Source organism: Haliotis asinina, chromosome 11 (assembly GCF_037392515.1).
Source record: "Haliotis asinina isolate JCU_RB_2024 chromosome 11, JCU_Hal_asi_v2, whole genome shotgun sequence".
Classification (NCBI taxonomy): Eukaryota; Metazoa; Mollusca; class Gastropoda; order Lepetellida; family Haliotidae; genus Haliotis; species Haliotis asinina.
The window spans coordinates 10,542,405-10,605,977 of NC_090290.1; the positions used below are offsets into that span (position 1 = coordinate 10,542,405).

The following is a 63,573-nucleotide window of genomic DNA, read 5'->3' on the forward strand; positions in this document are numbered from 1 at the left end:
AAAAATGCGAATATTGCACTGCTCACATGGTTCTCATTTATTTAGATTCTGGCTATAAACACATAAAACAAGTTATCATTTCTAATCTCATTCGGCCGTAAGAACACGATGAGTCAGCAAATATGGTATTCATATCAATGCCCAATGAAAACTCAGATCGATCATTGGGGTCTAAACAGAACGATTTAAATTGCAATACAACCAGTTTGTTTGTTCGCAAACTTCAGTTGTCAACACAATATGAAACCTGATACAGACACTACTGTAGAAAGTATGGAAAGTTACTTTGGACAATCTCACATCGTCTATGACAAACGTACAACCTGTCAAACTTTAATATAGCATTGAAAAATAATTAATATTGCCTTGCTTCAGTGGATTTGTTTTATATTTTTATGAATCATAATTCCAGAGACTAATTGATGAACTTAATATAAGTTCGTTAAGAAATACATGCTCGCGTTAACGTTACAAGATTCAGGTTTGCAGTGATATTTTGTTGTAAAATGCCACAAGTCAGCGTGTAGTGACAGTTAACGTGACACATTTATACGCCGAATGTAAACACTGAACATGTTTACCAAAGTGCAGAGTCAGGTAAAATGTTTTATTTATATAGCGTTTCTGAAACTTTCGCTGCACGTCGTACTGAATAATTCTAATCGCGTGTAAATCCTAATCCCGATGCACGTGTACATCGTGCAATGAGCACATCGTCAATATACTCTACCGGACAAAATAAAGTACACACCAATATCAGATGGTGTGGTCAGGTTTGTTGTTGTCAGCCTTCAAATGTTGTGATGACGAGTGTAAGGATATCCTTACATTTCATATTTCCGGAAATTTGGCAAAGTGATAGAAACGGGATCGTCACCGGTAGGACGATTTGATTTAGATGCGATTGTGAGTTTTTAAAAAATATCTGGTAAAAAGACGTATTCACTTCAAAATTCACACTTGTTCACTGTCACGATACATGCAATGTCAGCTTCGACAGCCGTATCAAATACCTCCTTATTGAATAAATATTTCAAATTTGTTTCTGATCCATCACAAACACCGACTGATATATTTTTTCCCGTTAGGTTTTCTCAAGGCACATACTTTAGAAATTGAAAAACTTCGGTAAAAAACATGCAATTTCATATTATTATTCTATTATGTTGGTGTTATAAAGTAGCAAAAGAAAAAAAGAAATTATACGCAGTGTTTCTTGAATGGATCATGTGATTAATGAGTTATGCTATCCTGAAGGTCTGAGAGCTTTTAAAATTTTTTAAAAATCGAAATAGATAAAAAGTAATACATATTTGCATGCGGATTAATTTGTTTCTTTTGGCACATGTATCTAAGTGTGGGGAAATCTGCAAATTAGTACACTCAGTTCTACATCGCAAGGTTTGTTTAAACTCCTCGTGTTTGGTGTGAATAGGATTTACCGTCTACTTGATGAAATTTTAATAACATTGTGGATGTACACGCCCTTAAGTAGCGGTATGTAAGGTTATCGGTATCGTAACCTATTTCAAACTCAAAGGATGGCACACTCCTATCAAACTTGATAAATTGTCGCTAAATACCCGGCAACGAGGTCTTGCCAAACTGACAACCATGCTCCTTGGCCGTGAAGCGGTAGGAGGGATTAGTATGTAAGGTATATTATATTGTTGAACTTTTTGATGGTATGTGTTGCAAGATGCGACAGATAAACTCCTATGTTTATTACCACTTTGAGAAGGAAAAGATATAAATTTTATCATTATCTACGAGAGATGTTGACAGTGATAGACCGTGACTTTGTCATCAAGACAAAAATCACTTCCCTATGTGACAAAGCAATTTAATATTGTCACATCAAACGGACGCCGATGTGGATTACTGTATCAAAGAGCTATAAGCATTGTTATTGTTTTGCGAATAATCTGTTCATAGACATGACAGTTTTAAACATACGAGGGTTATATTGGGTCGTATATGTCTACAGAATCGCCCATTGTTTGCTGCAATGCATTTCCATGATAATTCATGCGAGAATCGTTTTAAGAACGAGAGGAATTCGTTTCGTGGGAAATATTGCGACATCAAAGAAAGACCGACGGCGTCTTTAAGCTGTTGCTATTATCGCCAAGTTCAAGTCTTACAGAACCAGACTGTATACGACAAAATTTAATATCTGTCACCGAGGGAGATTTATGTCCTTTGCGATGTCTGTCGCCATTGCACTAAACCCTGTCCCAAATCTGCGCCTTCCCCTTTTATTTAGCGAGGGGGTCATTTCAGTGTAGTCTAACATTTAACTGTATAGCAGTGCTCTTGTACATAAATATATTTATTCGTTGTGAACGGGCCTAGCTGCTTACACAGACAGTTTTGACCTCTCTCAAATTAGTCATTGGGTACCCTTCACTCAATCCAATGAATCGGGACATTTGCATAGCGTAAAATTCATGGAATATCGTCTGTCGTGAGTTGAGGGGTCGCTTGAAAAGAATCTATCACGATTTTTGATTTATGACCTCCCGAGTTCATCCTGACGCGATTTCATTGCCGACCACCCGAAACAGCCTCAAGCGCATGCGCGTAATATTTCCGCATGATTGCTTCGCGGATGGCATCTGTTTCGAGGGTAAAAGCACGTGAGCCGAGGGAGGGGTTATTATTTTCGCAGGCGAGGAGATCATTATAGTACAGTGTCTTTGCTTTCTCCGTATTGTGAGCCGTTCTCCCGTGTGATAGATGATGCCTGCGTTCAAGTCGACTGTAATTATACAGTTTATTCTTATTAGTGGATGGAGTTGCTTGGCCTCTCCCGACGACTGGATGGTGTATTCGGAGGCACAATAGCAGCCTCGCTCGGTCCCGATAAGAGCACAGCGGAGCGGTCTGTCGACGAACATTTTCGGGGCTCCTTTGTGTGTAGGGTCTTGATAGAAATAGGCTCAGTCGGCAGATCCCGGCCCGCCTCGACAAAGACCAGGGACAATTGATATTAATTAGTTGTAATTCACAGTGGAATAGCCCCTTCTCCGGGAGGGTAGCACAGCATTCAAACTTGAATATCCCGATTTTGTGTAAAGCTCTTTAGGCCCCCTACTGCACGGCCGACTTCGTTGATAAAAATGTTTGATCTTTGTTGGGAAGGGGGCTTCACTTGGACAGGAGATCCGTTGCCTAAAAAGGGCTTAGTCAGCATAAATTCATGATAATAGAGGCAATATCTTTGTCCCGTTTGAAACCTATGTGGGGATCCCTTGGGGGTAAGATCGGTTCTAATTAGAACTGAAAATGGATTTTAAAATGGAAACAATCCGGCACAATGTGTCTATGAAACGGATTTATGGACAAAGGGTCGAAGTCCTTTTTTAACAATCTGAACGTTTTAATTGATTATCTTACGTTTCATATTTTTCACTGAAAAGATTAGTCATGATGCCAGATCTAGGCTTTCTTCAACGTTCAATGTATCGTATATTTTCAACGTCCAATGTATCGTATATTTTCAACGTTCAATGTATCGTATTAGTTAAATCTTTGTTCCAACCCTATAACACGTCCACGTTGGGTTCACGAATTATTCCTGTAAGTAACGAATCACACTATCATGCGATTGATTTTAAACAAGATTTGGTACAAATAGCATGTTAGTTTTAGACAATATAATTTACAAAAAAGTAACAAGGAACGTAAAAAAATGAAATTCCTATATGGATGCCAGTGGCAGCTGTTGTGCAATTTACATAAAAGAAACCAAGTCACATGAGCTTCATACTGACAGGGACACGTGCATAGCCAGATACCAATATGTCCGCTGTACACAATGATATCTGGGTTACTTCCTTCCTTCCTGTTACATGTTCTGTCTTTCTTTCCTTCCGGTTTTCTTGTGTAGGAGGTTTACGTATTTGTCATAACAGAAAGAGAAAATATTAATACGAATTCTGAGGACGTATCAGATTGCCTGGTTCTTAATATTGTTTATAGGTATCAACATTAAATATTGCAGTTTTCCTGCATAAGACTACTGTCATCGGTGAAGCGTCAAACACTAGATATGTATATGTTGGATGCTAAGTGGGAAAAAAGAGAAATATACATACTTTTGAGACAATCTTCAAAGGAACATAAATATATAATGTGCAACAATTATTTAGATATTTGTGAAACAATAATTAGAGAAGTAATGTGAAACAATCTCTTAGATAATGTGAAACAATCATTTAGATAATGTGAAGCAATAATTAGAGAAGTATAGATAATGTGGAACGATCATTTAGATAATGTAAAACAATCATTTAGATAATGTGAAACAATGTGATAGACAATATGATTTACAAATGTTGATGTGAAACAATCATTAGAGAGGGATAAATAGGATGAAACAAGGATACACACAGTGAATTAGTCATCAGACAAGGGTAGGTATTGTTTCGAAATCATGGAACAATCATGCGAACACTATGTATATACGGTAAACAATCATTAGAGAAGCATAGGTACCATGAAACAATCTCATAGGGAAGTATAGAGACGGCAAACAATCATTAGAGAAGCACAGAAACGATGAGACAATGAACAGGGAAGATTAGATACGATAAACAACCATTAGAGAAGCATAAATACGATGAGACAACAACCTATAGGGAAGTATATAGACGGCAAACAATCATTAGAGAAGCATAGGTACCATGAAACAATCTCATAGGGAAGTATATAGACGGCAAACAATCATTAGAGAAGTATATATACTATGAGACATTCTACAGAGAGGTATAGATACCGTGAAACAATCTGTAGGAAAGCACAAACACCATGAGACATCATTAGAAAAATATTGATGCGGTGAAACAAGCTACATGGAAGTTCCGGTACTGTGAAACAATCTACAGGCAAGATTAGCGAATAATTCGACGATAGCAAGGAGGAGATCAGTAGAATGTTCTATTTCTATTACGTATCAGGAGAGGCAGTTGTATTGGCCGTGATGGTGATGTTTTACCGGTATACCGATATATCCCAATACACATTGCCAACGATACATTATGCAATGTTATTTCTGAAAACCACTGTACTGGGCATAAAAACATTGTTTTGGTGGTTATCTTTATGTTTGGAATTAAGCATTCATTCACAACATTTTTTTCCTTTGTCATTCAATGACAAAACGGCCTACTGCAATACTATGAATTGTGTTAAAAAGAAAATAGAATCCCTGACTGCACCTTAATTTTGAGATTGTTGTTATCAGAACCATAATATATATGTTTAGGAACTAATGTAGGAAATGGGATCAACACGCACAGTTAGTGGTACTTAGTGTCAAACTTAAGTTCCGAATATATTGCAATGCGTATAGCGATACGAGTGCCTAAATCGTAATATATTGCAATACAATTTATTTGCCAGTGCACAGCCTTAGTGGTGGTAGTAGTACTTAGTATTCTCGGGGGCGGGGGGGGGGGGTTCTTGTTTAACTCCACACCCAACAGCATCCCAGCTATATGACGGCGGTCTGGAAATAACCGAGTCTGGGTCAGACAATCCAGTGATAAACAACATGAGCAGATGGGATACGACGTCATGTGTCAAGAAAGTCGGCGAACCTGGCCACCCGATCCCGATAGTCGCCTCTTTACAGAAGACCAACAATCTTCGCGGATTGTTATTGTGGCGGTGGTTGTGTGATCGATGGTGGTGGTGGTGGTGGTGGTAATTGCAGTGGCGCGGATTGTGTTAGCGATGGCGATGAAGGTTGTAGCAGCGGTGGTTGTGGCGGCGATGTTGGTGGCAGTGGTTGTAGTGGCGGTGGTTTTGATGGCAATGGTGGTGGTCGAGATGAAGAAAGGTATAGCGTGGAACCACTGAGAGCTGACCCGAACTGTTACTGCCTGCACTACAAGGTATACATTACTATATAACAATTTCTCGTTAAACCGGACACCTGTTAATCGGGACATCCTCAACTGCAAACTTGAAACATACAGTCCAATCTTACAAAACGCCCATCTCGTTTGTAGCGATGAGACATTAGCGATGCTGGAACATTCGTATTCATGGAATTCTATGTGATACGATACCTCCCCGTGTCAATAAGATTTCAAAAATACTTCCCCTGTCGTTGTATTGTGTTTGAAGTATAACAGCTAGCCACAATAGCCACAGGCCAGTTAGCATGGGATCAGAGGCCGGCCATGTTGTCAGCTGAACACCCTCTATTGTGTTGGGCCATATGTCACTAGACTCCCCCATATGGCAAAGCGATCGGCCTGTCAAAAACAGCTTGGGTTTCTTACCATATGCATAAAAACGGAGAGGCGTGAACCAATAAGCGCTATTTCCGGTGTACCCTGAATTATCAGTTGATAGTGGTACCTGCTGGAAGGTGCGATCAAATGGTTAACCAACACCTGGTGTCAAAACAGCGTGTGTAAGTGTGGAAGGAAATTGTCCACTTGCAACAAGCACCACAGTTTAATTGGACTTTGAAATCTAAACAACCACAGACTGGGACGTGAATAACCCTGCCCCTCCACACCATGTACCATGTTGATCCCTCCACTCACAGTTTTCTCACACTGTTTACCCCTCCACGTCCAACAGTTTACCACCTTCCCCCAACACACACACACACACCGTTTACCCACGCACTGTACCACTCCATCTCCATCATCTTATCGCATCTCTCATTCACCTAGCTACCACTTTACCCCTTCACAACTTACATCACCACCCATACTTTACTCCCCCCCATCCATTCCCAGCAGATTACAGGTGCATCTACACTGTGTAACATCTCCCCTCCACCCTCCCCGTCACCACCGTTTACCATCCCCCATGTTTACCATTCCAAGCACAAAATTTACTTCTTTACACATTACAAGCCCTATATCATCCAACCAGTATACTTATCCATCTTGCGTAGATCGATATTTACCGACGTGTACCTGAGCGAGTTCTGTTATGTTCAAAGCTACATTTCATTCCGCTGCCTTTAACCGACTCTCACTGCTCCGTTAAACTGATACAGTTTATGCCTTGTCCTTTATTCATGAGGTGAAATATGATATCTGTCTGAACATACTGATCGCCGTGTTTAATCAGGTATTGTAATCGAGTGAGCATATACTGCCACAAGATCTCACCCAGCTGAAGCAAATGTACAAAGCTGTTGCAGGCAAATATCACCAACATCATGAATTAGATGTAAGCGACAAAACCCTCTGCACATCATAAGGAATCTCGATTGTACAATTGTGACTCTATAATAGGTATATATAAACAATATTACAGTTGCACTGTGGTGTTTGTAAACAAATCGAGACCGAACCAGACAATCCAGTGATTGTGACCATGCGATACGATGACAGGGTATGTGTTTATGAATCACTGTGAAATAATGGTGTTCTCCAAAAGGTGAGCATATCCTTCACAACCGGTGTCCTCCGTACACCCAGTTCGGGCGACTATACTTGTCGGAAGAGGCGGCTAACGGGATCGGATCAGTCTCGCTGACTTGGTTGAGATATGTCATCGGTTGCCTGTTGTGCAGATCGATGCTCCTCCTGTTGATCACTGGATTGCCTGGTCCAGATTCGATTAATTACAGACCGCCGCCATATAGCTGGAATACTGCGACTTCCCATGTGGGGATTCGAACTGGGTAATATATTGAGCATGACGAGCAAACGGTTTAACCACAAGGCTACCTCACCCTGTGTGTCTGTACTTTGTCCACGGAAGTAAACGTAAATGAAATTTACAGAATGCGGGTATCCTTGGCATCTATTTCAGTTTCCTTTCAAGAATTTTTCACGGAGGGAATAGCGGGAGGCATAATATTTCTAACATTATTACCCTCACCAAGCATGTGTTATCGTATATTTATTACAAAAATCAAATACAACATACAATGTAACCGGTTCATATTCGCTCACTACAGAAGTTAATATGTTCCGGTATAAGAAATACATCTTCAGTTCCACATGTCAAAAATACAAGCATGCAGGTACCATTTTCTGATGCCATTGTCTGCGGGTCTGATGACTAGCTAGCAATGAAGTCGTATATTTCTTCATCATTTTACTTCGGACAGATGGTCACTACACAAGATTTGATGTTCATCGTGGTTGATTGGTGTCTCTCCGTCGGGAAATACAACTGTAATGAGAGGCTGTATTAATCCGGGGCTTAATTCGAGACACGTCGTCAGGGGAGGGTTATCGTGGTTTGCACTGACCAGTTGGACTGATTGCAGCAGAAGGTTGGGCGGGACAATGAACTTTATTATTATTATTATTATTATTATTATTATTTCTATCGACAACACCTTCACACTATCAACCCCAGAATCAGCATCGTAATCGACATTGTCACAATCATCATCATCATCATCATCATCATCGTTGTCGTCACATCAACAACGCCATCCGTATCATCATGTTCTTTTCATATTTTTTATCTTCACTCCGATAACCATGCTAATCTATCCCTTGCCTTGTTAATCTGACTTCAAACCATATTGTTCTTTTTACATAGCTCAGGAGATCTGAATTTGAGTTTGGAAATTGTGATACAAACAATTCATTTCTGTTTGATGGTACCGTGATTTAGACACTTTTGAAAAAAAAAATTTACCATGGAAACAGATATAAATACAAGGTGATTTCTACAGACACTGCCATATTCTAGAAATCAGAAACACTCTGAAGTTCCAGCAACATCATCGTCGTCGTTGTCGCCATTATCATAATCATCGGCAAAGGCGTTGTCACCATGATGCATGGTGTGGTAATCTTCTTATAGTGGCGATTATGTGCCTGACTCTGATAGTGTAGGTTTGACTCCCCGATGGAGCTCAAACCCAGCAGGGAAAATGTCATGTCATAATGCACAGTGTCATGTGCATTGCTTTTCTGCACATGGATCAATGGCTGTAAAACTGAAATAAACATCACCTTGAAACTGTCATACAACATATAACAGATGTCAGTTCGAAGGAATCTTAAAAGCATCATCACTTAGTTTCTGCAGTAAAAGCACGATGGTAGCTTTCGTGAGATAATAACTGGATTTGTGAACTCAAAAAGTAACATTTTATAGTTCATACGGAGAGAGAGAGAGAGAGAGAGAGACGGAGAGAGAGAGACAGAGAGACGGAGAGAGAGAGACAGAGAGAGAGATATCGTGCCATTATCCTTATTATCAAAAGAAATCCTGTCATTTAACTAATACATCTCCTGATCTGCGGAAAAATAACAATATGTTTTGACGTTAGATTAATGAGGAGGCAAGGGATAGATTGGCATAAATATTAATTGATGAAGCTAGTGTCGATGCTCAGGGTGAGGATTACAAAAATGAAAAGAACATGATGCTATACTATTAGACCTTTGTATAGCGCCGATATCCAGTTAGCCATTTCAGCTATTAGTTTATTAGTTAAATGAAAGGGTTTCTTTTGATAATAAAGATAATATCACGAACGAGGTTTTACTATGTAGTTAATAAAGTAAAGAAGTGGTTGATAAACAGATTAGTTTCAATAATATTGTTCAATTACATTCCCGCCAAATTGACAGTGATTGTTTAGTGAGAAAACTTCAGGTTTGTTTGAGGGATGCGATGCCCTAAAGTTTGCTGTTGCATTTTGTACGCATTTTGGCATATGGAACTTTCACATTTTAACGGGTCGATACGAAACCAAATTTGAATCACGTTTGTACATGGCGCATATTGATTGCTATTGTTTTGATAATTAATTGCACGACAAGTGATACTGGGTTTATGATACCCATGTTCCTAAGTTGTGCTAATTTCGCACGCAAATTAAAACGAAATGAGAATATTCTTGATGAAAAATCATTTAAATTAAACTATGCATTAAATGCAAAAAAAATCAATCCAAACTAGCTCATCACAAGTCTTTGTCATTTCATTTGAACCCATAACTCCCCGAGGCATCAGAACGCTAGACAGATATCGTTGTGATTCTTCGCGGAAACAATTTGCGTGATCATATCTGAGTTATCTATTCAACATCCAAGATCCACTAGACACACGATATCATTAAATACATTCAATAAAGATCTATTGCAGCCGTTCTGATGAGGCACAGGGGATTTGAAAGAGTGAAACTATTGTTTCGTTCAATAAAACACCTATTGTGTAGCTCGATTAATTTTAACGCATCGGTATTTTTGTAAAATACATGTTTATTTTTTTGCATCACTTGACAGATATATGAAAATGATTTTTAAACTAGATTTACATACAAATTAACGCACAGTCGCCCCTCTTTGGACAAAGTATAAACATTTCCTTTATGTAGAATTGCTCGTTTCATGTCTATTTCGTTTAATGTCGAAACATGTTGTTTTTCAAACAACCCGCCATAAGCAATTAGGTTATTTTCAGATCAGCGGAAAGACTGGAATATAATGTTAATGCATTTTTCCTCCCATTTATCGTATGTCAAACCGTTTTCGTATTGCTATATCGTATATCGTATTGCCATATCGTATATCGTATTGCTATATCGTATATCGTATTGCTATATCGTATATCGTATTGCCATATCGTATATCGTATTGCTATATCGTATATCGTATTGCTATATCGTATATCGTATTGCCATATCGTATATCGTATTGCTGTATCGTATATCGTATTGCTATATCGTATATCTCGTTTTCACATAAACATCAAATAATAGAGTAGTTTTACAACCAGCTGGATATATGATGTCAGGAAATCTTGTCTGTGATCATCTCGCAATACATTTTGGACAAAGCTAAATATACAAAGATAAATTGATTACTATGAAAAACGGTCTAAATACAATCGTCTTTCCTGACGTTGAGACTATGCTGTATACTACTAAAAAGTAAGATGCCGTTATCTGACAGTGTCAGCTACTGGTAGCCGAGCCTTCCCCAGCGCCATCAGTCTTTGTGAGTTCTTATTAACCAGGAGAACTGCACGAAATGTTTACATGTTAACGTATTGCGACGAATACGTATACTGTGCCTGGTGAAGATATTTCAAGAGGATACCAAATGACGGGTAATAGTGAAGAACGCATTTAGTGAAGAGTGAACAGTCAAACAGAACCATTTAAATACATTTCCCACGCATTTACCCGATTCAAACCTGTTACTCGAAGTAGAAGGAAACAATATAAAACTCTATGAGTGAGTGAGTTTAGTTTTACTTCGCTTTCAGCAATATTCCAGCAATATCACGGAGTGAGAAGTCTGGTGTCCTTCCATTTGTGAGAACTGCCATTTGTGAGAGACATTATTATTTGAATGCACATAGGTGGTGCTTCCACATCCATATTTTTAGGATATAATGTGTGTTCTGTTCTGTATCGTTCAGTTACAAAGCTAAACGCTAATCAGCTGAGGTTAATCCATTCTTTCAGATAGGAAAGTATGGTGTGGTTTCTTTGTTAATTACCTATTACACTGTCTCAAAACTGGGAGTCTCACAACTTGAAGTTATCAGAAATGGGAGTAGACAGAGAAAGCTAGATCTGCTTCATTTCGGGCTTTACTACTGGAGAACGGGGTAGGCGGATGGTAAATAACGCGATTTAGGGGCTGAGACAGACTATCAAAGCACAAATTGTATTGTTTTAAATGCACACACAGAGAAGAAAAACAGATTTGGTACGGCTGGTAATGTACAGTATATTTGCCTTGTCACAGTTAACGCAACTTTACTTTCCTGACTATCTGAATGAAAGGTATTACATATATATGTTTAATAATTTGGGTCTGTCCACAAACCGACCATGCTATGGAAGTGGGTTGATTCAAACCGGAGAACTCCCTGACGATATAGCAAGTGTTATTGTTTTTTGTGCTATATTTTTGTGTAATATTTTCAGTATTTTCAATATTCATACAGCTGAAATATTTCTGTGTGCGGCGTAAAACTAAACTCATATGACCAATATTCAGCCAGTCGCTGTGCCATTTGTCTACAGTTAAAATGAGTTTCTCGTCCGTATCTGCAATGTGCATACATGAATGAGACATTGATGATGCACGTGCGTTTTTCGACATGAAAACACCCTCCGTGTCAATTACCTGTCACAATCTGGAACGCCTAGTCTGACAATAAACAGAGAATTGTATACCTTTGTTGTATTTTGTAGGTGCGAAAATTATATCATATTGGCTGGGGTACGGATGTTTGGACAAACGAATGAACCGAGAAAGGACGACTGACCCGCCTTGTTTTGATCAACTTTTCAGATTCGTGGTGTCAGTTTAATGTCAAAACTGCCGCAGGTTTCACGTGCAGCACGTGCGTTTGACAATCATTGCCCGGTAGCTCACCCGCACCGCGTCTGATCACCAGTTCAATGAACTATTGGACAGCTTGTTGTCTGGAAATAATTCTAGATTTGCTGACATAACCAAGCTAGGCAAGCCACGATTGCATTTACGCATTTAGGCACTAAAACACAAAATATGTTGTAGCTTTTCTAGTGTGTCCAATATATTAATGTATTTTCATGCATTCATCAGATATTTATTTTTTTAGATCGCAGCTTTTTGTGTTTGGAGAAGGATGCCAATTAAGCTAAACGTGTATTTCGGTTTGCTAACAAATATAACAAGTGTGTATAAAACAACTGAACAGGCTGGTAGTAGAATCCATTGTACACTTTTATCGTCATGAATTTCCAAACGTAGAAGAACAAAGGAGACAAAGTTTATTTAAGTTTTTGAGGCCAGTTAAGTACAGAGTAGAATGAACACAAAAGAAAAAGTGAAATTCATGTTGTGTAACGTTAAAGCCACATTGTTTTTAAATATAGAAGGAATATTGTCGCTCTGAGTAGAACAATATTAGTCAAAACGCGACAGTGCGACACAGCGACTGAAATGTCGCGTTGTCGCATTGTCGCGGTTTGGTTAATTTTCCCCCTTTTTGCTTGTTTTTGAGAGGGAAACTACGCGATAATGCGACAATGTCCGTTCTAGGATACCATACATTTGTCACATATAACTGCAATATTATTTATATTATCATCATTATTATTACGTTGTAGCTGAACATTCAATTTCTGGCTTAGGCAGGGGAATTTGCATAAAAACGTACAAGGCCCTTGTCATGTTCCAGGACGGAGTCGCTCCATAGTTTTTTTAGTTTAGAAAAGTTGATGACGTTATCGAGAATGCCAATTTTGCATTTCAATATCTTGACATCTTTGTCTAAATTCACTTATAAACATTCCACTATTCCCATATTCCTGTGTAATCCACTTTGGAATAAAAGTAGACGCACATACGTGACCCAGTTGCAGTCGACGATCTAATCGTGCAGCTCTAACAGTACATAACATGATGTGGGATGTCGATTATCGTCCATATGCAATATTCTGCCACCTTGTAAGTGATGAATGTGTTTATCGATTCTTCAAGTGAATATCTTTCACCAGTTTCAGGAGACAGAGTGAGTAAATATTTCTTATTCATCAACAACTTTGCAGTCAAATGACAAATATCGATAGTGTAGCATTATATTGTGCAACGAACAATCAGTTAGTAATAACGTGCCGAACTTAAACGGAAGACGCAACCTCCATTACACCTGTAGAAAATAAAACACATATGGAAGCAAAAAGACCATTAGAACTCGAAGAAAAGTGGTGATTTGTCAGATCGATGTTTTAAATATAATTCATGGAAGACTGAACTGTTTTATATTTTTTGTATAATGTGTTCAGTGGGTTTGTTCCGAATTAGAATTTACTTTCTTCTTGTTTCTAAATTTCACGTAAACCGACAATTTCACAACTAAACGAAATATTGAGTGTTTATCGCCTAAGAAATGATACTATTCATCCAGATACAACTGTACACTGTTCTACAAGTGATCAAACCATTATAGTTCGCAGAAATGTATTTGTGTTGATTTTCAGTGACGTAAATAAACAGAAATATTTCTTTTACAAAGAGAACGGAAACTGTGACGAACAAAACAATTTAAAGATTGTATTTTTAGCATCCTTAAAATGGAACGGATGTTCTGCTGACTATAACGGCTCTTTTAGCAGTTTTTCGGTTTCCAAACCCATAAGCATACGTCATGATGGTATGATATCGCAGATGTTCCCAGGGATGCTCGAGACTGAAGGGGCAAGTTCCTCATAACGTGATTATAACTCATTTTCAAGCCAAACACGAGCCTTGTAATGTGCAAGGTGCTTGTGACAAAATAGACAGACTTCACATGTTATGCAAGGAGTCACTTCCTGATCTAGTCATGTCTATTTGATTTAGTTATGTCTATATGATCTATTAAACAAAGATATCGTGACTGAAAGAGACGTTTATATATGATATATGCTTAACATAATGTAAATGTCATGAATATTTTAAGAGATATATTTTACAGGTTGTGTCTTCACGACAAAATGTCTCCCAAATATTCATGATCCCCCAAAACATCGAAAAGGGACGATGTGTTGCCAGGTGGTTTGAGCGTTCGTCACCTCACCGATGACACGGGTTCGACTCTCCATAGTACAATGTGTCAAGCTCTCTTCTGGTGTCCCTTGCCGCAATATTTCTGGAATATCACTAAAGGCGGTGTAAAAGAATACTCACTCACAACGAATAGACAAAACTCAAACGGGAAAATCTAACTAGGACACTTTGTTGATTAGCAACCTCTTGAACTACAAAGCGGCCTCGTCAGCTGCTGAAAGACACCTACATGTACGTGAACGCGCATATAAAAATAAAAAAAACCCCAAAATATTTGTTCCTTTCAACAGTTATTTATAGCCACAGGCAACGACGTTGTTAAACGGAAACGAAATCTCTTTTGACACTGGACTTTAAAAACGTCATGTTTAGGGGTGGAAAAGTTATTACACGTACTGAGATTCACCAGCAAATTTATGTGAGTATGTTCGTCGGAAAAAATCCCGAATTTGTCAGAAGGGAACATTAATGACAAGCCTCACGACCGAATAGCTAAAAAAGCATTTTTAGAATCTATAAACATGGCATAATCGTTCACGGGAGTACTTGAAGGTGTGATAAAATTGCTACATAGTGAATTAACGGGGAAATTTAAACTTTTATTCCTCTAAACAATGTAAAGCGTTCGTCGACGACCCTTCGAAATGCGACGTATTTCTTTCCAACATAGTATTTGAGAATTTGAGTTCCAGATTTTCGAAATTTAGTGTAAAATGAATGACTGAGTTTGGTTGTACGCCGCTTTGAGCAACATTCCAGTAAGATCCCGACGGGGGACACCAGAAATAGGCTTCACACAGTGTATCTATGTCGGGAATCGAACCCGGGTGTTAGGCGTGGCGAGTGAACTCTTTAACCACTTGGCTACCCCACTGCCCCGTTAACTGAATGAAATAGTGATTGTGCTGTGCTATTAGTGATAATAACATGCAAGCCTTCTACATGTATTACTACTGTGGTATATTCTGTGAAAATTCGCAGTGGACGCAATACAAACAGTAAATATTGAAGAGTTATCATCATTAGATGTGAAACAACGATGACTGAATACTGAGGACTGAATACAGAATGGTTTTTGAAAAGTTCAGCAAATTGATCTCTGTCATGCTTGTGAATGTGGCCGAACTTGAGCTAATTACGGACACTTTATTAATAAAACGGATCCCATGATACGGAATCGTAACAAGGACCCTTTTAGTGGACAAGTGGACATTTCTTATGTTTATAAAATCTTGTGTCACTTACATACGCACGTACGTACACGCACATACGTCTCTGTGTCTCCGTCTGTGTGTGGGTGCGTGTGCGCGTGCGTGCGTGCGTGTGTGTGAGCGTGTGTGTAATTCATTACGACCCGGGAAGATCCGGAGTAGAATAGACCTTCAGCCCAGTTTCAATTATTTACTGACAGCGAACATATTGCTGAAATACTGCTGAGTGCGGCGTAAATTATTATTCATCCCATGACAAAGTCCACTCTCAGAACAATTTTTGCTGGCTAATGTGGTTGATACTGTCAGTGAAATAGAGTGAGTGAATGAGTATGGTTATACACACAATATTCTAGCAACCTAGGGCTGGGAACACCAGATATGGCCTTCATGCGCATTCCTTGTGGCGACTCGAACACGGACAATCGGCGGGTCGTGCAGACGCATAAGTCACTTGGCTACTCACGCCATTCAAGGTTGTCAGCGATGGTGTAGAACAACATCAACTCGCTGAATCCCTGAATGTGTGAAACAGACACAAGGAGAAGAGCGGAATTTAAGTAGGCCATTCAGAAGTCAGCTTGACCAAGCCATGGAAAGTAGAGAACAAATAAGATAAGGTTTGATCGTGACGAATACTTCACTTCATGTCTTACAAGCTTTGATAATGATGAATATGTTTTGAGCGTTAGGAAGGCCTAGAAAATGTTTTTTACTGATAACACAGCCATTTCTCTCGAAGAGACCGACAGCTTCTATTCTTCTTCCGAGTCACGTTCGTGGATACATCACGTTTGTTATTTTGCACGTGAAAATGATGCATCTTAATCTTTATGAAGAGAGGCACTTATTATGTGTACCAAAAACGTTCTTATTTTTGGAATTAAATTTGGCATAAATTTTGCTGTAAATTAATACCTTCGCCATTTTTCATGCCATTTACAGTACATGTCGTGCAGATGTTGCTAGCATGCGTTCATGTTACCTGCGACCCGTGAAGGCCCGGGGGGTAGAACAGGCCTCAGCAACCCATGCTTGCCACAAAATGCGTCTATGCCTGAAGTAAGAGGCGACTAACGGGATCGGGTGGTCAGGCTCGCTGACTTGGTTGACATGTCATCGGTTCCCAATTGTGCAAATCGATGCTCCTCCTGTTGATCACTGGAATGTCTGGTCCAGACACGATTATTTACAGATCGCCACCATTCAGCTGGAATAAACCATGAGTGCAGTGTAAAACTAAACTCACTCACTGATTCATGTTACTTGCCGAATCAATATCAGTGTAATATGTTTACAATGTGTTGTAGCCCACGTCACCGTATTCAACTACAGTTGTAACATTTTGCTGTTGCGGTTGTTGTGCCTTGTTTAGGTGAATAAACGAGTGAACAATCCATGTGTGACGTTATAATCATTTTTCAGTCAACTTTAGTGGAGATGGAGGAATGAACGATAAATATGTCAATTAATAATAAATATCTCGGTGATCATGCTGATGATGACTGTGTTGTCTTGTCCTCACTCGATTATTTACAGACCGCCGTCGTTTATCTGGGGCCTTGATGTTTCGATGCTCTCTTAGCGCTAAGATAGTCGTAAGTTAATGTTAACACATGGCACTTACGACTGGTATGGGCCCTGGTATATGTCCTAGGGTGGGGTTAAACAACAAACCAACCCACCAGCATTATGCCGTCATATGCCTTGTCATAGAAGACGACATAGCTATGACATCACTCCAGCTTCCAAAGTGAGACAAGATGGTGATGTATGTGGTGATGCGATCCATTAGCTTCAGTATGTTGTTTTCTCAGTACAGTTTATCTCGAACCAATTGCCACGATTTTTACAAAACACAACCGAAATATTACTGATACAAATACCAAAAGATCCTAGATGCTAACAAACTGTGACGTTTCGCTAGTGTGACAATTTCACAGAGAACCTTGACCTCATCACCATGACCTTGGCCTTCACACCGTGATCCCCAGGGCGCATCGTACATAACGTTAGATTTATTCTTTTTTATCTGTACCCTGTCATGGACAAAACAATAGTAGAAATAGAATTAATAGAAATTTATTCACTATTCACCAATGAAGACATGAGTGACACTGCCTGACGTGTGTTATCAAATTAGTTGTCCATAGACACCTGTTTATAGGCTTTCATCTGTTTTCCCTTTAAACAACGGCATTACACTGCATGACTAAAAGAAAAAAAGAGGCATGCGACAATATATTAGGGTTGCTTAAAGGTCACATGCAACGTAAAACACAACTTTGCAGATTCTGGTACCTTTCGGTATGCACATAGAAAATGCCAATTCAACCTTTAAAGTTGAAAAAAAACGCGATGAAAAAAAAGCCCGCGAAATCGGAGTTCAAACGTTTCACTAAATTCCCCCCAGCGCTAGGGGGAAAACTGGTTTCAACAACTGTGCTGCGCTGCGTCCATAACGCATGCGCAGTGAATAGGTTCGCGGAGCTTGAAACAACCCAGCGTCTGAGGTCGTGAGCAGTAGTCTAATCTTGGTTGTGTACACAAACAAGTAAATAATCTACTCGTTACGTAAAAAAAACTTGTCGATTGTGGTAAGCAGCCTCTGTCACAGAGAAAGCTCAATGTCTGCTTTATTCACACCTATATGTCTGTCTGTCTGCTAAAGACAACATGCAATACACAGCTTTAATCATTGACCACATGCAGTTTGAACTTAACACCTATGAGACTATACGACATAAAGAAAACAAGTTGATTTATGACTCCGTGTCAGCCACATTATGCAATTAGGCACGTGTGATACACATGACATGTTTTTATGTCTGTGGGCTGCAAACAAACTACATTCATTTTTTTTCGGATGACTAAATCTGACGGAAACTGGTGCAAACTCTGGACACTTTCAACTCCTGCTTTGTACTTGGACGAATGACAGATTCCAGCCACGCAGTAGTTTACCATCTCTACTGACATGATTTTTGATTGGATCAAGCGCAAATTCAGAGAACATGTATTTTCCAAACCCAACATCTCTATGTACATTCTTCATGGATAACGACTTCGTTTAGTGTATATGATTTTGTTGGACAACAGTATATGAATCCATACTGAAACGACGCATCAAGTACACAAAAAGAAGTTGTTATCCATAAAGAATCTTACTTTCTTGTGGCTGGCTATACTTTTGAAATACCCATCAAATAGATGATCTTTCTGTACACACAATGAACCCTCAGCATATCAGCAAATGAAACAGCCAATCGGAAGCCGTCGTTACACTTGAGTGCATATCCCTCCGCTATGACTGGGTTCGGTCTCCCGAGGGCTTCATTTCGGGGGAAGTAAGCCCAAGTACAAAATATTGCACTGTTGAATCGCGATTGTACGCTTATAATTTTGTTTATCTGTTTTTTTAAAAGCAGCAATGTATATTATGTGTCATGAATAAGTGATAAATGTGTTTTAATTATGTTTGATTTTTTGGTTGCGTGCGATCTTTAAAGGACCAGACAAAAAATGTTTATTCGAAGTTGATGTTTTGATTTGGGGTTTGTAGTAGATGTGAACCTCCAATATATTTGCAGACTTTTTTCGGCCATGCATGTAGCAAGCCACTTGTATCGTGGAAGCCCGATAGGTTTTTGCAAAGCGTTATATTTTGATAGCATTGAGGGCTTGCCCAACCCTTTTCACCGAAGTCATGCGTAAGCAGAGCTTTTTTTCTAACGGTAGCTGCGCTCGCGTCAGCCAATTTACGTTTTGACAATGTCCGCAGTGAAGGTTTTATCGAGAGTATATGTTTCATTTGCTGGAAATTGTATTTCTAAAACGTGGTCATAATTATTACAGATGAATCTGCCCAAAAGCGTGGATTGAAGATCCGTTTTAATGGCAATAGCGATGTTGACGTTGGTGTGGATATTATCAACCGGCCGACGTGGCATATACTCCCTATCAGAAGTTTAGGTATATATAACACATTCACTATACGTTGTGCATATACATATACGGTTGCATCGAAGACTGATTTCTCCGCTAACTTGGGGGAACCAACTGAAAACCATATGTAGATGAGCTGCACGAGGATCATACATCACATTGCTGAATAGCACGTGCAAGTATTGTGCATGTGAACAGCTGCGTGTTGGTGTAAATGTTTGTGAAAAATTCGTCAATTTTTTCTGATTTTTATCCTTTAACGAACTCATGACAATAATCGTTTCAACGTTACGAATTCGTTTTCATGTGTGAACAGTACCCTTAAGCAGTTTGGATTTAAAAAAAATAGTTTAGAACAGTTGCCTGAAGTAATTGGGTACATTTACAGCCTGAAGTAAGTGGGTACATTTACACCTGTGAGTCTAAACCTTTTTGTGGGAAGCATAGATTGTAGACAGCGAGGTTCGACGTTTGATAGTATTCACCCACTGACTTCATTACTTGTCCTGGAATTAAACAGTCACCGACAGTTCTGTGTGTTGAGGAAGAGTCGATATTCCCATTGAAGGGCTGTACTTGGTACCAGGGAGGGAAATACTCGATGTCAGTCTATATCAATTGTTCAATCGTCTTTCTGTTCTTTTTATATGGATCTTTGAAGTAAAAGGTTGCTTAGAAACATGTTGGTTTCCCCGAGAGAAAGGACGTAGGATCAGGTTTCTCAGTGGCTGCCTAAGACGGGGATCGGATGGTTATATCTGTGTATTCTCCTTAAATGGAGAGAAGCGCTGGATTGAACTAAAGAAGTGACTTGCATGAGGACAAATAGCACAACACTGATGTCTGCGACGTAAAACAATATTCATTCACCTCATCCAATTATTAAGACAAGTATATAGCTTGGCATATCGTTATTATTTCTACATTTAATAATCATTAAATATTTCTTTTTGAAAGTCTTGGCGCATTTATTTTGAAATTTACTGGGGGTGCAAGTTTACTGAAGAGGTTAAGCGTTCGGGTAAAATAAACAATTTTCGTTGTCTGTTGACAGTGTGAAGAACGATGAGGTTGTCTGCGTGTTGTGTGTTCACCAGTCAGGGTGAGAGACCAATTCTGTTCAAGTTGGCTGCGAAATGATCGATGCTGAGAACATTAGGTCAATACAAACCACGTACCGAGACATACAGGCGGGGCGAGCTCGGACTGGAATACTCCAAGCTCAGAACGATTACGTCCAATGTATAGCTGTGGATGAACCAACTGGGGTTTTACAATGGCTCCTCTCCGTCCTATATCTGTAACAATACAATGTCTCCGGTCAGCGTTGCCCTAATCCGTGCTGACCGGTAAGACCATCTGACCCCTTGACCCCATTTCGTGCAGTTTGTGAGGTCATTGACCTAAATGAAGCAAGTCTAGATTTCCTCATGTTCTAAATCTCTGGTCTCCCCGGGGTTCCTTTTCAATTTAAATGGGTTTGTCTCTTACTATCAACATTATTATATTCAGAGACTAAGCGGTAGCTTAAACGTTATCCTGTAGTTGCTGCCAAGACTTTTTTCCAACCTATTTTTAAATGCCTCAAAATACAAAAATGACATTTTCTCTATTTCTGGATACCCATGAAACTTGCTTCAGGGCCTGCTTGGGGGACTATAAGCTAGTGGTAAAGATTGCTTTAGATGCTCACCATTCAATTCAAGTTCGCAAATAGCGTGTTTAATTCGACACCAGTCGAAATTGTTTACGTGTATGCTCCTGCCCCTTGAATGAAAACACCTGTCTCACATGACATTATTTAGTTCTGTGTAATTAAAACATTGTTATTCATATCAAAACAACAAACGTTGTTACTTTTATCTTGCACACCGTGAGAGAGGCAGGTGTAGGTAGGGCAGGAAGTTTGCCCTTTTAGCAAACACCTGGTGTTTTCACTGATCATATGTGATCCACTCATATGCTGTTCACATGTGATTTGCCCTTAACGCTAATTTGACTATGTTCAGGGGAATGGTTACTGTTTGGTGTTCTGTAATAATACAATATATATAGATAAGATAAATAGAGTTCATAATCGACTTGTTTCGTGTTATTACGCTTCAACCTGTTGGCCATGCATCAACTGAGCAAATCCGATCACCAAGCTCATATACAACAGCGCAGGTATTTGTATTATTGTATTATTGTTCGATGTATTATTCCACCGTCCAGTAGAAGTGTGTCCCTGTTCGTTACCCCAAGCATTAAGCTGTCTAAAGATCATACCGAGTTCGCATATGTTTTAAAGTGATCCATTCCCATAAGTACAACCGTTATATTGCAGATGTTATCCAGTGGAATCGATTTCGTCAGACAACCGAATGTGGTTCTTGTCCGTCGTGGAAATTAAATATTTCAAATTTGATAATAATTTAGAAATTGAAAGCCATGTTGTTACTATAACAAACGATGTCTTAACGACGTATCTCGGCAGGTCATGCACATTCGTAACCTGAATTCAGAGTACCTCAAAATATGAGACAATATTTGCTAAAAGATTCAAATGGACAAGCAGTAGCTCTGAGCGCTGTTTCACAACAACAACAACAAAAAAAACCCCGATGCGCTGATACGTAACTTCAATACTTATGACAGTGAAATACTTACTGAAACCGGACCGGAAACGCCGTTTCAAACAAATATGAGTGAGTGGGTATGGTTTTACGCCGCTTATATCAACTTTTTAGCAACATCACGGCAGTTGAAACCAGAAATGAGCTTCACAGAGTGTATCCATGTGAGGAATCGAACCCGGTCTTCGGCATGAGGATCGAACGCTTTATCTACTAGGATTTTAAAATGACTAGGATATTTAAACAGACTTGAATATTCAGGTTGAGATATTTTGTATCCACACTGTTGTTTCAGAAACAGAAAAGACGTTTCAGTAGATAAAACGAACGGAGCATAACCTAGATTAGCATTCAATAGCCTACCGGCCATTTATTCACACTCAAATCTCCCCCACCCCCCCAAAAAAAGGACAAAAGCAAAAACAAACAAAACAAAAACACAAAATAAAAAAAACCCCAAAAAACATTTCTCTGCGGTACCCTGATTTTTGCCTGACATCTCGTCTCTGATATGAATGTTTCACACTCATTAATAATAACCATAAAATATAACATATAATTTCAGAAACTGGTTATCGGGACTTGCCATATATATAGGACTTTCGTGGATATAATTATGTCAGGGTTTGTATGGCAGCACCCTGATATGTATCGAACTGCACAGTAATTGATTAAGCTGGGGTTAATCATCTCAGTGGAGTATTATGGGAAATCTTTTCACACGAGTTTTGAATAATAAAAATAAGCTACAAAACCACATTTCCCGAATATCAGACAATCTCGGGTGAAAACGGTGTCCATTGTATAACATGAATCGTGTCATCAGCATGTGTTTATAAATCACACTTTAATAACAAAGGTACCAGATGTTCATGACGAGTTATTCACCTAGTGGTTAACTGAACACCTGTCTGTCACCTGCATGGAAGCTCTGCCACAAGCATCTAACGAATACTATATCCAAACATATCGTTTGCCTTTAAGGTCGACACTCCCCAGTGAGTGGAAGCGGAAAAAACCCTTTAAACGTTCTTAATTATGGTTCAAACATGGTTACATGACTTCGCAGGGAATGGTGGAACTTGTTATAGTCTCAGTTCGCTTCTTAGGAATCGATGCACCTTATCCTTTCCTGTCCTGTCCTGTCCTGTCCTGTCATGTTATGCGTATCTAACTGTAAAAGCATAGAACGAGCTGTTTTTCAGCATGGCTTCTTTCGAAGTGTGTTTGTAACAACAAATACAGATACAAAAGTCGATAATTTGAACACGATTGCATTGAACGTGATTGTATTTTGTTTAGTTGGTTAACAATTGTCTAAATTCAGAATGAAATACTTTGAACATTATCTGTGAAGTGAAGTAGTCAAAATTTAACCCAGTAATTCCGTTGTGTCGACGTCTCGTGGAACGGAAACAGAAAGGTATTGGATCCATCAGAGGAAAACTATACAATAGCAGCCAGTATCATTCGTTGAATACAACCATCAAATCGCAAGTGCACATTGTGGTCGATTGTGCCCTCGGTCAAATGCAGCGCAGATACATGCTCAAAGCATGTGATTGAACATTCTCATACATTCTATGTAATGAATACACAATGCAGTGCATGAGATTTCAACAGAGAATGATATATGTTTAGTTATTCTGATACTGTTTTTCTGTGATGATGTATGTAAACAGAGAATACGTAGTATTATGTTACTGTAGCAGTATTTCACACCAGAGAGAGAGAGAGAGAAAGCGAGAGAGAGAGAGAGAGAGAGAGAGAAAGGGGGGGGGGAAGGAGAAAAGCAACATAACGTGGATGCAACGTGACCAACTTCAGCCAAACTACCACCCCCCTCAAACCGACCAAATTGCTGAACCTGGTATTGTTTGTCTTGCTGAGTAATCAATTCTAAGCAGGAGACTTGTGTTTAATCGAAAATATTAACACACAGTAACATCATGTCGTTTATTTTATTTTCTATCACAATCTCCTAAGTAATCAAATACATTAATTTGTACACATCCAAACTAACCGCAGACGTATTTCGTTCATTTCGCAATCCCAAATGAATAAAATTGTTTGTAACCAACTCAATCTTATATTGCCAATCGAAATTTTCCCGGTAATTTGAAACTTTTCTCAAGGCCAGACCAAGTTATTTCTTCTTTTACGGATTATATTAAAGGTAGGAAGAAAAAATAAATAAAATCACAAGTGAAAGTAATATTCTTTCTAACTGCTAAAAGTATTTTACTTTTTGTGTTTTATGAAGTGTATATGGGAATCTAACAAAACAATGGGAAACAATCTAAAAGAGGTTTTCTTGTGAGTTATACATTTTGGGGCAATGAAAAAATAGGATTTCATTTTACAGCAGGGAAATTTAATTTTTATTTTATTATTCTTGAAAAACTACGACCGGCTGATCGTTAAAACAAGAAATGTAATTGGTCTGGCCTTAGCTAAAGACGAACGAAGAAGACTTTTGAACCAATCACAATCATCTGGTAAAATCCAACCAAGGAGAGTTATCCAATAGTCACGAATCAACACAATGTGTCACAGCGTCTAATGCATTAGCTATAAATGCAAGTAAAATGGCAGTTGTCTTGCTCAGCACTAGGTGATGCGCTAAGTTCTACAGAATAACTTAAAACCAGTCTTAGACCGTTAATACAATCTATGTACACTTGACCTTGGAGCCGTATTGGAACACCTGCCCAAACGGTTCAGTTTCAGGCAAGTAAATATATACACTCAACACGTCACGGATTGTAATCCATACGTCTTCGAAGTGTTCATTATTAAAAGGCCAGATTGAAATATGGAGAATATATCAGTTGAACGTGTAAATATCCAGTTGATGAACATCACTTTGTACATTCCGATTTGGACACAATGAATACACCGAGAGACATATATTTACACATCCACAGAATATCGTTCCATTTGAATCCTTTCACATCAATGTGTATTCAACCACCGGTTTTCTTCACCTTACAGTGATTCCATAAAATATATCCTTTGGAGCAAGCCCCCGCACAGTATTATCCAGTCGTGGCAAGAATTTCACAACACCCTTAAGTCGCCACGTTCATATCCGGTCTCGGGCTAAACCCCCCGTTTAATTTCAGGGGCTGGTTTTTGTCTTTCTTTACCAAATTCAAAGGTTCATCCCTTCTCGGAATTTTAAAGAGTCCGGATTCGTCAAGGGTGGCTTTGCTCAGGTCGTACGCACCATGGCCGTTTGTGAAATGTCCGTTCATATTTGGCATTGATAATTTCTTTGGTTCAGCCTGTTTGCGACCAACAGAGTGGGTCTTTCTGACCTCGGCTTTGCCATTTTCGATGCTTTTCTTCGGTTCAATAGGCTGATGTTTCTTTGGGTCTGCTGGCCTCTTTGTTTCTGGTTGTTTCTTGTTGTCATTCCGAACATCATTCAACATCTTCTTCACATCTGTCGGCGGTTTCTTTACCTCAATGGTGGTTTTCTTTGGTTCAATTCTCCGTAGTTCGGTCTGGGGTTTCTTGCCATCCGCTTGCTTCTTAACCTCATTAGCAAGTTTCTTAACTTCAGAAGGCTTTCTCACTTCCTGCAGTGGTTTTTTCACCTCCATGGAACTTTTCTTCGTTTCTTGAATACTCTTTTTGGCATCATGAGAGCCCTTTTTAGCGTCAGTGACTGTCTTTTTCGTTTCTGGACCAGGTTTCTTGTTCTCGGCTTGTTTTTTTGGTTCAGAATCTTTGGTGGTTGGTTGTGAAACAACCTTCACTATGTCTGCCTGACATTTGGACACAATTGTTTTGACCGAGTCTTTCTCTTTGGAATTGGTGAGAACCTTTCCTTTCGGTTCAACGATGATTTTAGGAGATGGTGGATCTTTCGCTTTAGGGCATGGGGTGTCTTTAGCTTTAGGACAGGGTGGGTCGTTTGATTTGGGACAGATTATTTCTTTCCCTTTGTCTTCGGAAGTGTCTTTTTCTGTTTGCACCGTTGATACATTCAACATTGTTGTTGCTGTCACGATTTCGTTGTCGACGTCGTTGACCGTCTTGGCGGTTTTGGCGGGCACATCGCAGCATGATTCGGCTTCCTCTGACACAGCTTGGTCGTGCAGTCTTTTCAGTTTACGCTCATATATGGTGTAGTATAATCTCAGCGGGCCTCTCTAAAACAAACAAAACAATATCATATAGCATATATACATGGTACTAGTTTATTGGTATCTTAAGTAAGGGGGTAGGTGTGGTAACCTAATTGTTAAAGCGTTCGCTCGTCACACCCAAGACCCGGGTTAGATTCTCCACATGGGAACAATGTGTTGAGCCCAGTTTTGGTGTCCCCGGTCGTGATATTGCCGGAATAGTGCTAAAAGCGGGGTAAAACTCAACTCACTCACTCACTGTTAGGTAAAGGGGTGGTAGAGTTCTGGGGCAGAAATGATTGCTTTCTAGAAGAATATAACGACAGAACACAAATTGATTATCTGCATCTACGTGCATTACCTTTTCATGTTGTGATTACATTACAGTTTGGGAGTAATTTCCTATTGAATATCAGATTTCTTTTCCTGAGGATGATAGTTTCAGGATTGGAATATATAGAAAATGATGTGGCCTATCGTCATACTTTTTCATTCCGATATCGGATGTACAATTCAGCCATATAAGCAAACGCTACCGAACTAGAATATGTGGTTTCATATATTTCAAGTAAGAATTTATACACCACCCATAAAAGATCTATGACCTTTTTCACAAAGCATCCTCACACAATTCATCACGAGGACTGATTATAGGAATCGAACACGATCTCCCTCCAATACAATAGCCATAACTATTCCGAATAAGATGAAAAATCAATACGTGAATGCGGCTATAGAAGACGTTTTTCATTTCAGGAAGAATAGACCTTGAGTCTCTGCGTTGCTCTCTGCGAACACAATCGGCGTGTACGGAGGCAATTTTGTTTGCTTGCTGGTTGTGAATGCCGAATTCAGTGATATTCAGCAATATGATGTTGGGCTAGATTTTACAATCCAGTGATTAACATCGAACTGGGATAGGGTAACAGGCATCAACGAAATCGGCAAGTCTGACCAACCGATCCAATAATCGCCTCTTCCAACAAGCGTAGACGCCAAGGACTAGTTGTGAGCCGGATCTCCATACCTGGGTGGACGCTTAAACTACAGTTGTTCCAAGGCAATGTTGTCCTCACGACTTATCATAACCCATGCTGTTTCGCTGTCTGATGTTACACGATATTTCCGCTAAAACGAACCTTATTTGCCTTTATTTCGTGAGATAGGATACCTTGTCCTACAAGATGGGTTCTGTGGCTTCGACATAACAGTGGTGATGTGTACTTTCCCTAATTTCAACAAGTAAGATAATGCAAAATGCGAAAAAAGAGCGAAATGACATAAATGTCGTGGCCAAAGTCTCACTGTAGACCTTTTGAAACACAATCACTATGGATCACGAGGTGAACGTGTGAAATTGGGGTGAATAAGCATACATGTTTGCGTGAGTGAGTGCGCGTAAACGCATCGTTATTATGTACCATCTACGTAAAATAAATATATATTAGATATATCAATAGATATCGACTCGCTCAATATCCTTTAAGTTGTATATATAAAGGTAGTCAAACGTACATGCGCAAACTACATATTGTTCACTGATATATGCCATGGTGATTTATGATATATAACATACGTACCCGCCTCCACGTGTATATGTATGCAATATCCATCAAAGTGTAATATTCCCGTAGGGCTTCGTCTGTGTGGAAAATGTCGATCTGAAACAGAAGCAAGACTGGATTACAGCGATATGCGGTCGTGTTACAATTCCCGGTGTCCCTGTTAACAGTGTACAGGACGCGCTGGGCTTGTTTTGTAAACATGTTCAACGACAGGCTGGTCGCAGTTTCAACAAGCGAAAGAGAGGGACCGCAAGACGGAAACTTTAACCAGCAGAGTGAAACATTTTACCACTTGCGTGAGTGAGTGAATGAGTGAGTGAGTGAAAGAAACACTGGTCTGAACTTCGACAGCATGTCCGGCCAGTTATGGGGAAGGTCAACACTCTAATATAGCCGTCAGAACAAATCCTGAGCGACACAACAAGGATTAAAATCGGGCGAATTGAACAACATATGAGTAAGTGAGTTTAGTTTTACGCCCCACTCAGCAATATTCCGACTTGTTTTACTGTATGTCATAGGTCTAAAGAGGAATTCCTCATCTTCTTCTCAAGCACGTCAGCGAGCCTGACCACCCATTCCCGTTAGTCGCTTGTTAGGACAAACACGGGATACTGATGATCGATTTCAACCCGGACCTTCTCGGGTCGAACAACAAACGCCAAACGGTATCTGCTATCTACCTAAATGTGTCAATACATTATTTAAAGGATTCGTAACAAAATATTCCACCTGCTTGACATTTGGGTTTATTTTCACTATCTGAATATTTCAGAACATTAGTCGAGCATTTCAGGTAGACGTAACACGCTAAAATGTTTTCCGTGATTTCCTTACCGAAATCATGACAGTGTAGGTTAGAGTCACTGAATCTCACACACTATGTGAAACAGTCAATCTCAGCACAACTCATTTCAAAAGATTTTCTAAGAATAACGATGTGATGCCGCTCTCTCATAAATCACCGTTCGTTTGTGAGTTATAATAATGATGGATTTCCTCGATCGGGGCTGGATATTTGTACTGCTTTGCCCTTATTACATAATTCAGATTTGTACGAGATGAGCCTGACCAGAAAAGTGTAAGTGGGTCTGGGGTCATCTAAACATAATTTTCACTGTGGTAGCGAGATGTGTTAGTGTACACCAGCTAAACTATCAACAGCGTGTAGGTGTAGCGACTTAGTCCGAGGCAAAGGAATACCAGTAAGTACATTTCCAGGGTGATTTTGTCCAGAATGTCAAAACATTCAGATAACTGCGACAAAGCATACGGTTTAAAATCAATCACGAGAGCAGTGCCTGTATATAATTAAAACACGCATGTACTGACTTTATAACGTCATCCTATACATTAATATATTTTTGGGCTTTTCATATATTTCTAATGGTGATAATGTGAATGATATTTAATTCCACACACGCTAATATTGAATCCTCGTTAATAATCACGCCATGTGCCAGCTGACTGATGTGATCTGTAACACTGGGACATAAATCGACGCAATGAACCGATTCACAGGACTTGAATGCCCGATCCTCGTCTTACTTGACTCCGCGACAAGCGATCTTATCCTGAAATTTCACTGTATCTGAAGTTTTTGTCAGTAATTACAGTACGGAGTTATGTTTATGCTATAAAACCGTTGTGAAACCTGTCATATGTGTCGAGATCAATACAAACATTCATCAATCTAAAAACTAAAAATGTGCTCGCTACGCGCCTGCTATTTGCAGTCCAGTTTCTACCGAGACTAAACATATTTTAAACGTAGTTACTTCAAACTAATATGGGATGAATAGTCTTACTTCAAACTCGTAACGTTATTCATTCCATATTAGTATATTGATATTATATTTATTACTCGCCCGTTGAAGATACTACAGTGTAATATTTAGTTTCACTTTAATATTACACTAGTGTAATACCGCTTGACGTATGACGTCAAAATGGTTCAAAGTTGTGACGTCACAATGCTAATGTTGATGTCGCGATTTTACTAGACCTTGACTTAAAAGCTGAGAGTCCTGAAACTGCAGGGAATTTCGCCGCAGTTTCCGTCAATTTATGTTGACGAGTAATAAACAGAATACTAAACTCGCTTCCGTGAAATACCATTTTCATTAAACTCGATAAAGATTTGGTATCAAACTCGCTTTCGCTCGTCTGATACCAACTCATTAACTCGTTTAATAAAAATGGTATTACACGGAAGGTCGTCCATCATGTGTAAAGCCCGTGATTTTTTTTCGTAGTGGTAGCAACAAACTTGAACAGATACGTAAATTTAAAGTTAAAGCCGTAAATGACACACGTATATGGGTGTATGGTCTAACATTAATATAACAACAAGATGTGAAGCTTGTAAACACGTCAGTCGCAACGCACGCTTACGTCATCGTGACGTCATGTTACACAAGCACTGGAGTGTGGTTGGTTAATCGCGGTTCTGCCGTTACATCCCGGCGTGCCAGCTTCGTGGAAGAAGGCGGAAGCTGATGCAGCCTCAGACATTTAACAGTCGCGCTGACAGACCTTGAAACATAACTGACGAAGCGGTATTCGAACCAACGCTCGCAGCGCAGCGACCTAGACAACTGTGCCACCCCTTACTATTTTTGGATTCCAAACGAAACGATGCTTGTACAAAATCGGCATTTCGGTAAAAGTAGTTAAACAATACAAGTGTGAGAATATGGAGACGATAAAATAGGGAGGGAGGAGCTGAGAGGGAGAGAGAACGGGAGGAGAGGACGCGCGCGTAGGACGAGGAGTTGTCAGTAACGCAAGTTGTTCATCCTGCGACCACTTAGAATCAAAACTGTACAAGTGAGTGAGTGCGTTTTAGTTTTACGCCGCTTTTAACAATATCCCAGCAATATCACGGCGGGGGACACCAGAAATTGGGCTTCACACACTGTACCCATGGGTGAATCGAATCCGGGGCTCCGGCGTGACGAGCGAACGTCTTAACCACTAGGCTACCTCATCGCCCCCAAAACTGTACTAGAACGTAGATTCGAACTGATGTGGCACTGTTGATGAGCGAGTGACTCACATTTTCCTATTTGTGGAAAATAAAGCCGGCTGAAAAGCGAATATTTCATTAACACTATATCCACTGTAATATTCCACATTAACATCAAGGTATAAAACTAAAATCGTTAGATAAATCAAATAGTTCGCACGTCTTTTTGTTATCATATTCATTTGAGGATGAGGGCAGTATTTTAATTTTTCGACTGTTTCACTCAAGAAACATATCACGTTTCACATTCTGAGACAACACAATACTTGACTGGCTTCATGTAAAAATATTCGTGTTAATATACCAAAAGAATTTCGTAAAATAACTTTGAATTAAATACAACATTGCATGTTTATGAACAAAATTCGATATTGCGAGAGATAACTGTAATGGTTGTACCTGGTAGTTCAGTGGCAAGTCGTATTTAAGTCGGATGAACTTCTTCAGATGTGAGACTGTAACTGCCGCTGGGCACTGAAGGTACCGGATGTCCCGATTCTGTAACAAGATGTAACATGTGAAAATATTATCCTAGTAACTGGTTAAAACTTTCGCACAGAATTCAGCAGAAGCCTCCATAACCCATTCAATCAGACGGGGCCAATACCGATGCATCCTAACTTCAAGTGAGAGTTTAGTTTTACACCGTTTTTAGCAATATTCCAGCAATATCACGATGTGGCTATGGTCCGTAAATAATAGAGTCTGGACCAGACTATCCCATGAACACTATTATGAGCATCGATTTACACACTAAAACTAACTGACTTTGATTTATTGAGTAAATGAATAGTGTGAGTGAGTTTAGTTTTACGCCGCTTATAGCAATATTTCAGCACTATCACGGCGGGGGACACCAGAAATGGGCTTTACACATTATACCCAAGTGGGAATCGAACCCGGGTCTTTGAAATGACGAGGGAACATCTTAACCACCAAGCTACCTGTAACGTTAAGACAAGAACACCTGTGCTGGAATCAAGTGGATGAGTGTGTAAGATATCAGCGTTTCGCAGTCTGCCAAACATTTGTCATCCAAAATCTAGCAACACCACAGACAAGGCAACCACAAATGTGTCACCGCGTGGAATCAAACCCGAATCTTCAGTGTGACGAGCGATCACTTTAATGACAGGCCTACACCACCGCTCCGAATTAAAACAGAACCGTAGATAATATTTTTCCACGCATCGTCTGATATGTCCTGTTTCCAATAATAGCAACAACATTCTACACGATATTCATTCTTAAACACAGAAAATACTCCAGACATTGAAGAGATACATACAGAAGAATAGTCAGTCAGTTAGTTTTCAGGCCGTTTCAAGGAACACCAAGGATAAGCTTTCCAAACTGAATCCATGTGCACAACCAACACGATCGGCAACGCGGTCCCTAATTGACCGTAAGAGATTGCAGTTTGATTAAGTTCCTGCAAGAGGTTTTCCGTTCTGTGCTCAAGCCCTTCTGTCTCCCTACCTCTCCGTTCTTGGGACTAGAGATTCCTTTCTTCAGATTCTCTTGTCTCATTCTCCGCAGGACCTCGGGATCGGGAATTCCTCTATAATTAAACAATGTGCACAAAATTAACATTCGGGAATATTTGGGAGCTGCAATAAATGCCCGTAGTACATTTTTCGCAGTCGCTGAATCTGGGGCGTGTTTTAGCATTCCCTTTACTGTATTCGAGAGCTTATAACATTATAATGAGTAAGTGATTGAGTTTATTGTTACACAGTTTTTTGCAATATTCCAACAATGTCACGTCGTCGGACACAGACTGTACCCATAGACTTCACAGATAGTACTCATGTGGGGGATTCGAACCCAGGTCTTCGGTCTTGCTCTTGACGAACGAGCGTTTGAGCCACTAGGCCACCTGTTTGAAGGTAGCCCTATGTCAAAGTACTGGCTTGACTAAGTAGCCATTATTATGTCCGATCGTCTATTTGCCCTCTACGTCAGCCGTCAGGTTGAACAAAGTGAATGTTTTGCCAGCCATATTGCAGCTACACACCATATCGCGGGAAACGGTAAAATCGAGACGGCCCAGTGGGTTAGATCGCTTATTTTGTGTGCTGGCGATTAGGTGTCTGGACTCACGGACGTGACTCCACCCAACAAAAGAACTAGAATACTTTACTAACATATGCAATACTAAATATAACACATGACTTTACAAACACATGCAAAACTAATTATATAACTTAGGGGTTTTACTAACATGTGCAATACTAAATATAACACATGATACACCGGTTAATACCTGAGTGCTTAACAATAGGAACCAAACAGGAATTTACCGGATGCGTAAATTATCATACAAGCTGAAATACGTCGCATAGGTATATAGAAGTGTATGTGTTTTAGAGAATAAATGCTGGAAATGTGAATAAAATGTCCATGTAATTATTTGATAAAGATGCTGTATAAGTATTTCACTCGCAGCGGGTACTGTAAGCATTGTCTTCAGTTTGAAACCATTGTTAACCTTAATATAGAAGACTACGCGATAGTAAAGATCCTATACCTCAGTGAATTACAGCCAACAGTATCCCATGGGGTATTTATGATGAATTATCTTCAACAGTCTGCTGGGAATGACGATGGCTTTTTATCAAACGGACAGGCGCACCTTTGCGGCTAAACTTTCTGATTGACAGCAAAGATCCTTTTCGGCCATCATATCAGCTTGTCGGGGGCTCCTTGGTTTATCGGGGAGCAATTCCCGGAGGAATCTACACCGATGGCGTTTAGACGGTTTGGTGTAATTATTGAATCAAGGTTCCGACCGGTTCATGAATAAATTACCTGCTGTACTAGACGCCGAAGACAGCCGTAAAGATTGGAAAATATGATAAACTGTGGGGTAATGAAAGCAATACGGGTCAGCCAGTACAGGGAGGTGCATTTCTGGGGAGGGGCGGGGAGGGTAGATGGAGAGAGGAGCTGAAAGAGAGTGGGGAAGGAAGCAAGTTTGCACGTAGGGTGAGGAGTTGTCAGCGACGGACGCTGTTCATCGGCCAAACTCCCGCTGCCGGAAGTACGACCACATCACCCACTCTTACATGACCTACCCTGGCTTCCCTCCGACAGAGAACCAGCTATAAGATCTTGTGTCATGTGTATCGATGCCTGTCTGAAGATGCTCCACAATATATGTGTGATTTGATCAAAGAGTACAGACCATTTCGATCACAGTGTCAGGAAGCTCCTGTAGCAAGTTTCATTTGTGAAATCTGTGAACTGTGACAGCCTTCCGTTTCTTCCAATACAGCAAACGGAATGGAACAATTTCCCGCTCAATTTCAGAGTCTTCAAATCTTGCCTACCAACCTCTGCTACCAACCAAAACTGCCTTTCTTAAAACTCTCAATACCCACCCATGTGCGCTTAAAGCATGCATGGGTGCGCTTTATATTATTACATCCCGTAACCACTGAAATCAACGCAAGGATCATAACTACAGAAAACACTTGGATTCGAACTCGTGACAGGCTGTTGCATCTGACGTCCGTGATTTCACATGCAGTGACATAAATCTACTCTTAATACCACATCGTTTAATAACCTGGGAAAATGTCTCAACCTTCAACAAATCACTTCACTAATTGGGAACTTCCTTACGTTAACCGCGAAGGTTTCCAACAAACTATTTAATCATGTATTTTGTCTTTGACAAGTGAATGACGTAGGAACGGTGGAGTTAATGCTATAATTGAATGCTTCCTACAGAGGAACCGGAAGCTCTTCTACCGTCGACTGCATCAACCAGTCGAGGATGTGGTAGATGCCCACCACGTATTGCAGTCAACCCAGGCGTTACATCATCGCTTAATCTAGCAGTTAATGAGTGTTTTTGACGAACACCGACTTTGAATGAAAAATACGCGAACCTTAAACTATAAATGCCACGAATACTTGCAACTGAATCGCCTAACCAATTAAGAGTGTTACGCTCCCTCCAACTGAGTGAGTGAGTGAGTGAGTTAAAAGTAGTTATTTTAAATATCGCTGCATATCTGGGCACACTGAACAAGGTCTTCATACATTGTGTAGAATCAACCTCGAACGCTCGGCATGAGGGGCGAAAGCTCTAACTGACGGATTGCCACATGAACTGGGATATTTTCTACAACAACCCGTCGATTGTTGATACTGTGGATCAGCCCAGTCTTACAAAATCCTCCCCCAGCTTCGTGTGATATAAACCTAACTACCTGTCTACATAACTAATCCCGGTAGAAATAATCCCCCCAGGTTTGATCACGGACGTCGGGTTTTCTTCGTCTAAGTGTGGTCATCTCGTGATTACTTACTCTTGACAATATGCCAGTGACATGCTGATGTTCTCGTCCGCTGTGTAGATGAAGCGTTCTGCCATCTCGTCCCCTCGGGCCTCGCTCGGTGCTTTAGGCGCGTCTGGGGAGTACACAATATATAGTATATCAGCACTGTGTTACCTACATAGCTTTGTTAATCAGGATATGACACCACGTGGTAAGAAGGCAGGTGTCATATCTAAATGATCATATGGCCTTCTTTCAGAAGCTCACAAGCGAGGTAAAGGTGTTGTTTCGTCGAATAGGCATATGGTGTTCTGACCATCATTCAATTAGACACGATGACATACATTATCCAAGTGATAGACTGGTCATAATATTAGTAGCGTATGGATACTGAAAGGTCAATTCCATCCGATATATTCATTCACGGTACCTTTTCAACTGAAAAATACGCGTTTGTTTCTAAAAAGACTCTACCATCAGACACATTTGAGATGCATGTGGAATATACAGTTTCATCTATCTTAAATGTTCTACTCTGATATGAGTACCATAAGCCATATCACCGAATGCTATGTACAAGTAACTGTTTTATTCGTTTTTTAGGCCATCGACCCATGTACATCTGTGAACATTAACATTGTGATATAGCATTAGTGACAATGATTATGCACTGCGGAGAGACAAACAATGTTTAACATATTTTGCTACATTGAGTATGGTTTGATGATCTTTACTACTTACTAGTTGCTTATATGAGTAAGCAGTGGGGTTATCGGAAAATAGAGATGGTATATGTGTATATATGTACATGTATTAATCGTGCCATCATGTACGGCTTACTAGCATGTAACACAATAAAAGATTTTCTTCTTCTTCTCATTAGTAGGTCACATGCTTTAAGTTAATCCCTGTCAACATGAACAATTTGTTGGTGAATTCCCATGGGCGCGTTTTAATCCCTCTCAAAGGCATTCGAAGGTTTCACAGTCTAAAGAAATTCGTTTATATAGTAGTCAAAATTAAATGATTGCTTAAAAATCATTTAGCAGGTAAATTTAATTTTTACCGCTCTGAGTTAACGTTTTCCTGTGCGCCATCTTAGGTTGATAAGTTAGTAAATTATGAATGAAAGAAACACACATTTTTAACCTTGTTGCGTTCTTCTTTACATATAACACATTAATAATATTGATGACAGTTCTTGAAATCACCATCACGACGAATAATTTCAATGGTCACGATTTTTTTCATTAAAAAAATTACTCACCTTTGGCTGAATTTATGGCATAGTATTCTCTCCTTCTCTTCATCTCGCCTGAAAACGGAGGTCAAAAGTAAGAATATTTCAGTAGAATATCCAGTCACTCTCCTGACTTATTAGCGGTCAAGGTCACGTCACAGGTCAATGTCTAACTGTCTAGACAGTAACCCGGGCTATACAGCTATTTATCATTTGAATTATGATGATAATGAGTTTATACAATATACGTATTGAGTTAAGATTAAGATAATTGCACATATTACTTGGCCGGAAGTTTCGCAGACACCACCACGTTCATTACCCTGTTTTGTTTCTTAATCTAGCCTATTTGGCTTGATATATCTTTTCGCAATTTCATATCGGCCAATTTGTCGTTGTCATTATCATATCCTCTATCATATGTGTATAGTGACAATATCAGCAACATATTTCAAAATTAATAAAAGGACGATATATACCTTTACAGAATTACAGGAACCCAATTTCTGCAGTGCTAAGCCTCGTATGCATGTTGTTTCACCAGGAATTCAAAACTATTCCATCGTGAGGTTATATTTGTTTGCTTAGGGAAAGTAAACAATAGTGTACGGGTCACACGAACCGGTGATTGACGTCATGACCACCCGGTTCGATGTAATCGCCTCTTGCGACCAGCAGATCATACATGGAATGTATTCCGACCTGGAATTTCAGTCTCTTTGGAGATCCGTCATTACCACAATGAAAACAACAGGGAACCATGTAGGGGTGAGTGAGGTATGTTTTATGCCACTTTTAGCGATATTCAAGCAATATCAAGGCTGGGTACCCCCGAAATGGGCTTCACACATTGTAATAATATGCGAAATCCACCAAACCTATTCTGCGTGACGAACGAACGCTTTGATCACTGGGATACCCCATCGCCCGTACCAAATGGGAATCGCACCTGGTCCTTACTATGATGAAGGGCCGCTCAAACCAACAAACTACCCACTACCCGTTGTCACCCTGTAACTTACCTTTGTACAGTCCCGGAACTAGCTTGTAGACCAGGTCCTGCAGAGTCTTATCGGCTCTGAAAGTACGCAAACTGGTGTAAAAGAAGTGACGAAATCGGTTTCACATATTTAAAACAGCAACCGCCACCAGTCAGTCCTTATGATGCCAGTCACGTAATATATAATCGATTCATATATTGTCTGTAGACACCCGTCGTTAATTAAAAAACGTGTCAATAATTGGAATCAAATATCTCAGTTGGATTAAAAAATGTTATTGAACTGATTCTGGTTGAGGATAGGGGGAGTGTTTTCGGTATGACTGACGTTGTTGACCCGGCATGTCGTCCTTCTAACGACATAGCAGCTATAGACGTCTTTATTAAATATGGTACTGGAAAACAAATCAAACATATATTAATTTGCACGATAATTAAGTAATATGATATTCAAAAACTAATACAGCCATATGCTATCTAGTTTAAAATGGAAGCATGAACAAGAACCGATTTAAGAACAACAAAGCGGCGTGCTCTTACTGGGGAAGGGTGTTTGGTGAACTGTCAGCGATGTTAATATACTCAAGATTTAAAAGGGATAATCAAATATGTCATTCTGTCAATAAACATTTTACATTATGAGTATGAATTTTGTATTTCATGAAAAAATAAAATAATTCCTCTCGAAGAATTTACTTGTGTAATGGACCGAAAAGAATCTTTCTCTCATAAGGATATGTGGTATAGTTTTGACTTGGATCAGCGTTACCAGATAATACTTGATTTCTTCAATATTTACGACAACAGTCCCACAACACAATCTTCCTGACAAAGGTAACGTAATGTTTCAAATAACAAAACATTGTTTTCAATTTCCACTACCTCCCTCGAGTTAATGCATCACACAGACCCGTGTATCGAGTCGCCTAATACGTTGTCGCCGTACAGTTGTGGTTAAAGTTAAATGGAACTGATTATATTTAAAAAAACAAACACCCCCCCCAAAAAAAATAAAATAAAAATAAATAAAAATAAAAAATAAAAAAATAAAAATGAAAAAAATTACATAAATAAAAAAAAAAAAAAATATATATATATAAATAAATAATAATAATAAAAAACCCAAAAAAACAAACCAAAACCAACAAATCTATCAATCTCGGGATCTGAAGAGGGATAGGAGTAGAATAGGGGTCTGTGTTATAAAATAAACGCTCTTGACCTACAAGAGAGACGAGGCCTTTATGCACTCCCGTTGACCGAGGATCAGTTATCGTTTATTAACAAACGAAATATTATTATATATATTATTCTGAATATGGAACGACATTAACAACATTAAGGGAATGGGTTCTTTTTATCTGTCACAGAACAAACGTCGTTTCAGATGTCAAAATAACGAGTTTTCGTTCGTGTCTGTGCGTGCGGATTACAGAAACAGTCGAGCGGTGTCGACTGATTCCCGAAAGATGCGACTGTGACGTCGCGTAATGGCTCTGTGCGACATTACAACGTTGAGGTGTTTTCAGTCTGGGGTGTCACCTTCAGTCACCTGGACTTCTGATTACCAAATGAGACACGTATCTTGTCACACAAAGTGTAAGGCACCACATTGCCTATGAACACGTAGGACTGGCTTCCTTACGGGTATAGCAAGCTGTGTTCGCTATTAAAGAAGCGACCTTTGGGATAAACTTACAACTCCCATACTTGACGAATAAAAAACCCAAAAAGGTATGCCAGATTTAATTCGCAGTTTAGGCTTGTTAATACGAATCCGTGGTTTGGTAACAACTGACTTGCCTTTGCGTGTGTTTTTCCAGGCTACACGCACCTTTCAAAACCTGTCATTCTCACATCTTAAATATATGCTCAGTATACAGTCGAGATTATACAATTGTCCCAGTCGATAATAGATTATTATGAAAATGGGTTTTGTCGCCATTTTTGTTCAAGTAGGTCCGTGGTAGGTAGTTGCGTCATCCTCTCCGTCTCGGACAATCACGCACAATGCATGATCCTATTCATGGCATATATAAGCCATAATCACCGAGTCTATACGATGCGTTCATGGTGGCTATGTGGACAGAACAGAAGAAACAGAAGAAACAAATTTCTTTGTATGTAAACAGAGTTGGAATACGTCCATATTGAAGATATCGAATCAAAACTAAATTTAATGTGGTGCAAACAGAAATTCAACAGAAACATTCCCTTTATAAACATTGCAGCTGATAGTGACTGTTAATGGCCATTTTTTTTCTAGCTCCAAGAGAGACTATTTGCAGCCTTGTGTAGGAAACTACCGCTAACCCTACATGCAAGCTAAACATACGATCCGCTCCTCGGTTTTCATCAAACCTAGTACCACAAATCTAAATTTATCGTGAGGATTATGCGCATCCCTGCACCTATCGAATTTCGAAAATATTGTCCGTCCTTAGACCCGAAGCCGACAAAATACCACGTGGACCCACAATTTGTGTTTTCTGCTGGTCCTTAAGGGTTTTCATCCCAAATCACCAAGCGTGATATTTCCATGGTAAAACATTGGGAATACACATTCTGATGAAGACCTTTTTCATGGTTCTGGGTCCTTAGGGTCTGCAGCTTTTCAATATTAAGGCAACCGCTGCAGTCCTGTATCACTCTGAATCACAAAATACTCCACAAAAAAATTACACACCTCCCACCACCGCCCCTCCTTTGTGACAGAACTAGTTATACTGACATACAATATAAAGCACGGTGGAAATTGGGAATTAACGTTTAGCGAAATAACCGAATACAAAGTGAGTGAGTGAGTTTAGTTGTGGGGAATCGAACCCGGGTGTTCGGCGTGACAAGCGAACGCTTTAACCATAGGCTACCCCACCGCCCCCCGAATACAAAGAGGGAATTGGTACGTTCTACTGAAGTATTGCGAGATTGTCTGTGTTTTGATCAAGATTCACGTCGCATACACTGTGAAAGCTGTCGTAACCTGCATCTGTCCAATCCGGCAAGTTGTCAACACCGGCATGAAATATCAGTCCCATTCTTGACTTGTACATTTATCATCAGTTCTACAATCCGGCACATTGTCTAGACTGGATTATTTATTCAGTCCCAGTGAGTGCCGATTTAGACAGCTTCCACTGTATACTCCAAATCATTCGTCACTATCAACAGTCACTATGACTTTCAGTAGTGTTTGCATTTCGGATGCAGGGCCTTGATTTTCCATACGCTCTTAGTGCTAAGATAGTCGTAAAATAATACTGCATACATATACACGTGGTACGTATATCATATATCACCCTGGGGTTAGAGTTCTCTTAGTGCTAAGACAGTCGTAGGTTTATGATAATGTATGGCACTAAGGCCTGTCTTAGTGCTGAGAGAGCTAGGAAAATTTTAGAGCTGGTGAACAGAATACAAGCAGGAATCTGCTTGACAAATTATCTATGTCGCAATAGGCAGATATGAGTAGTACACATCCATACAGTATCCTGTCTTTATAGACCTGAAGAGTGAGAGGTAAACTGGTACGTACCTGATGTTCTGATGTGGGCGGGTTTTGTGGACCATGACGTCACAGATGGGGCAGTACTTGCTTGTCTCGAGATACCGCAGAATGCACGTCTTGCAGACTGAAACAATGGAAGACGTCTGTGAGGACACAGTCATACGTCAACGTCGCATTGGCTATGTTTCAGCGACAGAACAACCACTGCGGTATTGTGATAATGACCCGAACGCCATAGCACAATCCGAATGGCATTTTAAGTACGTGAATCTATGTAAATAAATGTACACTATAATTTCATTCAATGCAAGTACCGTTTCCACATAAACGTGTTTGTCTATCCATCGACATGTCAGGGTAAGTCAAAGGATACTACACCGTTAAGAGTGAAATCAGTAACTTGATTACAAACACCTCAAACGCAACATACCAACGCCAAACACTGTTACAGAATTGGCGTTCAAGCGAGCCGTTAAAACAGACGTAGAATTTCAGTGAAAGCTTCTAAACCGAACACCAGCGTTAATACTGCAAACCGTTGATCCTACCAGATGCCAAGAAACAATTCTTTCATCAAAGAGCTCTTATGCACTCCAGTTCAGCTTCTGTTCAACTTTAAAAATCATTTGGAACAGCACAGATTTGTAAACACATTCCATCGGTTTAAACACGTCGGGCAGAGGAGCGAGTTCGAGGACAGACCTCCACGACGTTCGCAGTTCCACTACTGGCTTCCGCGAGAGAAAAGCGCAAAAATCGAAACGCTGCTATATTTAGCCGTCTAGAGCGATGACTTACAAGAATGCAGGCATTCGATAATGGTGGCGGCATCGATGAAGTAGCCCCCGCAGAGAACGCAGATGAGGTGGGGGTTGATGTCGGTTATCTTCAGGCGGGTTGTCCGATGCATCTGAAACAAACAAGACGAATTAGTATTTTCTTTGTGATGTTATACCGGTTGCCAAGGGGAGAAGGTATTGTATAGTCGCCTTCCTGGAAGGCGTGCTACTGGTTCCTGTAGGCAGCGCGTACAAGAAGTTGAGCGCTTGGTATGTTAACTCCATGAAATGTAGCCTGAAAAAAAAAATTTTAAACGCTGTTGATAACCTACATAATTTTATCGACATTGTTACCCTTTCCGCTAAAACACAGTCTGATATCTAAAGATAACCCGGTTTCTGAAAGTGGAATATCATCCAATAACTAATTTTCACGTCACTAGTAATTGCCTTTGAATAACAAGAAGTAAAGAGTAACTGACGTTATGAAGATAATTAAGACCGACAAGAAGAGAAGTGAACATGGTTTTACGTAGCGCAGTCGAGTTGAAAACGGAAGGACAGAATCTATCCCTGGCGCACGCTAGGTAGGGTATTCTTTCACACTGATTGGGTCCTACATTCGCATATCGCGCCGCATTCTGTACCTGTGATAGTATCGAACCCTGGACATAAGAAGTAACAAACGAACGCTTTGAACACCTGACTACTCATGATGAAGAGAATATTGCTCTCAGTAACAACTACAGACGTGTAATGTTCTTGAAAAGCGCACACATTAAGACCGGTATGTCCAACATTTTAATGTGAACGCTAAAATACGCAAAGGTGTAGTCGTATCTAAAGTATTATATATAGAAGTCGGAGTTGTTGATTATTTTATAGTAAATGGAGTTGTTTTTAAAGGGTTAATTTTTGTGAGTGAAATTCGGTTCAGTATTTGTTCCATTTATACTGTACCGACAGATTGTCACATAGGGCTTTTTAACACCAACTATACATTCACGGTCGTTGCACAAAGTAGAAATTCAATAATGTTAACAGCTTTAGGAACACATGGGGTCAAATGCTGAGCTTTAATTGGCACCTAACATGTAATAGAAATTGGATTACCAGATGCAAAGTAAACATGATGTTTAAAGAAGAGTTGGTTTGGCATCCCTTCCGGGTGACTCGGCCTTCGTTAAATGTTTAAATTTTAGAGTTAAATTTAAACAGTTTAGCGAAATGAAAAAGTTTCACACGCACGAAAGACTGGCGTAATTTGCGGCACGTGGTAAAATATTAAATAGGCTAACAAAATATTACTTTTTCAATTCAGCAAGACGCAAGTTTTAATAAGAAGCATATAAATCATTTGTAGTTAATACTTGTGAGATGACGTCACTGCAAGATAATACGGATTTCTAGTCCTAAGCGGGATAGCATTTAGTTAGTACTCTGCTCCTGTTGTGTCTTATCCTTCGAAAGACGCAGCATGACAAATACCTTCTTGGTTGGCGCTGACGTGACATCGATGAGTCTGTTCATGTAAATGTATGCAAATGTATGCAAATATGATTAGCTAAAACTAGGAGTCAAGGGTAAAGGACTGTGTCGCCTTGAGAACAGATAACGGTAAGGGGGAGGGAAACGAGGGAGGGGCGTCACTCAGTCACTTCTCATCAAATCACTCACGCCGTGTCAAAATGGGCAGAGGGAGATTTGCTATGGTCTGCTGCGACCAGGCGATACGAGTCGCCCGTGGGCCATTCTCCGCTGGATCAGTGTCTTTGCTCCACACATACGTGTCCAGACACTCGGCTTCGTAAGACGGTGAGTTAGAAGAAATTGGGGATAATTTATACGGCAGAGAGACAGATTGCTTGGCATTTGACCAAAGCTTTCCTAGAGTGGGTCAGGTTTTTTCAAAGCTTTGTAATAAAACTGAAACATTTATCTTGTCGGGTTTGGATAGATAACAACCCTGGCGGCAATCGGGCAGCATCCAGACGATTCCATTAGCTGAAGAGATTTGAATACCAGCAGGCTGTTAATAAATAATGCCTGCCCAGACCGGCAGTATATTCACCGTGTAGGGCACTCCTCGCCATGTTCATCCTCGTGTATCGATTTTTTGGAGGGAGGCGAGCAGACGACACATGAACAAGACGAAAAGAAAACTTCATTGTGGCGTGAAAGGTTGTGTTATGGACAGGTCACTAAGGGGAAAGCTATCTCTCAATGTCATCGAATCGTAGTAAAGTTTTCGCTTGTGTGAAATTAATTTTATGGGCAGAAAAATTACCGATTTGTCAAAATGGTTAAATGATTTCCCATAAAAAGGAGAATATATTGCGATACCATTTCCTAGTTCAATCTGTATCCGAAGAGTTCATGCCACACAAAGGAATACGTGTCTGTGCACAAAGAGTTTAGTATAAACTATATATCATTATGTCTTGTAAAATAATTTATATCCTTTTCTACAATGTTTGCTTCACATTTCCTCCAGGACAAGTTTGACCGATCTGAGGTGTTGTTCAGATCCCTTGACGATCATTATCGTTTGACAGAGGTTCATCAAACAACCCGTCCATTCCCGCTTATAAAGAAAACAAAAGAAAACGAGCACCGTCCCACACTGAATTGGTTCGACCCCGGAACAGGAAGACGTTACACGAGACTCACTCAGGAATAGGAAAGAGGACCTCTGCTGTAATCTTAGCCCGTCGTACAAGCTTTTCAAGGATGAAGAGGTACTGCATCTAATTTCCGATTGTTCCCCAGAAATGGATTCCGGCTATATCTGAAGTGGAAGCATCTACTGATGGAGAGGGGATCTGATCCAGTCACGTGTTGGTCTGGGTGGGCGCGAGGAGAAGGTTGGTTGGAGAGATCTCCAAGATGAATCGATAGCAAGGAGACTTAGCCTCTCTCCCCTTTCACTGAAGAAGCGATGAGATAAAGTAATCCTTTGGCTTGATTCAATGGGTTCGGATTGGATTTCTATGAGGCTGGGTCGAGCCTAGGGCCCTCAAGTGTATAATTAATGGAAACAGGGGCGACATTCATGGGAGATCTCAACCTCTCCTGCCCTCAGGCTAGTCAAAAATATCTTCATCAGAAAAACAAATGACGTTTCTCTAATCCCCCGTGCATCACTCTAATCTCCAGAAGGGCACGGAAAGTGCCGAGGTGGCGCGAACCCCCACGATTTTTCCCGACCTCCCAGTCGACTGATGTCAAGACTCGCTGCGCGATCCTGTCGTCTGAGCGACTAGCCTGATTGAGGGAAAAAGGGTTGCTAGGTATGACGTCACCCTAGCAACGAAGATTGATCATGTACCCCCTCCTCCCGTCAACCTGCAATGGAGAGTTTCAGATAGCGCCTCTCAGCGGGCGTTGAAAACAGAAAATTGCGACAGACTTTTTTCATTTGCTTCTGCGGTAAAAGCCATTTCCTCTTGAGGGCTATTGTTTCTGCTGGAGCAGAATTACACTGGGCACAAAATCGTGATGAGTAAAGATATCATTCAATATCAGCGAGAGCAGGCGCTTAAAACCCATCTTCCAATGTTATCCTATCGACGGCCATCATTGTAAAGTATCCCCGTTCTCATCATGTGGTGGCGTTAGTTATGAGCTACGAATAAAAACCACACGAGCACGGTACAGAAAATTTTTAAAAAATGTATTTTCTGTCCAGGTTAAACCTATCTTCCATTTTGAGTGCATTTCGTAGGTGTTACACTGGTATTTCAAAGTGGTCCTTATTATATTATGAAAATGGATTCAAAGAAAAAGTATTGGGGGGACGAATCCCTCGAGTTCATTCAGGAATATTTTAAGCCAGAATTCCAGGAACAATGGTTTTGTGTCTGTATCAATGACTGTATCTTTTGTATCAATGTTCCGGAGACGTCAGTAATACTGTACTGGATACAGAAATCTGTGTAAACTTTCTTGCAACCTTCGAAACTTTGAATTTATTTTTTTCACGTTATAACATGCTCATGATCGAAAACTGTCTTCACATTAAGTTTCTTTTTCTCCCTTGTCGCTTTTGCTGTTACAATTTTGCGCAGTCACGTTGAAATCGTAATACATTTTTGCATTATAAACGTCCATTTTTACTAAGCATCGTATTATGATGAATAAATAGTCAGAAGTTTAAAAGTGTATCTGTATTTCTACTTTCATATTAATATGATTGTAATTATTTATATCTTAGTAACGAATAGCATCGAAATTCGAGACGGAAATTATGGCGGTTTTCGATCGCATTTGGGTCGGACAGCTTGGGGATTTTTCAACATGGCGAGGCCTGCATATCCATTAGTTTCAATAAACAGACAATGCGACGAACATCGATGCCAATCGAAATTCCTGTACATTATTACATTGCCTAAAAATTAGTGTCCTTCATATAAACAGATATTCAACATTATGTATACAGTATATTGAGACAAAGACTGCCTGACATCATAATTGCATACATATTAGTAAATGTCGATATCATGACTAATTAATACAATCCGTGGGGATGAGGCATTGTATCTGTTTACCGATGATGTTCCAGTGTAAAGGAAAACAGGTTCAATTTCAAGTCCACATCATTAGCGAAACTCTGCATACGTGGTATATATTGTAGCTTCAACTCTCAAACTAGTCTCTCTCTTGCAGTCCCTGAACCACATTATTTTCCCCACAGCCAATTCCTCTCTGCAATGCTCCTTACATGGAGCAAGTCTAGATTTCTAGATTTCAATTTATATGGACTAGTTTGTTACCTTAAAAATTATGTGTATTCAGAGACTAAGCATTATTCTACTATCAACGTTAAGGAAACAGATTTTATCATAAGATGTTACGCATTCGAAAACAGGTAAAAATAATTTGCTACGACAAATATGCATTCAATATGTTGATTTAAAGAAATATTTTTTCTTCAAGTTTGGTTATTAGGTGGCGTGTCTATAAAATTTCGATAACGTAGAAATGTCGGCGTAAAATTTGGATATCATTTTTGTTTTGTATATGGAAAAATAATGTTTGTATTACATAGAGTTGTACGTTCTTGTCGAGACACTGACGTGTTCGAGTTGCTGGAAATAACAAGACAGCTTCAAATTCCCTTTCCTGGGCTTCGTTACCAATCTCGACTACAAATTTCATTAGCTGACTTTTGTAATTTACTGCAAATGACACATGCACTCGTTCGTCAGCCATGTCACAACTGTCTCGCACGTGACCAGCCCATCACGTGACACTCGGTCACGTGCCGATTTTGACATTCCCTGACCTGAACCATTGAAAAGCATAGCATTCGTCGGAAGGGTATGAGGACGCATATTTCACGTTAATTGTTGGATGCTGAAGGACGGGGAGTCTACACATGTATCGCTAACATCTAGCATCTAAGACGTGTAATTATTTAACGAGGAGGGTGCTGCAGGCTCCTAGAATCGCCCAGGAAAATACCGCATTTGAGCTTCCCAGCATTGATGAGAGAAATGCGACCCATAGAGTCGAGAGGCCCGAAACATGATATATTATTCTGCCTTGCTTTAAACAGCTAATGAACCCCTCTGAGACGAATGTTAGCATCATACAGCTCTGTTTGTGCCCACGTTTACCAAATGGCGAAGGCATGGACCGGGCATCATGCTATCAATCACAAGTTGAACTGATTGGATTATATACACGGATTTCTTATTACTACAGCACTGCTGACTTGATCATTCACCCAACTCTAACGGCTGGATTAATTGTAAAATTTGAATGGAAACTTTAGATGGGTTGAAAAAAGTTCATAATTGTTGCAATTTTAAATAGCTTATTTACATGCACATGTTGGGTCATACAAATATATTAAATTATATTTTATCTGTTTGACCGAGTGAGTTAAACGCTGTCTATAGCAATATAACAACAACATGACGGCGGGGGACGCCAGAAATGGGCTTCACACGTTGTACCGATCTGGGGAATAGAACCCGGGCCTTCGGCGTGACGAGCGAACGCTTTACCTATCTGTTAGAAACACAAAAGTTAACCACTATGACTCTCTTTCCAAACTGAAATAACAGATATTGATATCTGATACAACTTATAAACGATCACTGGATTGTCTGGTCAAAAGTCGATTATTTACAGACCGCCGTCATGTATCTGGAATATTGCTGAGTGTGCCTTCAACAACAAACCTAACAAAGAACTCTTCAACTGAAACCATACTAACATGAAGTTACTAACACTTGGCCTCAGGTGTTCTATACACACAGTTGATGTTTAATTATTTCCGGAAATTTCAGTATTTGTGGTTACTTTACAATCGATTACCTATTTGATTTTGTGGAAAAAAAACCACATGTGTTTTTATTCGCAAAGTGACAAGCTCATATTGAACCACGGACACCAAAATCGATGATCTTGTCCCTGTGCCCATGGTCCGAGTTACTTGAGTCGCCTTTACATTGTGTCCGCGGATTCTTTATAACATTTGCAGTGACATGCACAGGACCATCTGGGCAACGCGGTGCTTGACCAATGGATTTCTTGTCCAGACGATACGAGCCACATCTGGACATTTGTGAAAATGAGACATGGTCATACGTACACATTTCTAGATTCTATTCGAAGGTTTGATACATGACAATAAAGAAATTGTGTTTGACGTATTTCCCGACGTGTAGTAACCGCCCATACTTTAATGTGAGATGCACATTGAATAACCTAATAGAAACAGTTCGACGAAAACTTAAATGAGCCCAATTAAATGTCACTCACTCAGGAGCCGAGGAAAAACACTCTGCAAGAGCCATGTGTTATCTGGATTCGATTGAGGGGACCGTTATCGCGTGCATGTGTAAATTCTCCTTCACAACTTTCCGCGATTGTCCCAGTCAGTGACCGTTAACACAAAGAACTGTTCATAGCTAAGTACAATCACGTTCACTCTATAGAAAAAAAATAATACAAATCCAAACCGTAACGCCAAAATCTACAGTATGAACTTTTAAATAATAATTCCATACCAGGGTGATACAAGAAATCGATTTTCCTGAAACGGAAGAAATATGTAACTAATGTAAAAAACTGTTTAGGATAATGAAAAAATGTAACTTATCTAACAGACGTATAGGATAATCGCACAATCGCGTGCAGTATGTGTATTATCTGAACACAAAAACGAAACGTCGCATATTGAACATTAAAATCCATGCGCCTTTCTGCCTCGACGTTATTACAATCCTACAGAACAAAACAATGGGGATAAATTACTGTTATTAGTCGCGGATTGTCAGGCGATTAAACCCTTCTGCGCTCACTGCTGAGGATCGCTGCAAATACAGCCTTGCATCAAGACTACACCTGCTACTACTGTCGAAATAAGAAGGCAAATAATAGCAATGCGGACCTAAGAATTCGCCACATGAAATTAATACCATGCAATGCCTGAATGAAATCTATTATCGCTGATAGGCTTCCACCGGGGCTCCCGAGGGGTGGGCCTATTTACCGGCATTCAAATTACATTAAACGTGCAAGCTTCTTCCACCTGGGCTAACACGTCGACGATTTGTTGTTTTAGTGGAGAGAACTTTTGTACATATTCGTTGCTTCCAAAACCAAAACCGGACATTCAAAAGTTACCTCTGATACGTATGGTACCTCTTCAGAATGCCGGTGTTTATATTTCGTTGACAGTAACACGCGTGTATCTCTACACAGTCGGTCTCTCCATTTTCGCAGCAGAGACCTGTGTGGGTCTTCCCCATAAGTACAAAAGACACCACTCACATGCTGTTAAGATTTTCATTCATTAACATCGAATATAGCCTGCTCTATTTTCACGAATATTGTCGTTCTATGTATTTCGCACTGGAAAGAAATTCCTCGAAAACCCTCTTAGATAATAAGCAAATTTTCCCCCAAGCCAACCAAAATAAATTATCAGTATTTATACTATTGAGGCATCCGCCGGTGTCATTCAACAAGCATCTATTGAAGGCGACCAGAAAAGTTATCACCTTGGAAACGAGCAACGCATTTCCTGTCTTCGTCGAGAAGCTAGCATCACCGTCGCAGACTACGATTTCAAAGAAACTCCCAACGCCACTCACGTCGCTCGGCCGCGGTAGTTGTCATCGAATACTGTTTAACTCGAGTCAAATGGCAGAAACCCGTGCGCCAACATACAGGTCGAGCGAACCGAAACAAAATGAGAATCAAATCGGGCCAAAGAGCGAGCTCTGTGTAGTACTCCTGCAACCAATCGCTCTAACGATCGTCTTTGTTAGCGTTACGTAGCCCCCAGCCCTGATCGAGGACACGATAGCTACTAATGACAATTACTGATCGGGTACAAGGTGCATAAGAGCAAGAACTAATAATCACTATTGCTAAATAGAAGTCGATTTTCGGAACGGGAAATATCACAGCGATATAATATTCATTGGCATGTGCGAGTAGTTGAGCATGTATTTTGGAGCTGATGTCGTGTCAATAATTGATACATGTATCACATGTGATCATCATATCCATGTCCACGCTTATGTCTGGAATGTCGTCGTCGTCGTCGGATTACCACTGACACGGTCGTTGGCGCAGTTTTCGTGTTTCCTGTACGACGTGCAGTTTCAGTTTTGTGAAGAGAGAGAGAGTGTGTGAGGTAAGCTTAATGCGGCTTTTTGCAGCACTTTCGACTTTTCGCAATACCCTAGTAAGATCACGGTGGGGGACACGATAAACGGGCTTCACAACCGTTTGGAATCGAACCCATGTCGCCGTGATGAGCGAACGCTTTAAGCACAGGGATACCCACCACGCCAGTTTCGTATAGAGAGCCTTATCTGAACACTCGATGCATATTTCGAAATAGTTACACCCTTTCCTTGTGAGCGTAAACATGATTTAAATGTACGTAACTTGCCTGTCCATTTTTGTCAACAGAAATATCTGCAATTTTTAAAGTCATGCGGAGAATGTGTAATTCTATTATCAGCGTATTCATTCTTACGTTAGACCCTGCATGCGAACGGAAATAATAACTTATAGCGGGAAATACACCTCACAATGCCCGTTTTGAAACGTGTTCGTAATAGCCACACTTGCCGCAGCTCCCATGGCCTACGATATTGGTTGAGTTTAGGTTTGGACAGTGGACATATTGTCAATGGCACGACACCATCAATATTTACCAGTGTTTAGGTTCGGCCTGGACGCAAACCAAACCGGTAACTTAAAATACCTTGATCAACCACAAGATCTAAATCCTTGTCTGTTTTATCGACGTACAACATATAGTTTCGCGAATTTTAAGAATGCCCCATATGGTAATTTCCGGGTAGGACTGTTTTATATCTTAATCATTCGCCGCTCTCGATCCTTTCCGTAACCTTTCGGCTATTCCCGGATAATAGCGAATCTTGTTTCTAACTGTTCTAAAGATTCATGAATTGTTACCAAATATGATATATGAAATATTACAATATCTTGGTGTAGACACATTTGGCGTGTTTTGTGTTCTAGCGTTTAAATTTAGTTTGCTCAGCTTTTTCAAGTCCAATGAATAACTCTACTAAAAAATATACCAGACTCTAACGGTGTCAGACTACTCAAAAATAGGACGGTGGGTATTGTTGGAATAGTGCTAATAGCGGCGTAAAACCATACTCACTCACTCTTCAAAAAGATCTTCTTGACAATACTTTTGTTCAGGTTAAAAGACAATATCACACCGCAGCTAACAGAAATTTACTGCACACATACCCAAGTGTGGAATTGAACTGCGAAAAAACTCTACTACAAGGCCACCCCATCGTCATATGCAATGAGAAGGTGAGATACTTTTACAAACATTTCAAATACAATCTTAGGGCGTAAAATACTGACATGTTACTATCGATAACCATATAATGTCGTGTTTTGATGGGTGCTTTGTGTTGGAGTTGAGAGGGTGTACATACATACACCAGACGGATACTGACAGTTTGCAAGCTGACTGTAGACGTCAAAATGTATAACGGTCCTATACACTTGTCACTGAATTATTGGAGAATTTAATACCTTTCCGACGTAACCATATATGACTTCACGTTGCAAATCTAGACATTTCGTGTTTTGAGATTAAACAGCTCAAAGCAGAGCAAAACGAAATATATTTTGCTGTGGTGTGTGTTTTTTCTCTTGCGGAAATCAGACCCAAAAAATATTTGTAAGAAATAAAAGAGGCTGCAGCAGTAAAAATTATGTTCAGTTGAAAGCATAATCTACTTGATGTACCTAAAATAAATAATGAGCCAGCAATTATCATCATTATTTCGTGCGGCAGATGCAAATGGTTTGCTTCCTCAACTACACATAGACTCTGACTCCGTGCTATTAGTAAGGGTTTTAAAACCACCACTGTACGGATGGATAACATTACGGCAATCTATAAGGTTTAGCGTTCTACGGGGGCTCCTATAATTTAATTTGCGTTCACTTCATCGACGAGAGAGGTCCTTAAGTTATCCGCTGTCGCAACGATGAGAGAATCAGGTACAAAACACAGCTGGTTGGAGGGTTAATTGTTTGTATATAGCCATTCGCGCGATAAATTATGGTCCTCTACGTCCGTGTTACGTCACGATAAGGGATGATACAGTTATGCCGTCATCCTGTGACATCACTATGGCAACTGTTAGCCAATCAGGATCGCACATCAAGGGTCACAAGTTCAAGGCATATTTGCATGATACAGGCATTCGCAGTTCCCAAAGCCGTCCAGGCTTCTCCCTCATGGCCTCAATCAAATAGGCACTGACAAGCCAGCGAATTGAAGCAAAAATTGCTTTAACTTGCGCTCTGAAAGGGCAAAATGAAACAATTCCCTTCCGCCATTTTGTTGTCGGTGAAAGATTTTAGGGTCACGTGATGTTTGCTGGGGGTCATCGGTCGTCTGCTCTAGTTTGATCAGACGATCACGTGTTTACTTTCCAATTCTTAGCAGCATGCACGATAATGACTTGTCTGTTGGGCTCCCCCTGTACAAAAAGCGTTGGAGGGTGCCCCTTTATCGGGCTTCTTTAATTAATGAATATTTACCCCTCCCTTCCCAGGCTGATTGACGAGCTGTCAAGATGGCTAACAGCAATTTCAGTTAGTCTTTGATAGAGTAACCAAAATATTTTCTCTACAAACGACGGAGACATTTTATTTGCTGACTGGTGTACATCGTGTTTGCTACCCGGCACGTGGATCAAAAACGTCTTGACAAATGTAATTATTCTACACGTGACGTTGTCCTGAGTGTTCGCAATTTTACGTCCATTCTTGGCATTTTACCGTCCATTTTACGTTTAGTTCAATATGGTTTCAGGAAAATTCAGTGAGTAATTTCCTAAAATTCTGGAAAATATTAATTACAAATTAGATCATAGGCACTTGAAAGTAGCGCGCTCATGTGGAAAAAGACAGACAAATGAAAACATTGCAGATCACGTTGTTATTTTCCCTTGAGTGTGATATTCTCTTTGACTTCGGTTGTCTGTAACGCCGATTGTATATTTTCGTGTGCAGCACCGACCAGTATTTACATACGGTGTAGAACTTCATAATTAAATATATCATAATATTGAAAACATGTCAAATGCCATTTTCCATACATCCCAGTAACCATTTAAGTTCAGTGGTCGGTTCATAAGTCATGTATATTGATCTATATACACCCGGGATCCGCTGATAGTAGTGATTATCGATTCATATGCAATGATTATCGATTTGTATGCAACGGTTATATACCAACATGCAATGTTTGCAACATATAGTCACTACACAAACCCAGATAAAAGGACTGATGATGGTGAAATTCCGTTTTCTAACGTCACTCCCACCAAGGCCAACCACAGCATTTAATATCCCATCATTTCCACCGCAGTTATCCGCCATTGACAGCGAATATAAATAATGAATATAGCCGCAATTACCAAGTCACCCCCTGTGGAGCCCCACGTGTATATAATTGCGTTTCTTGGACAAGCGGGACGGTATCCTCGACACAACAATTGATACGGATGACCAGTCCCTCCGTGGACAATTACTGCCAGTATTTGGAAGTTCATATTTTGAGGACAGTCCATATAAATTAATAGTCTGTATATCGAACTGTGATGTCTTAGTCTGACAATGAAACATCGCCGCCTGATCGCAAGCCGACCTTGATGAAATGCTGGCCACGTTTGTTTACAATGGTGTTGCTGAAGAAAAATGCTCAATAATCAGAAGCTATTTTGGGCGATGAGGGTCATCAGGAATATTTGGAGGAATATCATTATTATATTTGCATAATCACGAGATTATGAAATATTACTGTTATATTACTATCAACCACATGTGACTCTGGTTCGAACGATATTATGAAAATATTGACATTATTAATCATTTTACCATTTTCATAAAAGTATTATTGATTATCAGTATGAATATTATCTCGATAATTGATCTGTGTAATATCCTCTGGTAGCCAATTGGTTATGACCGTATTTTCTTATATAAGTCTGTCATATGTGCATATTGATACAGAATTGCACCATTTTATGACATCTTTGCTAATCGGTATGTTAGTAGTGTGAGTCACAGTTGCGTTCTATTGCATAATTACCTACAGCGATTTTGTTAGCCCTGATAATCTGTCAACACACCCTAACATGACATTATGATCATAAATTGCGTCAGCAGCCATAAAAGCTGCCGAGAGAAGATGTGCATGTTTGTAATTGACTTTAAAACTCATTAACATACCATAAATGGTTCATCAATATTCTGCATGTGTTATCTTTGCTGGGCAAGGCCAATACAAGAAACGTTGAGAAACACCATAACACAACCTGACTACACCAGCCTAAAACACATTCACACCAAATAAGAAGAAACGCTTGAGTAGCGATAGGCAAATTAGCTTGCAGAATTGCCTAGGATTATTATGATAACAAAAGGTCGTTATATCTGCTCTCTATTCGCTCTCGCTTTTCTCGTGCTAGAGCAGGAGCGTCGATATTGGGTCAAATTATTCTACATCCTCTATTGCGGAAAATTCCGGTAGTTTACGGATTATGTTCCTTCATTTTGGGGGGTCTGTGTGGTCAGTGAACAAATATCACCGACGGAAATTTCAGACAGGGGTAAGTGTGTCCCTTCGACAAGCCCGCACCGAGACATGGTAAACAACAACATTTAAAGCTGGGGAGAGAGTTGTTTGGAGCCAGAGTAAAAACATTGTCTTTGAAAATGATGCGTACCGCCTCTCACAGAATGATAGTTATCCCCTAAAGGTAGACATTCTGAGATCCTTAGCGGTGGTCCTTAGGGCTATCTAGTACATTGCACATGTGCTTTTCTATAAATCCAGGCCCTAAGCCCTTATCGCCTCACATCCAAAACCAAACGATGCTTTAACAGCGATAGGTCAATTTGGCAAAGTATCAAAATATTGCATTCAACATGTACAACGTAAAATATTTTCTAAGGTAACTACACAACCGTGAGAGTGGCAGACCCTTGCAAACAACTGCCGTTCACGGAGACGCCATAGCCAAGCTAAATTGTCAATCCCGACAGCGGGGCCTGTTCGTCTGCCGAGTCGCGAGCGACGCCATGTTGGATAGCCAGTTGTTAGCAAAGCAGACCGCTTCGGAATTGTCGCGCGTTCTGGAGCCCCAAACACGTCGTGAAATATTAAGATTTTACGAATTATTATCGTATAAAGATCATACTTCAAGTTGTACTTACTGTATCGGTTGCTCGTTGCTTCTTTTATCCAGAAACACCGAATATATCCGCCTCGTCTAGAAGCACCCAGTCCAGCAAATCGACTTTATCACGTGACTTGTCATAGAGCCAGCCGGTATTATTTACTTTGGTTTGTTATTTATAGACTCATAAAAATTCAGCCAATGAGAGCGCAGCTGGCCGATAGGCTCGCGAATATGTTGCTCTGTGATTGGCCAAGAGCTCAAAGGAGCACAGACATCGTAGAATGTGAGATTACAAGGGAACAATGAGAGAAATCGCTGGCCCTGGGTCGCGTGCTGAAAAACACAGGGGTGTAGCGATAAAAAGATAAATTTTTAATCAGAGAGAATGAACGGCACGGTCGGGAAATGGCTTCAGAGAGATACTACGGCCATTTTTCATAACCATTATGTCAAATCTTCACGCGAACTAAATTCCCCAAGCCACGCCTTAGAGCCGCGTGTAGAAATAGCTTAACGTTACGAGTCTTACATCGGTGGAAATTTCACAAAGAAGGAAAAGCCTTTATGACATAATGATTAATGAACGGAATATGATTTCTCATTAATATTTTGATCTGAAATAGTGTTTGGACAACCCTTCAATTAAATTTAGGATAGGAACTTTATAAAATCAAAACGTATTTTATCCATGAACAAAGAACCTGGTTAAAATTCCCTAAAGAATATGTCTTTTTGCATTATTTATTCCCTTACTGAAATACGATTATTTAAGTGAAACTTAAGCCTAAATTAAATTCGCACTTTAGGGGATTATAAAACTACCGGGATTCGTTTTCAATTATTTACTGGTATTTAAAATTTAAATTATATATTTCTTTTTCTTTACGACAACAAACATCTGTTTTGAATGCAATACTACATTTTGGAGGACGTGTGTTCAAGCAATAAAACTCGCAGTTTGTTTTCTAACAACATAAACAATGGGCCAAACAATTTCTACTCCGTTTAAAACATTAATTGTTAGTCCTAACATATTGTTCATATTTCACCTGAACACCTAGCACGTTGTTTGTATTCCACCGGAAAGAAATCTGCCACAACCTAAAGGAAAGTTTCAAACCAAAATTACCATTTAAACGGAAATGGTTTATGTAAGTCATCTTCATATTTTGAGTGTGAGATCAAGTACCAGGGATTGACGTGTAACCAATCGTCACTGAATAATTCCTTCCCAAACTTACAACATGCATGTAGATTACGTTTCTTTATTTGACAGATCATTCAATGTATCTCAAACAAGTTATGAGCTGGTTGGGACAACTGGATTTATTTACATCGTACTTTATCCAGTTTTGGGACGCAGATAATTCCTGTCACGATTACTTTGTTTAATTCATTGACGCAAAGATACAAAAATAACAGTAACAAAACGCCAATATAAATATTCAGAATATAATATTGTCTCTCGGGTAATTATTAAATTTGTAGCATCAGTCTAAAAAAGCTTTAATGAACATCTGTTTGAGGTTTCAAATAATATACAGATGGGCAAATTATATCCAAGCTTTGGAAAACCGTGACAATAACCTCTATATGTTTCAATGTTTGGTTTTTAGTTTATATGATCAAATGGTGAGTGAGTGAATACTGCTTAGCGCCGTCTCAGCAATGTTGCAGCTATTCGCAGTGATTTAAAACGATTTATTCGAGTATAGAATTAAAACTATAGTACATTTCAGCATCGTAATTATCGGTCACACATAAAATACATGTATTTAGAACGCGGCGTTGCTATTTTGCTAAATAAAACCTCGGAACCTCTCTGTTCACGTGTAACAATGACAATTTTTACGGCGCACGTGAATGACAATTGAACGGAAGCAACTTATTACTTCACAGAATATTGTGATAATATGATGGTAGGGGCAATAAGGAAAGTTTCGTATGGCAATAAAGATAAATGGACAATGCCACACCTGTTACAAAATGTATGCCATTTGTGATTTCATCACCCTCCCCTACATGCTAGTATGCTTATGTTGATAGCATGTGTTACGTTCCGAGTATGGGATGTCATTTCCACCACGTCACACCCAAATCTTGTTTTTGTTTGTATAAACGTCGATACAGTTTGACGTTAAAGCATTTTAACAAGTATTTTTCTACACTGGCGATCGTTGTAAGGACAATGCAAACGTTTAGCATCGTATCAAAAGTTACATGGTAATTTTGTAATTTAAAATATTGTTAGCCCGTCAAAATATATTGTGTCAGAAATATGATTGAATATTTCTCACACACACCAGGAAATGTATTCTGTGACAATGTATACATATAATTTTAATGAAATTTTGTAATGAGTTGTTGTGATCATTTATCTGCATATATTTAACAATGATCTCCTATCATTAGGTCTGTTCTTTCTAAAAGAAGTTATTAATTTGAATTGTTTTAATTTGTTACTGTGGAAACGGGTTAAATTCAATTTTGATTGGAACGTAACATATGGTGATAGCTTAAGGCTGCAGTGAACAATTATGTAATAAAGACATGTGTTTTTTCATGACAATATTAAGTCCAAAAGTTATGACAATAGAAATAAAATTAAAATTTCCATAGCAGATAGGTCAAATTACGTTCTAAAAATATTGACCATAAAAAAATAATAATCTACAATCGACACGGCAAATTCATATTGACGTTAAATTACGACCGAATTAAAACCCAACCAACCAACCAGGTAACCAACAAAACAAAAACAATATCGATTCTAGTGTCGATGATCCCCTTTTAAGAATTTAGATTCCATATATACTATTAGTATAATTTTTGGAAATACTGTTTTTGTAAGTTTGATATAAAAAGACAAACTGGCAAGTTGTCTGAAGATTTGTACCGATGCTGCCTGCGTGTTTGCGGACGTTCATGTTCACGTGGTCGTTGACGATGTAGCTGACGTGTTGTGGGAATAGTATTCCAGGGGCGCAGCCTCTGTTATATAAAAAACCAAAATCCCCGGCTTACACATGATTTTGCTAGAAAAGTTGGGCAAGCCCTCAATACTATCTAAATATGAAGCTTTGCAGCCTAGGCTTACACGAAAAAATTGGCCTGCTACGCGCCTGGATTCAAACAGAAAACTCTATACAGTGTGGCGTCTTTGTCGGGGTCGACAAAGCACATTTCCGGGTATGGCGACAACGGGTTCGTTAAACTGGGGTGGCTTGTAATAACATTTGCATGAAATATCAGTCTGATAATGACAATGACTGTGATGGACGAACACGATCTGCGTGGTGAATTCAATATACATTCAACTAGATAATCAATTTATTGTCCAAACACATGTCTTGGCCGGACCAAATACGATTTTGGTTTTGGAATTAGTCGATTTAAGCCCATTTTCCATGATTTTGCCACTGATTTCAAATAGAGTAACAGTAGACGGTAATGTTGAAGGCAATGTGAGCTCGGTACCGACTTGTTTAAATAAAAGGACAAAACCCTTTCCACATTCAGAAGATAGCTGTGCCGATCTCCAATTCCGATTTATCGTTTGTGTCTTTATGAATACAATTAAAATTGTAATGATACCACGTGTTTACGGGAAGGTGAGCGTAACCATCAGCACGTGACCCACGTGAAACACATGGGAAGACTAATCAATTGTTCACCTGAAATAAATTCGGCAAATGGGGAAATTTAAGCAAAGAATTGCATCGGACATATTTCGGTTACTGGTACGGCAAATTTTGAAATCTCCTCCATTTGTCGACCAAATAACTTTTCGAAAGACTATATGTGAGAACAATTATTTTGTTGTGGTTTTCTTTCATAAAATACACGGAACATGATAACTATACCCATAATAATAATGATTGTCATTCCCTTTGGTTTTAACAGGACTCCAGATAAGGGCCGTATCGGCGTATGTACGGATACAAAATATGCACGATAGGGAAGGGAAAAAATCAGAAAAAGTAGCAGATATGCAACACAGCAATGGTGTACGGCCTTAAAATCATTTACGGACGTATTTATCTGAGAAAGTATTGCTTTTTTGTTTATTGACCTGTTTACACAAGAGGAGCAATGTTGTGGTACATACATATGAAACGAAACACAATTCCCCACACGCCATTAAATTCCATTCAATACCCTAAATGTACTCCTAATCTTTCCCAGTGCTCTCATATTGAAAAAATAAGACGTACATACTCCTCATGTTGAAAAATTATGTGGAGCCATGCAAGTTTTTAATAGGACCAGTAAGGTAAAGCTGTTTACAAGGTTGTTGAGTAGAATACATACACTGAGTGTTACATACATGAGAAAGGACGTCGTTATACCAACACTGACGGAAACATTTAATATATTCCAGGGATGCACGATACTGACTGTCCCAATATTTCAAACGTTTCTTTAGATTACACCGACATATCTCATCATCCATGTAAAAGTGTTTGTTAGCATATATTCAGGAAATTTACAAATATTTTCAGAACGTCCATAGCACAAATAGGTCCTCATACCATTTCCGTGGAGCCATGTTGAATCTTCAGACCAGACTCGTCACAGACTCACCTAATGATAACAGACACAACCCATGTAAACAAACAGCGTATCCCGAATTTCCTCCAACAATATACACTTGTCAGTTTTTATTGTGTGAGAATATACTCTTTAAAAAAGTAGGGGATCTTCATTTTTTTATTTAAATTAAAAATATTTAGGAGATCAGTCAATGTTGATATGATATTATTGAATGTTTTGAGAGTGCATCACCATTTGCACTTCCTTACAACCATAATTATTTGGAATGTAGTCGCTTTTGAAAGATGACTGGTGTATGGCATGTAATTTGCATGTATACGATTTTCATTTGAAAACAAACGACTAGAAACAAGCACTAACAAAAGTGTGATGCAGGATGAGTGAATTAATGCTCTGAGCGATTTCTCGACCTTTTTGAAAAAAACGTCAAAATCAAGAATGGGACCCCATGTGAGTGTATGGGACTACTGCGTTGTGCACTGGCATGTGATGCGTTGTGTTTAGGGGTGGCAAGAGAGGGAAATAGTGGTCCGTTCATAAGACGTCTGTCCTTGAAACGCTTGTTAACGTTCACACTTAATATCAAAATTGAATGTTCTGGTTCCACTACTATTTTTAAGAGTATATTTTGGACCATTAATTAAACGAGTGACTGACAGAGAACGAATACACATTTTTCATATCGTCAATATGGCATCCGAAACCGCCTTTGATGGTGAACATAGATACTTCGCGACCGGCGAATGTTACGTTAACTTTCTTAACTTTCTTAACTTTCTTCCTTTCGGCAGTTACTGAAGACATTAGTCTAGCTTTGGAGCAAAAATATTTACAAATAGTGAATGAGAATGCAATAAACATATTCTTTGCATTATGTATTTTATTAATAAATGTGTACCACTTTATTTGTATAAGATAAAATAAGATATGACTTTATTATCCCGGAGGAATTCTTTTTGCATCAAAAACGGCCTTAAAATGGATATGTACAAAATGCACGAAAATATGCACAATAATTACATCGAAAAATGAATGCTGAATATAATCAATACATAGGTACAGAGGCAGAATTAGTCGTTGTCGCATGAATGATGATGATGATGTTGATGATGATGATGATGATGATGGTGTCGTATAGTAACATTAACTTACGACTATACCTTAGCGCTAAGAGAGGTTCGAAAATTAAGGCCCAGGGATTTTCACTGGACGGCCTTGTCAAGTGACTCTTGCTGTGGTATATTCCAACCGAGTGGTTACATGAACGCTGAACTTTACGTTACAACGTCAGTACAACAACAGTGCAAATACCACTACGGCGGGCGTTGTCAATTTCTTTTGACCTTGTATTTTAGCGGAAGACATTCGGTCAGTAGGTCAAGTTTATTTGGGCGGAGGGGGGTTTTCAGCACGTGAAGCCAGGCACGCAGGGAAAACTCTTTACAAATCGTACAGACGAAGTGTCTATCCCCCTGTTTATAAACAATAAACTCAACTGATAATACCGGGAAGATTTATATGTGGACTTTATCGCGGCGTTAACATGTACACGAGATCTCCTAAACTAAACATAATATAGATTGCATCTTTAACGCTCTAACTGTTATCGGATTTAAAAACATGCTATATAGAACCTGTTAAAACGATTTTGAAAATATTTACTGGAAGAAAAAAAAACCCTCTGAATTTGTTTATTGTTTTATATGTTTTCGATCGTTAATCTTCCATCCTTTTACATTTGTAGATAATACCTTAGAAAAAAAAACCCACGATAACGCGTATCTTTCTTTGCTATCGGTCCGTGGGCAAGCAAAAATGACATGAAAAAACCCGAATCGACTTATATCCAATTTATCCTAATTTCTACAAACACCACAGATATAATGCATTTAGCAATAATTTTAAACTCATATTCTGTTTATTATTATCAACGAGAAAGAATCGAAAAATTGTTGCACAATTCTGAAACCAATTCTGAAACCAGCGTACGTTTCCGTTTCACACATGACAAACTTAAAAAAATGTAGTCAAAGTTACTTCAATGAAATTCATAAAATTATTAATTATTGTTCTATTGCACAACCTATCATAATGTTCAAATGGCAAATGCTTCACAAGAGGTATATTTCAGAGAATCGCCTCTAACGAACTGCAGATTAATCCGCTGGTTGAATTACTTAATTAATGAGTAAAAAAACCCCAAACACTTAGATATCAGTAAATCCGAAATATTCATTATTTTCGTTGCAAGAGTTACAATGTTGCTGAAGCGAAAAGAAAAAAGTATATTCATAGACACTACGTAAAACCTCTAGTTACACAGGTTTCATCATTTCAACAGAGACCATATAACAGAAGTATTATGCGGTCGCTGGTTTCAACATCTAAAGATCTGAACTTTCCTTAGCAAATGAAACAGTTGCGGAGGACATGTTCTTATTGGCTTGACTTAAATATGAATATCGACACTACCAGGATTTTTTAATACGTTTTGAGGAAATGTGCTGACATAAAATTTATTTCTTGTACTGATGTATTGTGGTATTCACACGTGGTGGGCTGTGGTACCGGTGTCTGCTGCATTGTGTTTTGGGAACCTGAATACATTTTTTAAGGACATCGAAATCACATTTCGGAAAAGAGACATATTTGTTTTTGTTTTTTTTAAAATTAGGTTGATAAATAACTCTCTGTTGTTTATCTTAGATAAGCAAAGGATAACTTTTAAACTAAACGCAACATTGATTACAGCTAGGAAGGAGAGGCACTTACGTAGATATCAACTTATTTGTTCATAGCGCGTGTATAACTGAAACTACTACTACTGCTTCTACTACTGCTGCTACTACTAATATGAAGTCTTGTAATGCGCTAATCTTCATGCAAGCATGCTCAAAGCGCAAAAACACTGATCATCATTATTACCTATGATAACCCAAGCTACCTATTAGGCAGGTTATAGTCACATGACTTTATCTCACCGGGTACCCATTTTCTGCTGAGTCAACAGAGGCAATTTGTGAACAAACTCATTTGCCTAAGGTGAGACCACATGTTTCATATGCGCTTCGTTGTGGGGCAGGGCCCACGTTGTAGAAAGGAGTCAAACAGCCAAACACGGCCACCCATCCAAGGACTGTCCGAGCTCGACGGTGCTTAACTTCAACTAATGGTGACCTGAGCACTACGCACAGGACCAGTCGCAACCACAGTGCTACTACTGCTACTACTACTATAATCAGACTGCCATATAGAAAAAGGGGCTATCGCCCACCATCATCACCATCACCACCACCTCTACTACTAGTACTGCTGCTGCTACTACTACTACTACTACTGTTTCTGCTGCTGCTACTACTACTACTACTACTGCTGCTGCTGCTACTACTACTACTGCTGCTACTGTTTCTGCTGCTACTACTACCTACTACTACTACTGCTGCTGCTGCTACTACTACTACTGCTGCTACTGTTTCTG

The 63,573-nt window shown here is 39.5% G+C and overlaps 1 protein-coding gene across 1 annotated transcript; it reads right to left on the reverse strand.

Annotated features, from left to right (window-relative positions):
- Positions 1 to 24,217: 24,217 nt before the first annotated feature.
- LOC137255938 (polycomb group RING finger protein 2-like) lies at positions 24,218 to 55,689 on the reverse strand. Its single transcript, XM_067793544.1, has 10 exons — positions 55,576 to 55,689; positions 41,840 to 41,951; positions 41,069 to 41,165; positions 37,556 to 37,611; positions 36,561 to 36,608; positions 35,324 to 35,426; positions 32,484 to 32,565; positions 31,404 to 31,502; positions 27,992 to 28,072; positions 24,218 to 26,435 (listed from the first exon to the last, which is right to left on the reverse strand). The coding sequence occupies exons 2-10, from the start codon at positions 41,949 to 41,951 to the stop codon at positions 25,347 to 25,349; spliced, it is 1,767 nt and encodes a 588-aa protein (XP_067649645.1). The 5' UTR covers positions 55,576 to 55,689; the 3' UTR covers positions 24,218 to 25,346.
- Positions 55,690 to 63,573: the final 7,884 nt, after the last annotated feature.

What these genes read in the sequence shown, in the direction of transcription:
- LOC137255938 (XM_067793544.1), bottom strand. Translation starts at nt 41,951, where the DNA reads ATGCATCGGACAACCCGCCTGAAGATAACCGACATCAACCCCCACCTC. An exon ending in AGTTCCGGGACTGTACAAAG is followed by an intron (nt 36,609 to 37,555) that starts GTAAGTTACAGG and finishes CTCCGTTTTCAG; the next exon opens with GCGAGATGAAGAGAAGGAGA. An exon ending in CTAGTCCCAAGAACGGAGAG is followed by an intron (nt 31,503 to 32,483) that starts GTAGGGAGACAG and finishes ATCTTGTTACAG; the next exon opens with AATCGGGACATCCGGTACCT.